We start from the raw sequence: 72,089 nt of genomic DNA, 5'->3' as shown, positions 1-72,089 counted from the left end.
AATGAGCTACTATATATCATGAAATCTGTTTTCATATAAACATGAATAACTAAATACGAAGTACCGTACAAATAATAAAATACACCACCCCTTTTCCCTATTGCTTAACATAACAGTATTATGGATATAATTCAAAGTACTTATAGTGTACATGAGTATGGTCTCGGTTTCTATAAATCTGTACGTATGTAATAGTAACTGAAACTGTTCCCTGTGGCTATCTGTATGTCATGACTTGCCCCCTCATGACAAGGTTGTGCAACTCGTAGGTTGGATTTACCAGGCTGGCCAACCAAGAATAAATCACTGAACTCCATCAGTCGATCTGCCCACCTCAACCCATATTTGGATGGGGAGCTTAACCTCTTCAAGGGCCTAGGTGATCGACTTTACCACGTATTATCTGAATAGGTGGTTGCACTCATAAAGTAACATAATATCTGTAGCAACGGTATCGTGCTCTGTAGCTGCAAGTCCAATAGAGTCTGATATCATATAATATATTTCTATACATATCTATCTGATTTACCATGATTCTGAAGTACTGAAATAACCATGATGCTTCATAAACTATAACTGTAGTTCATACGTAATACTGAGAACTGTATAATCATAACACCGTCATCTGCATAATTATAATACTGATATTCGTGTAATCATGGTACTAAGATTCATAAAATCATGGTACTGAAATATCGTAAAAATCATAATACTGAAATATCGTAAAATATACATTCGTACTATATTCATAATAAAAAGCCACATGATATTGTAATACATAATTTTCATCATTTAATAAACTGCATAATATTTTAAAAATGCCTAGCATAGCATATTTCTCTTACCTTAACTTTGAAAAGCCCCTATGAGATACTAGCCTAACACCCGCAGGGCCTCCTACAAAACACCCTGAAACCAACATGCCAGAACATAATATCAGTATTTTTCTGTCTCCATTATTTCCTATAACTTCCATAAGGCCAAAAATAGGTTAAAAGGCCTTACCCTGAATTTGGGATGAAATCCAACTCTGTTTTCTCGATGATCTGCTCCGGTAGATTTGCAGAGAACTCCGACAGGAGTATCGTGGTAGCTTCGGATCGTCAATCCGGCGACTGGTGGGGTCAAAATTGAAGAGAGAAGGGAGAGAGTGGCGTAGAGAGAGAGAGAGAGGCGCGGTGAAAATGATAAAAATCTCGGGTTTCCACTATTTATAGGGCCAGGTTCGTCGACGAGACACATCACTTCGTCGACAAATCCTTCAGTAAATTTGTCAACGAAACCCTGTATTCGTCGACGAAATTCAAAGAAGCCCAAACTGTCTCTCGGTATCTTCTCGTCGATGAAATTCTTAAACCTTCGTCGATGAAACCCTGTGTTCGTCAACGAAGTCTAAGGCTTCCTTCTGTTTCTGTATCTATTTTCTCTCCCTCTTATTATTAAAATGTTATTATTCTTCGGGTCACTACATTCTCCCCTCCTTATAAAATTTCATCCTCGAAATTTACTATATGTATCTCTATCAATACTCTCTATCATCCCATAAAGAAAAGGATCTACTTATTTTATTACCTACCCTCACTTATGGAGGAGGAAGACCGTGATTACATGAGTAGTTCTGGGAGATTACAACCATAAAAGAAAATTTCTCCCAAAACAAAATATTACCTAACCTATACTCTACATTACAATTACACTGGACTCAACAAAATAAAATTACCATCTAAGCATATACATCAATACTATAATTCATCAAATAAATGGGGATATTTCTGTCTAATTTCATTTTCAAGCTCCCATGAGGCTTCCTCAATCGCATGATTTCTCCATAGAACTTTCACTAGTGGTATCTTCTTATTGCGCAATTCTTGTTCCTTTCTATCTAAAATCTGTACTGGAGCTTCTTCATATGCTAAAACCTCACTGACTTCCAATTCTGCATGGCTGATGATATGGGAAGGATCTTGGACTTATTTCCTTAACATAGAAACATGACATACGTCATGAACTCGAAATAGAGATGGCGGTAAAGCTAGCCGATAGGCTACTAACCCAATCTTCTCAAGTATCTCAAAAGGGCCAATAAACCTAGGGCTCAACTTACCCTTCTTCCAAAATCTCAAGATCCCCTTCAGTGGATTTATTTTTGGAAACACATGGTCACCAACTCCAAATTCCAGTTCTCGGCGGCGAGTATTTGCATAACTTTTCTACCGACTCTGCGGTGCACTAATCCTATCACGAATAAGTCGGACTTTATCACATGCTTGCTGAATTATCTCTGGACCCAAAACTCGCCTTTCACCTACTTTATCCCAGAAAAGAGGAGATCTACATCTCCTACCATATAATGCCTCGTAAGGCGCCATGCCGATGCTAGTCTGATAACTATTATTATAAGCAAATTCAGCTAGCGGCAAAAACTGAATCCAGCTACCTCCAAAGTCTAGCACATAGGCACGAAGCATATCTTCCAATACCTAGATAGTTCTCTCAGTCTGACCATCGGTCTAAGGGTGAAAAGCTATGCTAAATGCTAGCTGGGTCCCTAGTGCCTCCTGTAAACTCCTCCAGAACCACGATGTAAAATGTGGATCACAGTCCGAGACTATGGATACTGGCACTCCATGGGATCGAACAATCTCCTGTATATAAATCTCTGCTAACCTGTTCATAGGGTAGCTAACCTTAATGGGCAGAAAATGTGCTGTCTTCATCAATCTATCAACTATCACCCATATATCATTCTAACCATGCAACGCCGGCGATAGCCCGATAACAAAATCCATGGATATGTGGTCCCACTTCCACTCGGGAATAAAAAGTGGCTGCAACTGACCAGCCGGCCTTTGGTGCTCAGCCTTAACCTGCTGGCACGTCAAACACTGCTACACAAATTCTACTATCTCTCTCTTCATGCCACTCCACTAGAAATAATCCCGCAGATCTTTATACATTTTCGTACTGCCAGGATGAACAGTGTATAGTGACATGAGTGCTTCCTCTAAAATCGTCCTCCTGATGTTATCATCTGCAAGCACACACAATCTGGTGCAAAATCTCAGAGCTCCATCATCAGAAATACTGAACTCTTCCCCCTAACCATCCTGAACTTTGGCAATCACTTCCACTAACTCTGGATCATCTCTCTGAGCAGCTTTAATTTTCTCATATAATGTGGGCTGTATAACTAAACTGGAAATAAGCGCCTGAGAATCATCCTCCACTAACTCCACACCGAGTTTTTCTAAGTCCATCTGAATCGAATGCTGAATTACTGCTGCTAGTTGTGTGGTATCTTCTGATTTACGGCTCAGCGCATCAGCTATCACATTTGCTTTGCCTGGATGGTAACTGCTGGTGCAGTCGTAATCTTTGATGAGTTCCAACCATCTCCTCTGCCGCATAAAGATGTATTTTAGGCTTTTATGATCAGAAAATATCTCACACCTCTCACCATAAAAGTAATACCTCTAGATCTTCAGTGCATGTACCACCACAGCCAATCCTAGATCGTGAGTAGGGTAGTTCTTTTCATATTTCTTCAGCTATCTGGACGCATACGCCACCACCCTACCCTGCTGCATCAACACACAACCGAGCCCTTTCAAGGACGCGTCACTGTAGATAACATAACCATCGCCTCCCGATGGAATCGTAAAAACTAGTGTAGTGACGAGCCGCTGCTTTAATTCCTGGAAGCTCTGCTCGCACTCTTCATCCCACACAAATCTGGCATTTTTCCTAGTCAACCGCATGAGAGGACCTGACAAGGCTGAAAACCCCTCAACAAAATGACGGTAATAACCTGCCAGTCCTAAGAAGCTATTGGGTTCCTGCACATTTCTCGGCCTAGCCCAATTTACCACCACGTCAATCTTGCTGGGATCCACTGAAATACCGTCCCCTGAGATCACGTGGCCTAAAAAGCCACCTTTTCAAGCCAGAACTCACACTTGCTAAATTTAGCATAAAGCTTCTCCTCCCTGGGAGTCTGCAGCACCTGCCTCAAATGCACCCCATGCTCCTCAAAACTCCTCGAGTACACCAATATATCATCAATGAAAACTACTACAACCAATCTAGATACTAGTGAAAAACTCTGTTCATCAAGTCCATGAACATAGCCGGGGCATTCGTCAAACCAAAAAGCATAACGAGAAATTCATAGTGCCTGTACCTGGTCCTGAAGGCTGTCTTCGCGACGTCCTCCGCTTTTACTCTCACTTGATGATACCCGGATCTGAGGTCAATCTTGGAATATACCCGTGTACCCTGGAGCTGATCAAATAAATCGTCTATACAGGGTAGAGGATATTTATTCTTGATAGTGACCTTGTTAATTTCTCTGTAATCAATGCACATCCTTATGGACTCGTCTTTCTTCTTTACGAACAACACTAGAGTTCCCTATGGCGATACACTGGGTCGTATAAACCCTTTGTTCAACAAATCCTGCAACTACTCCTTTAATTCTCTTAATTCAACTGGAGCCATACGATATGGAACCCTAGAGATTGGCGTAGTCCCTGGAGGTAAATCTATAGGAAAATCTACCTCGCGCACAAGAGGTAACCCTAGTAGCTCCTCTAGAAAAACATCTAGAAATTCTCGTACTACAGGAGTGCTGTCAATCTTCAACTCATTTTCAGGTGCTTCTTTCACAAAGGCTATAAACCCCTGACCTCCGTCCAAGAGTAATCTGCTCGCCTGCACGACTGACACTAACTGCATTGGAGCACGTACCCGTGAACCAACGAATCTGAATTCCTGCTCTCCAAGAGGTCTAAAAATTACTTCCTTTTGGAAACAATCGATGCTAGCGTGATTGGCAGTCAACCAATCCATACCCATTATTACATCGAACCCACACATATCAAACACATAAGATCTACTGGCAGCACTTTCCCCTGAATTTCTATCGGATAGCCTCTAAGTACCCTCTGACATCTGATCACTGAACCTGATGGTGTAGCTACCGACAGTGATATATCTAATGACTGGGTCTCACTCTCAAATAATTTAACATAAGACAAAGAAATGAAAGAATGAGTAGCACCCGAGTCAAAAAGAACAATAACTAGGTATGATGAAACCGTAAATGTACCTATCACCACATCCGTAGCAGCCTCTGCATCTCCTGGCATCAGAGCATATACCCGCGTTGGGGCCACATTCCTCTGCTGGCCACCCTGTGGCACCTGGTATCCTCCCTTAGTTGCCTGTTGTCCTCCCTAATAATGCATGGGTGCTAAGACCTGGTCCTGCTGACCTGGGCACTCAAGCATCACGTGACCAGGTCTCCCACAACGATAATATATACCTTTGCCTACCCGGCACTCTCCCAAATGATGTCTCCCACATGTCTGACACACCTTGTATGTCTGTGCACCCTAGTTCCCACGAGGTCCTGCCATCTACCTCTGGTCTCCTCTATCACGACCACCTCTCCATGGACCCCTATTGGAGCCAGCCTAAAAACCCTGAGGTGCAGGCCTTTTCCTCTGACTCTGAGCTACTACACCTTTCTGAATGCCACTCTCAATAATCCAGCTCTGTTTACCACCTCTGTGAATGTTTGAGCCTTGAAACCTATCACCTACTCAAATAGATTCTGCCTCAATCCCTCTTCAAATTTCCTCGCCTTCTTCTCTTCATCTGGTGTTAGATGTGGAGCAAAACGCGACAACTCGATAAACCGAACCGCGTACTGAGATACAGTCATCTGCCCCTATACCAAATGTAGGAACTCTGCTGCCTTCACACTCCGAACGATAGTAGGGAAATACCGCTCGAAGAACATATCCTTGAATCAGTCCCACGTCATTGGAACTGGAACTGGCCTCTGCTCCTTTATCAGACGTGCTGCTCTCCACCAGCGCTTCGCCTCCTTTGTCAACTTAAATGTGGCAAATGCTACCTTCTGCTCGTCCGTACATCGAAGCACTGCCAATGTCTCCTCAATATCCTGGATCCAATTTTCAGCTACGATCGGGTCATCACCTCCAGCAAAAATGGGGGCTTCATGCCCGTAAAATGCTCAATCGAATAGCCACGCTCCCCAGAACTCCTAGCCATCGCAGCCATAACCTTTTGAGTGACGCTGCGTAGCACAGCATCAGTATCTCCTCCACCTATTCTGGAAGGTCCTGGCCTATCCTCCCCAACATTCGTGCCACTGCTTCCTGGGTCCATCCTGAAAACAAGAAACACATTTAAGCACTTTATCTCCTATACGGACCTATCCTTTACCAACTTATACTTAACTACCTTCCCTGACCTTACCCAATATCCAGTTCTATCACCTAAACACACGACCCGACAATAGTTTACTATAGTTTTCCTGAAATTGTCACCCCAGGAAAAACACAGAAACCACTATAGAACTCCTCTACACAGACACAGAACAAACCTCGAATCCTTTTTCTATACTCTGGTATTGCTTCTGCTGCACTTTGGAGTCTACAGAACCTAGCAAACCTAGGCTCTAATACCAAACTGTAACGACCTGCTTAATAAGAATTTTTTTTTTTTAATACTATGATAATCTACATGCTCTGGTATCCTACTAAGATAAACCCATCCATAAACCTAAGCAGTGAGAAGCATAAATCACATAGACATAACCATATGAAAATATGTACATGATACAAAAACCAATACCACTCAATACCAGAGTACTACATGTTTCCCAAAATATACACATATCAATGATTTCCTAAATACCCTAAACTAGTTAGGGTATACAAAAATTCTCCCAAAACATACTCATATCGCTGAAAGGGCACTACAAACGCCCCTCTATCTGCGAGCCTAGTCTGCTCGCCTACCTGGATCATCTGAAAAATGTTTCAACACTAGGATGAGCCAACGCTCAGTAAGAAGAAATATGCTATTACTAGTGTGTGGCAAATGAGCTACTATATATCATGAAATTTGTTTTCATATAAACATGAATAACTAAATACGAAGTACCGTACAAATAATAAAATACACCACCCCTTTTCCCTATTGCTTAACATAACAGTATTATGGATATAATTCAAAGTACTTCTAGTGTACATGAGTATGGTCTCGGTTTCTATAAATCTGTACGTATGTAATAGTAACTGAAACTGTTCCCTGTGGCTATCTGTATGTCATGACTTGCCCCCTCATGACAAGGTTGTGCAACTCGTAGGTTGGATTTACCAGGCTGGCCAACCAAGAATAAATCACTGAACTCCATCAGTCGATCTGCCCACCTCAACCCATATCTGGATGAGGAGCCTAACCTCTTCAAGGGCCTAGGTGATCGACCTTACCACATATTATCTGAATAGGTGGTTGCACTCATAAAGTAACATAATATCTGTAGCAACGGTACCGTGCTCTGTAGCTACAAGTCCAATAGAGTCTGATATCATATAATATATTTCTATACATATCTATCTGATTTACCATGATTCTGAAGTACTGAAATAACCATGATGCTTCACAAACTATAACTGTAGTTCATACGTAATACTGAGAACTGTATAATCATAACACCGTCATCTGCATAATTATAATACTAATATTCGTGTAATCATGGTACTAAGATTCATAAAATCATGGTACTGAAATATCGTAAAAATCATAATACTGAAATATCGTAAAATATACATTCGTACTATATTCATAATAAAAAGCCACATGATATTGTAATACATAATTTTCATCATTTAATAAACTGCATAATATTTTAAAAATGCCTAGCATAGCATATTTCTCTTACCTTAACTTTGAAAAGCCCCTATGAGATACTAGCCTAACACCCGCAGGGCCTCCTACAAAACACCCTGAAACCAGCATGCCAGAACATAATATCAGTATTTTTCTACCTCCATTATTTCCTATAACTTCCATAAGGCCAAAAATAGGTTAAAAGGCCTTACCCTGAATTTGGGATGAAATCCAACTCTGTTTTCTCGATGATCTGTTCAGGTAGATTTGCAGAGAACTCCGACAGGAGTATCGTGGTAGCTTCGGATCGTCGATCCGGCAACTGGTGGGGCCGGAATCGAAGAGAGAAGGGAGAGAGTGGCATAGAGAGAGAGAGAGGCGCGGTGAAAATGATAAAAATCTCGGGTTTCCACTATTTATAGGGCTAGGTTCGTCGACGAGACATGTCACTTCGTCGACGAATCCTTCAGTAAATTCATCGACGAAGCCCTATATTCGTTGACGAAATTCAGAGAAGCCCGAACTATCTCTCGGTATCTTCTCATCGACGAAGCCCTGTATTCATCGACGAAATTCTTTAAACCTTCGTCGACAAAACCCTATGTTCATCAACGAAGTCTACGGCTTCCTTCTATTTCTGTATCTATTTTCTCTCCCTCTTATTATTAAAATACTATTATTCTTCGGGTCACTACACACCAGAATAGAAAACTCTTGACTCTGCAGCATCCCCACAAGCCTGCGGATGTCCTTCTTCTGACCCTTCTCGAACCTCTAAGTCTTCTTATACTCGTTTGAGACCAAATACGATGCAAAACGAGATAGCTGAATATATCTGGTAGCATATCTCTGCACCATCAGGGTTCCCTGAGTCAGGCTCGAGAATTCATCAGCCTTCGCATCACAAGTGGATGTCGCGAAGTATCTCTCGAAAAATACCTCCTTGAAGCAGCTCCAAGTCATTCTAGATGGACCAACTCTTTGTTTCTCAAGCAGAATCACAGACGTCCACCATTTGTCAACCTCTCCTGTCAGCTAAAAAGTATAATAGAGAACCTTCTGCTGATCAGTGCAGGGCAGAACTTCCAATATCTTCTCAGTCTTCTGCACACAATTCTCCGCTACTATCTGATCGGGTCATCCCAACATTGGAGGGTGCATGCGGGTTAACCTCTTTATTGTACAACCCGTAGTAGTAGGAGAATGCTCACGTGTCCTATCACTCCACCCAATCTCTCGCCTAACCCGCCTCATCAAACCCCAAGGCACAGAAGGAAACTCGTCACTCGCAGTCCCCTCGGAGCCACTATCCAAGTTGTTATCCTTGGGCTCCATTCTGAAAATAGGATAGGAATCGGTTAGAATTCCTATATTGTACACAATTAACACAATCACTGAAAGCCAATCATGTTAACTACAACTATCACGGGTCCAGGTCTGTCCTACCGCACCGACATGAAACCATCAATGGTTTGCTGTGGTTTTAGTGAAATCGTCATTCTAGGAAAAACAAAAAACACCACCAATGAGTCACCAGTTAGCAACAAGACAACCCTCGACCTACTCTACCCATTTCCTACATCCTATACTCTGGTATGTACACATAACTCCGCCTAACCAAGTTTACAAGACCTAACAACCTGGCTTTGATACCACGCTATCACGCCCCGAACCCGCAAATGGGTCCTAAGTGTGAATATAGTAACCTACCCTATCTCTGAATCAATTAAAACATACATAATACTACTCCGAACGAGGGTTCGAACCCGTGGGGTACCCGTAAACTCTATACACATTCACATATAGAACCATACTCATCAAATATGCAGCGGAAAATGTTCTTTCTATACAAACTTCATACCATACTAGAGTCTATACAGAACTAGAGTACACATTCCAAAAATTACAGTACATACTCCAATTGTCTACAAAACTCAACAAAGAAAACCCGGTTACAAAACTCATACTTACACAGATACTAAATGCAGCTAATCGACACCCTCGCTTCCGAACGCTAGGATGTTAGTTTCGGCTACCCGAAGGACCTAAAAAACATTTGTATATTCAGGGGTTAGACACCTATCAGTAAGAAAGAAAGCAGGTTATATCAGTGTGTGGCATACGAGTGTTATTTCAACGTAAAACATAACACAATACAATACAATACAATACAATACAGTTCTATTATTGTTGATTTAGGTGTAATCCCAAGAGGGGGGGTGAATTGGGTATTTTAAAAATTCTTTGGCCCTATTTGCCATTTACTCCCTATTTGTATATTTAACAAATCAATGGTAGGGGCTTATGACTGAATTAAAGTTATTTTATCAATGAGTTCCGTTTAACCAATTAATTGTGTGTAAGGTAATTCAACATCCACATGCAATGCAATTAATATAATGTAGTGCGGAAAATAAAGAGTTAAGGGAAGAGAGAATGCAATCATGATTTTACAAGGTTCAGCCAACCCCGCCTACGTCCTCGCCTTGAGCAACCCACTCAAGGATTCCACTAAAATTCCTGCTCCTTAAATTGGGATGGAGCTTCCCTTACAATCCGCTGCTTACAAGAGGTACAACTCCCTCCTACCCCGCTGCTTACAAGAGGTACAACTTTCTCTTAATCCGTTGCTTACAAGAGGCACAACTTTCTCCTCACACCCAGTTCACAACTCAAACCGTGTTTACAATTTAGGCTCAAATCTCCAAACACTCAATGTTGCTTCTAACCAAAGCTAGTGAGTACAATTCAAAGTCCTAGAACATTAACATATGATGTAACTTGAAGCTCATAATGTATGGAAACGATACAATCGTTTACGTATGATATGCTTCAAAACACAGATCGCTCTTTAACCAAAACTCTCAAGTAACGACATATTTAAAATGCTTTGGAGAATTTTAGGGTTCTTAGTTCACTTTGCAAAAATGCACAAATATATTTGATGTGAACTTATTAATAAAAACTTTGTTTTGAATATTAAATCAATCAAAATCATAAAGCTTTCTTTCAAATATTCAATCACAACACAACCTTTGCAATATGAAAATATATATAGATATGTATTCCAAAGATCAAAAACCAATGTAATCTATTTCAGAAAATATCCTTCAACAATATATGTATTTAAGAACTCCAAGGATATCTAATCAAGTGGATTTGTAATATTAAAAGTATCGAGTCTTTGAATGGAAAAACTCACTTGAACCTAAAATATTTAATCAATAGCTAAAGCTCTTTTCAAGTGGTATTCTTATCAAAGTGATTTAATATATATATATATATGCACACTCAAGATCAACCTCTTAATACTTAATTAAAAATAGATTTTGTAATGATAAGCTCTATGAACAATATATATATACTCTTGGATCAAAAACCAATCAACCAATAGCAAAAAAAAAATTTCTCAAGTAATGATCTTTTCAAAAGCAATTTTTATATGTATGTGTACACTTAAGATCAAATTTTTCTAATGATATTCAATAACAAGTGATGGGATGAGAAACTTTTGAAAATATTAACTTGAATGATCAAACCTCAATACTAGAATGAAAAACAAGATGAGTAAACAAGTTCCCTTTAAGATTCTGAGTTTATTTGCCCAAGCTCGATGAGTAGAAGTTGAAGTGTAGGCAATCATATAGCAATAAGAGCAATTTTCTCAATATTCTTTCAATAATATGTATTCTTCTCTTTACGTTGATCTTCTCGTTTGTCTTGGCTTTGTTCTAGGGTTTAGATATTCAATATTTATAGTGTCTTACCCTTAGTATTGATCTAAACCATTGGATCAAAGAAAAAGCTCGCGAGTTCTATTAATAAAAATCTGAATTTAAACTTTCCCCAACTTCAGGCAATCGAAGTGAAGTTCAGGCTCCTAAAGTGACTTCAGGCGACCGAAGTTCCAGTTCAGGCAACCGAAGTACCTCGGCCAGATTCTGTTTTTCTCATTAATTCTTCACGCTACCAAACTTAATCTTCAAGCTACCGAAAAAATTCTTCAGGCGACTGAAGTTGAGTTCAGGCTACCGAAGTGCCCTTTTCTCAATTTTTCTTTTCTAATTTAAAAATATGTTTTGCTCTTTCTTGGGTCTTTTATAAAACATATTTTCCATGATTTTAAAAGTATTTCTAAGTCCATGAAAGTCCCCTAATGATATACATGAAATGCATGAATCCTAAAGTCATTCTAAGTTACGTTGAGCCTCAAATTAAATCATACAAAAATATAAATACATGAGTTCTAAATACCCATTCCCAAGATGTTCTTGAACTTTGCCACTTGCATCTTGATTCTCGTACTCTTTGAGTTCCATGGATCTTGCCAAGATATGTACGCATTGCTTTATGGCTTCCATGACTCGTTATCCTTCCATGCATGCTTAATATAGTTCTTGTTCATAAACTCAATACATGGATCAAATATCAAGTGATTTTTCATTATCAAAACCAGATTAGACTCATGGAGTCAACAATCTCCCCTTTTTTGATGATGAAAAATACACGAGCAAAAAAATATATAATGGGTTACGCCTAACAAGGTTCCCCCTCAATTAATGCATCAAATATTCAATGAATGACAATATGCTCATGTTCATACACAAAGTATTTAGCCTGAATCCAAGTGAAATATGAAATATGCTCATAATGAATATACTCATGATGTTTCAACCATGACATCAACAACAGTCAACAATAGTTTCTCCCTCTTTGCATATCTCCCTCTTTGCATAACATCAATAACAGTTTTTACTCATTCTTCTCTGCTTCTTATTTGTTTTTATTATTTTTGCTCCTGATTTTTCTCCCTCTTTTGACATCAACAAAAACTTCTATAATAATAAGACATGAGTGGACATACCCTTATGTTTTTCTCCCCTTGGAAATCTTAAAGTTTGAAACTTGTTCAACGATCAGATTTACAAAAAAAAAAAATTTCTTCTCCCTCTTTTTGACATCAACTATCCCCCTTGCATAAGTTTCAGTGATTATGTGAGGATACCAAATATTGATTGATGTGATACCAAATGTGGACTAATGGTATATCAAATGAGAGCAAATGTTGATTGATTTGATACCAAATGTGAATTAATGCGATACTAACAGTTGATTGATTTGATACCGAGTGATTACATCTTGAGTGACGTTGCTCCCCCTAAACTATGTCATCTAATATAATTCTAGGCAACCATGTTTATTTCAGCTCAGAAAGGCTCTCCCCAATTTTATTTATTTCAGCTTATACACATTGTGGATTATGCAATTTAAAAAAATCTCTCCCGCCTTAGTTCTCATCCAAAGTTTACTCTAGTATATATCTCTCACCTTTTCAGATCGTCAAAACAAGTTTTGCCATAGATATTTGCTTTAAGTACATTCCGAAAAGAATTGTAACCAGAGATACTAACTATACAAATCCTCATTATATCAATTCATTTCAAACCAAGATCATGTGGTTAACTCAAGCAATTTTCGGCAAAGGAATATATTTTTCATTTTGCATATTCAATAGAATCATCATAATTTAGTGCATGCAACAGAATGTTCACTGCACATCTAAGAACAAACAATATTGGTAAGCATAGTAAGATAGGAAATCGTTTCGAGATGCTCCCCCTATGAATTTTAATACTTGCGTAGATGAAATGAAATGCTTATACGTATCGAAGATTTATGTCACTACTAGTTTAAAGTCATATAAACAGTCATTGTAAAATATTTTGACCAACTATAGTGATCCTATGATGCACATGTGTTCTTTATGCTCTTTCTCTAGGAATGGAGCTCAGCTCCCCTAAATATTTTCAAGCAAGCAACAAGTTTAGTTCAGTATAGTTTTAACACAACACTCATATGGTTAACATGTTGTGTCAAATATGCACACAAGAATTTACACGTACCATTCATGATTTGATACCAAATATACATGCAAAATATGATACTAAATGTGATTATGCTTATGTTTCAGGGTCATATCAAGTTAATTCGCTCCCGTTCAGTTTTGCACTTATCATACTTTAATATCTTTTCCATGTAATCACTCTTCACCAGTATAGCCGAGTGTTCTAAGATTTTGAATGATTTATACTTGACTTTACCAACTTTAGCTTAGAAACCCAAAAAGTCATAAACAACTTTACTTCAAAGTCATAAGCCTATACTACTTCCTTTCTTATGGATCTCAATGCACAGGTTTCCTAGTCATTTGCATTATCATATAAATTGAAACCTATAGCATATAGCTTAGCCATTTGACACATTCAAACTCTTCTAATAGATTTGACTTGAAGTTTGAGAGCTTGTGATGTGAGATTTTGCAAATATTCTTAACAATTTAATTATCATTAGGTTCAGAAGAATATTCATTGTGTGTGGACAATATTCAAAATATTTTTGTGGGAGTGATTATATCCAACTACATAGGTCAAAGAGCAATTTTGAATAATATTAATTTTGTAACGCTGCTCTTTAGGTATTTCTGATTATCCAATTATTGAACGGTACCTTATATGTAACGTCCTACTTAATTTATCACATAATGAACATAAATAATAACAACATCAACCCGAACTCGTAGGTAGCGGGGATAACCTAACATAAACAATGAAAACCTAAGCAGCAGTAAAAATAAATTTCATCCATTAAAACATGAATTACATAATATCCAGAGTTTACTACGTTCCCAAAATACAGTCTCCAAAACATCAAAATAGACCTAGGATCATACAACAAAAATCTCCTGATCCTAGATCAAAGCTTACCCTTCTAGTAGGGAAGCTCAACTCACTTTATGGCAACCACGACCCGTCGGTCTCTTAGGGTCTCTTGAAAAATTAATTAAGTTTGGGAGTGAGACACATCTCAGTAAGGGAAAATAAACTAAATGCAGTTGTGTGACAACATGAGTATATAATGCAGTTATACATATATAATACATTTCAAATATCTGTAAACATTCGTCATAACATACTGAATCATCATATACTTTCATATTTTTCTAGTAACTCATATCATTCATAAATCGTCTGTTATATCTGATAATACTGAAAAAATACCCTGGATGAATAGCTAGTTGATGTCATGTATTACCCCCCATAACGGGTTGTGCAGCCCGAAGGCGGGACCCGACAATGGCTGGCCGACCACTGCCAAGTCAAAAATGTCTGCAAGTACGATGGGCCCGCCGCACCCTGGTCCGGACTGCCAGGTGGACGTCTACAACTCTACATTGAAAGTCACATCGACTATCCATCTCCCACCCTCTCGTGGGGTGGTTAGCACAAGTCTGAAGATAGATATCTGATCTATATAGCTACGGTACCGAGCTCCTGAAACTGAACTAAACTAACATCCGGGTTCTGATAACATATAATACATGATATTATAGCATCCTTCATAATTTCATAAATACGGCCTCGCGCCGAAATCATTTCATAAATATGACCTCGTGCTAAACATTTCATAAATACGATCTCGTGCCGAACATTTCATAATTACGGCCTCGTGCTGAACATTTCATACATATCATTCAAAAAATAAATCAATTATCATGTATTTCAAAATCATCATATACTGCATTATTATGTAATTTCTAAAAACATACTTATTCGTAAAATTGTCATAACATAATACATTTCATGAAAAATAATACTCATGCCACACAATGCTGAATTAAATCATACGTTCCATCTAAAATCATAATTCCTGTACACAGTAGTATTTTCCCAAAAATACATTTACTCAATAATATTCATATATAATACATGTTTTTCCGAAAATCAATTTGTTGAGAAATAATGGTAATTTGCATGGAAAAATTGCTTTAGTTTATTCCCTTACTTGGCTACTGAGAAAAGCCCCTATAAACTCTAGTCTCACACCCGTAAGATTTCCTACTCAATACCCTAAAAATGAAAACTTTCAGTACTAAACTTCAGTATTTTCATGTGTATATCATTTCCTATAACTACCGTAAGACCAAATTTAACTTAAAAAACCTTACCTCAACTCAGGGATAATTTTCAACAGAATTCTACCAACGATCCGCTCTAGCAAATATGCAGAGAACTTCTCCAGGAGCGTCGTGGTGGCTTCAGATCGTCGATCCGGCGAGCGAGGGAGTTGAAATCGAAGAGAGAAGAGAGAGAAACCGTAGGGAAGGAGAGAGAGAAATTTTTCCTTAATTTTGATGTTTAATCTGGGTTTTTGATATTTATAGGACTGGATTTGTTGACAAGTCCTTCAATAATTTCGTCGACGAAACCCACTCCTCATCGACGAAACTCAAACTGCTCAAAGCATAGTTTCAGGTATTATGAAAAGATGAGTTATGTTGTGATGATTTTGACGAATATATGATAAATGATTTATTTTCAAAATGTATATACTTGAAACGATTCTGGCGCAAGGCCATGTATTTATGTTATCGGCATGAGGCCGTATTTATATTATCGGTACGAGGCCGTATTTATGTTATCTACACGAGGCCGTATTTATGATTTCGGCACAAGGCCGTATTTATGTTTTTGGCACGAGACCGTACTTATGAAATTATGAAAGATGTTATATTACCATGTACTATATGTTATCAGAACTTGGATGTTAGTTTAGTTCAGTTCAGGAGTTCGGTACCGTAACTATATTGTAGATTAGATATCTACGTCAGATTAGTGCTAACCATCCCACGAGGGGATGGGAGATGGATAGTCGATGTGGCTTTCAGTAGAGTGTGGACATCCACCTGGCAGTCCGAACCTGGGTGTGGTGGTCTCATCGTACTTACAGACATATTTGACTCGGCAATGGTTGGTCAACCATTGTCGGGTCCCGCCTTTAGGCTGCACAACCCGTCATGGGAGGTAATACATGACATTAGCTAGCTATTCATCCTGAGTATGTTTTCAATATTATCAGTTATAATGAATGTTTCATGTACGATACGATTTATTAATAAATATGAAAATGCATAATTATTCAGTATGATATGATAAATGTTTTCCAATTTATGAAATGTACTGTATATGTATAAATGCCTTAAATATTCATGTTGCCACACAACTGTATTTAGTTTATTTTCCCTTACTGAGATATGCCTTACCCCCAACATTAATATATTTTTCAGGAGACCCTGAGTAACCGGTGGGTCGTGACCGCCGTTGAGTTAGGGATATTATCCCGCTAGGAGGGTAAGATTTTGTACTAGGGTCAGAATTATTTTGTATTTGACCCTAGGATTATTTTGATGTATATAAGGATGTATATGATACAGTATCATGATGATTGTAGTAAACTCTGGTTTCATGCTTTATGGAGGGTGTTAGCAATTTTATACTTACTGCTGCTTAGGTTTTCGCTATGATTGACAGGTGTCCCTGTTAGCCACGGGTTCAGGTTTACTTTTCCACATATTAGGTTACATTTTGTATTAAGAAATTGAGGTCGCTACACTTAGGGTTGATGTTTAGGATATGTTTTTCACTAAAAACTTATAAACCCTCAAAAACTTGTTTAATCAAGTCTATGGACTTGTATTTATAGCCAAAAAGTTATTCTAGCCGTTATCTAACCATTGGGAGTGAATCCCAAAATATTGGCTTGGGAACTAGTTGTTTTCTAGTCGTTGGTGTTCAGTTCTTGATGTTAATCATCGACAAGTCACCCTCAGTCGTCGATAAAACATGTCTTTTCATTGATGAGTCACCTAGGCTGAAAGCTCGTTTTTGCTACTATAAAATTTTTTCAACAAGTCAATACCATTCGTCGACGAGTCCAGCACATTTGTCGACGATTGGACCCCATTCGTCAACGATTGCCCTATTTCTCATATTAAAAAGCCTTTTAATGATTTAACTCATTCTTGGACAAAAGTATGTGAGAGATACTAAGTCTAATAATACTTGTCCTTATGAGTTTTCCTTTGAGTATAAGATATCTTGTTTACAAAAACACATTTGAAAGCTCATTTAGATATCTTATATGTTAGTATGACTATGTAGAAAATATACTTAATTTTCTTAAGGCTTTAGGGCATAAGACTTGCTTTGGACTCAATTGGGACCAAGTATGTAAAAGTTCATAATACCAAGATGTTTGAAAACTTGTCCCTTTAGAAAACTTATAGGAGTATAGGATGTTTTTGACAAACTCTTTGAATTATCTTTGAAAACTATAAAAGTTGAGTTTGTGACTTTATGAAATTATATAAGCTCATGTGTCCTAGTATGCATGTGCATTTTGCTCAACTCTTACTCAGAAATCATATGATAAACAAAATCGCAAGAGTTACAAGATATACTACCTCAAACATTTCCTTATTACAAACAATTTTACATTAAGCTTCCTTGGATGTGCTTAAATCCTTTCCTTCCTTCTTGACGTCTACTCAGTCCGATCTTTGCCTTTTGACCAATACCTTTGGTATTTGTCACTTGAATCTTTACTTAACATGATCTACAAAGATGGAAACACTAAGAACCACAAATAGGTTAATATCATCAAAACATATTAAACATGATTATGTAACCACCAAGGCTAACAATTTCCCCCTTTTTTATAATGTCTAATCTATTAAGATTTTACTTAATATTTGCATTTGTATTTGTACTTATCATAACTTAATATGCAAAGATTAGTTTACCTAGAACCACTAACGGGTTGTTATCATCAAAACATAATAATAAAGATCATGTTGCCATCAAGGCTAACAATGCATATTTCCTAATTAGGAATTGATAGAAATTTGATTTTTAAAATATATACTATATATCATCTTCTTTTCACAATTATTAGGAAAAAAATATTTTTATTATTATTTATATTGTAATATTACTATGACGTGATACAACTTAAAGAATTAAGAAACGAACTTTTATAATCTACCTATATTTTATGACAACTTTATATATACTCTCAATTTTAGATCCATGACACTAAAAATATAATTTATTTTTTTTATTTTCTTCAATTAAATATGACAGTTATATCATGAACTCTAATTTATTTCTTTTTAAAAATGTATAAATTTAAACTTATTTACATAAAAAAAAGATTAAGAGATGCATTTATATCCTAAACAAGAAAGAAAATTAGAACTTATTTTGGGAAAGAACAATTAATTTGGATTTGCTAATAAGTATAGTTAAGAGTTGTCAATATTTAATTGGATTAGTTTATAGATGATGTGGTAGACCCAGTCTATTTGGGCAAATCCTTTATACGCATCTAGAGAACATCTTCACCATACAAACTTATAGGATATATTATAAAAAGTTTAAGAAAAAAAAATTATAATATACCCATATGTCAACTTTATATATATATTTTTGAATATAACTCAATTATTTTTTTTCCATTTTTTTCAAGTAAATATGATCATGTTTTTCTCAAATTCAACTTTTTTTTTTTCCAATTTTTAGCATTATTTTAAAAAAATGTATAAGTATAATAAATAAAAGGCAAAAAATGCATTTATAATCTAAATAAAATATTAAGAAGACAATGATTTATCATAAGAAGGAATAATAATTAAGTTTAGCTTATGTGATCTATTTAGGAGTTATCACCACTTAATTGGATTAATTTCTATATGATGCGGCAAACCCAATCTACCTAATACTTTCTCTCATCAAACTTTTCTATTCAATGAAAATACTTCAAATAGTAAGTATCATGAGATTATATGAGGTATTGTTATCTCAGATTTACTATTTAGAGTGTTTTTATTGAATTGAAATAAGATTTGCTTATGTGGTCTATTATGAGTTATTGTCATTTAATTGGATTAGTTTATGTATGATGTAATAAATCCTATCTACCTAATAATTTCTATGATACCCCGTGGAAGAAAGGTTTAAAAAGAATTAGATGTTACTACCCATATCAAAAAAGTGCACCTTTCTTTTTTGGGAGTCGTCTCATAAGAACTCCACGGTTAAGCGTGTTTGGCTTTGAGTAATCTTGAGATGGGTGACATTCTGGGAAGTTTCTTCAGGAAGTACGTGAGTAAGGACGAAACACATTGAAAAGAACATGTTTTGGCCAGTCATTAGTCCGATAAGGCCTGTCCCCCTGTTGTCTAATCCAGGTGGAGGCAAACTCAGGTTGGGGCATTTCAATTTCTCCTTCTTATTAAACCTTTTATTTAATGAAAACACTTCAAATAGTGAGTATCATCAAATTATATATAGTTCTATTATGCCAAATTCATGATTTAGAGTGTTTTTATTGAATTGAAAGGTCAAATAGGAGGACTGTGTTAATTCTCCTAAAGGACCTTATTTTATTTTATTTTATTTTCATGTTATAAGCATCAAGTTATCTATATTGCCCATAATTGTAAGCATGAATACCCTTATAATTAAATCAATCATTTTAAAAAAGAAAAAAAACATAAATGCATTCTAAAAATGAATGCAAGAGCTCCATTTGTGTGTGTGTGTGAGAGAGAGAGAGAGAGAGAGAGAGAGAGAGAGAGAGAGAGAGAGAGAGAGAGAGAGAGAGAGCATAAAATAATAAAATCCCTAATGGACTGCATTTAATCTCTCCCTCTTTAATTAATTAATCTCCAAGGTATTGAGTATTTGAGACAATGAATGCTCATTGTGGCTCATATCTATAATCATTAAATACCATTACCAATATTAATGGATGCATTTGTTTTCATCTTCTTTTCCTTGTACAATGAGTGTCCAAAAAAACAGAGGAAACTCATTTTTCATCTTTTTTTTTCTTATTTTATGTTAAATACTATTAAAAATAAAATATTATTTTAATATATTTAAAAATATAAAAAATAAAATATTAATAATGAGTAGAATCAAAATTTTGTTCACATATTTGGTATACTTTTTGTTTTCTTTTCACTTTTCTTAATAACTAAACATGAAAATGCAAATTCCTTAATATTTACTTTTCCTTAGTGTTTTTCGAGTTCCAAATGGAGCCATAGGGTTGGTTTGGATCAAGAATTTTGTCTGAGGAAAGAAAACAAAAGAAAAGAAAAATAAGAAGGAAATTCATTTTTCACTATGTTTTCCCTCTATGCCAAATACTACTAAAAATAAAAATTATTTTACTGTGATTAAAATATTTTTTAAAAAAATCAAATGTAAATTCTATCTAAAATCATATTTTTCGTTCATTGATTTAGAATATTTTTGTTTTATTTCTTATTTTCCTTCATAAACAAACATAAAAAAAAAAAAAAAGTAAATTTCTTCATACTTGCACAATTTGATTGGCTCAAGTACTAAGGACGGCTTGTGATTTTGGTGACTCCAAGGTCACGAATTCGATTCCTTCTTGAGAATTTACCCCGGTGAATTACCAGGTATGCATCAATGGGCAGACGGTTTTCACCCCTTGGGTTTGGTACCACACCATAGTGTCCAAAGTGACGCGATGGTAGCTGGAACCTCCGGATTATCCAAAAAAAAATCTCTTCATACTTTCCCTAAGATTTTTCAAGTTTCAAACAAGATCTTAATAGCCCCATTATCAATTTAATTTTTTTTTAAAGAAAAATGTTATTGCCCCTTTTCAAATTAGAGTTGGCACTACAATGAAATGACAAATTTATCTTTTTTTAAAATATTTCTTTTCGCTTTAAAAAATCAAAGTGTATAATAATCAATTAATATATTAAAAATAAAATTAGAGAACCAATAGTAAATTTTGGAGTGCCCCTAACACTTCCCTAGTAACACCTTAATTAAATGAAAAAAGCTCATACACAATTGGTACCAGTCCAAAAGGTATCAATGAAACGACCTATAACTGTATATATATACATTAATATCAATGAAACAATCTAATTACATTTCCCAAAAAACTAAAGAACTAACTAGTCAGCGCTCTTAATTATTATTAAATACTTTTACTTTTCACGTTACACCAAAAGAAACAATAAAGTTTTTGAATAGATAGTATCATATGAATAAAATCGAACCCATAACTTTAAGATCACCAAAGTTACAAGATCATCCTTATCACTTGAATTGGCCCGACTGAACTAGAGGTGCGTTAATGGACAAATGACAACATTTCACCATCTGGGTTTGGTGCAGTACTATTGTGTCCAATGTGACGCGATAATGACTGGAGTCCCCCAATTATTTAAAAAAAAAAAGACATGCACACACACACACACACACACACACACACACACATATATATATATATATATATATATATGTGTGTGTGTGTGTGTAGTGGCACATCCAAGATCTATGATTAGTGGGGATTAAAGTTCACCTTACATACTTTTATTTTTAAAAAAATTATAAGATTAATTTTGAATTATTCATTTTTAATAATAAATTATAATTTCAATTTAGACCTAACATGGAGGTCTAATCAAAATGAAAAAATTGTTTCCTACATTGGGTTTCCTTTGGTTAGATTTCTCTCTCTTTGGGTTTCCTACATTGGGTTACATACACGTATTATTTGCATGTGACATATGAGCATGCCCATGCATTGTTTTGCAGGGGAAGAAAGACATGCATGGATGCATGCACACATACATACATACATTTGGGTGTTGGTAAACAAGCAACAGCATTAACAACTGCATGAATACCAATATTGATCATCTTGTATTTGCAGAGAGAGAGAGAGAGAGAGAGAAGGAGGGAGGGCCATTAAATTTCTTGAATACCCAGAGAGAAAAAATGTGATGATGTGTTAATGGTAAAGTGGGCTACCAGCCAAAACCAGTAACCCTTTCGTCTCAATCTCTTGCATCTCAATCCATACCTCTGATAGATGACCTATGACGCAGTTAGAACATTCACCATTAAACCCTTTTGCCTTTGCTTCTTCAATTCACAAAGCCCTCCCTCTCCCCAAGGAAACCAGTTTCAGTTCTCTATAAATATGTCTCTACCTCAACTCATCATGACATACCACTACTGCTCATTTCAACTCCCATCATCATTTCTAGCTACCTAGCCAGCTCCAATGTTGCTTCCAAAAAGCCATTTTGTCTCGCTACTTCTCTTCATTTTGATGATCTGCTGCCCCTACTGTTTTAGCACTAGTTTCCAACTTGATCAGTTACCCTCTAATCTAAACTATGATCATTATCAAACCCCTGCAACATATGATGATCACGGCAGTGTCTATACTATACCAAGAATCCCCTTCCCCGCTGGCCAGTATTGGAGCAGGAAGTTCAAGCCCCAGCCCAGGACCCAGATCAAGCCATCAGCTTATTATGATCATACCGAAAATTTTTATCAGCTACCCTCTAATCTTGACTATGATCATTATCAAACCCCTGCAACATATGATGACCATGGCAGTGTCTATACTATCCCAAGAATCCCCTTCCCCGCTGGCCAGTATTGGAGCAGGAAGTTCAAGCCCCAGCCCAGGACCCAGATCAAGCCATCAACTTATTATGATCATACCGAAAATTTTTATCAGCTACCCTCTAATCTTGACTATGATCATTATCAAACCCCTGCAACATATGATGACCATGGCAGTGTCTATACTATTCCAAGAATTTCCTTCCCCGCTGGCCAGTATTGGAGCAGGAAGTTCAAGCCCCAGCCCAGGACCCAGAGCAAGCCATCAGCTTATTATGATCATACCAAAAATTTTGATCTCACGAGATTCGATCGAATGGTGGCCGCATCAAAACTGATGAATGTGGATGATTTTGGAGCTAAAGGCAGAGGAGCTGATGATAATGAGGTACCCTTAATGCATATTAATAAAAATTAAGACAACTTCTCTAATGATTTGGGCGTCATCCTGGTTATCTGAGCTTTCTGTGATGAACTCCACAGAGCTAGGTATATATACACATTGTGCATGGTACATTTGAATTTTCTCTCTGAAAAGCTTTAAAAGATTTGGGTTTGATCCTGTTTCTCATGAACTTTCTGTGAATGTAAGTTTGTGGTTTACTCCAGAGGTAGATAGCTGTACACACAGGCATGCAATGTTCAATTAATTTTCTTCAAAATTAAGTTTCCAACTATTTGGGTTTGATTGTGTTTTTGAATTTTTGTGCATGTAAGATTGATTGACTTTCTTGAGTTTTTCTGTAAATTCACTTGTAGATGTTTATGAAAGCTTGGGAGGTGGCCTGTGCTTCTGAAGAAGGAGTTGTTCTTGTTGTTCCTAAGAACAGGCAATATCATCTCAAGCCAATTACCTTTTCAGGTCCTTGCAAGTCTGACATCACAGTGAAGGTTAGTTTTAGCATGCACATACATACATTCATACATACATATAAACATACATGATATTTATGTCATTTATGTATGTGACATGTGTGCCATATATATATATATATATATGGGACATGTTACATGAGGGGTATTGATCAAAATGAACCAATCATTGAAAATGGGTCGGTCAATATCAACCCATTTATATATATATATATATATATAAAACATTTAGTCAATTAGTACATACAACTATTACACATTCAATGTGTAAAGTTAAGTTCACAAAATCAAACATCTCTTTTTAAAGTTCTCGTCATGTGACCTAAAGGGAACCAATTTGAACTGTAAAAATAACCTTTTACAAAATAGAAGGTAAGATTGCATACAATAGATCTGTTATGATCTGTCTTTTTCTTAAACTCAGCATACATGACAACTTTATGCACCAAGAGCTCTCATTTCACAAATAAAGACAATGCCTCTCAATTTGGTAATTAATATTTTCTTCTCCTTATCAGATCTATGGAACAATCAAAGCTTCTAATGATATATCAGACTACAAAAAAGATAGAAGACACTGGCTACGCTTTGACAATATTGACAACCTCATAGTAGAAGGTGGAGGCACCATCAATGGCAATGGGAAGATATGGTGGCAAAACTCTTGCAAGATTGACAAAACTAAAGTATGCAATTATCATATTAATTACTTAGGGCTCGTTTTGTTATAGAAATTCATTTTTATTTTCTATTTCTAATTTTTCGAAGAAAAGGAAATTTTCACTTTTAACATGTCAATTTACATTTTTCAAGTTTCTTAAACAAATGCTCAAAAAAAAAGGTGACATTTTTGTAATTGTTCATAAAGTCAAAGGCGAAAATAAAAATTATTTTCCATAACTGAACAAACCTAAATTTTCCCATTTATCTTTTTATGATGTTTTATACTTTCTATAATGTTCGATTACTCATCTATATATATTTTTGTTTTTGACTCTACTAATCGCAGCCGTGCCTGGTAGCGCCCACGGTACGTCAATCGTTCCTTGTTGATATTTAAGGATTTCTTTAAATGGGGATGTATTATTTATATATATATATATATATATATATATATATATATATATACTTTGTTTTAAAATTTTAATTGCTCTGCAATTCCATCAACTCTGTTCTCACAGCTGAAAATTGATGTTTAATGCATAGGCTGTATCCTTCTATGAGTGCAAGAACCTGAAAGTGAATGACTTGAGGACAAAAAATGCACAGAAGATGCATATTGCATTTCAGAAATGTGTGAATGTAGTGGCTTCAAACCTCATGGTAATTGCACCAAGGGACAGCCCTAACACTGATGGAATTCATGTCACTGATACCCAAAATATTCAAATAAAGAGCTGTGTCATCAGAACAGGTAATTAATTTAGAAACTTAATGTATAAACTATTTTAACTCGAATTAAAAGTTTGAACTGTTGAATTCAATGTTTTGAAGCTTAAAGTTTCAACTTTTAAATATGTGCAAATTTGAACAAAATTTAGTACAAAGATTATATTAAATTTGGTTAGAATGAGTGGTACTTTTACCACTAAACTATACCCGCTACAGTGTAATTTTTGCATTAAAAAATTTTATCTAATCAGAGACAAATCGTATTGATAATTGCCCAAAAACAGAAAAACAAAAGAAAAATAAAAATCTAAGCACACAGAGAGAAAACGTGAATTTTAAGTCTTAAATTTGAGAGCGTGAATTTCAAATCTTAGATTTGGATTTGTGTGAATCTTGACAAAAATTTAGTACAAAATTATATTCTTCTCTTTTAAATTCACATAAATCTAAATTTAAGATTTGAAATTCACGCTCAGAAACATGAGGTAAGGGAAAATTGAGAGAAGCAAATCTATCTAATTTCTGAATTCTAACCTAGAATGTCTCTGTCTCAAACTTAATCTTATGGTGTAGGTGATGACTGCATTTCAATAGTCAGCGGGTCAAGAAATGTTCAAGCCGTGGACATAACGTGTGGCCCAGGTCATGGAATCAGGTCAGACACTCTGTTTCTAACCTAACCTTTGTGTGTGTGTAAAACTAAAAGAGCAGTTTCAATTTAAACAGAGCTGAGAGCTCTGTTCTCCCATGGCATTACACAATGAACATATGGTTTGCTTATGCTCTTCCATTTCCTTTTGCAGCATTGGGAGCTTGGGAGCTGCACACTCTGGGGCCTATGTCTCAGATGTGATGGTGAACAGAGCAAAGCTCACGGGAACCACTAATGGAGTTAGAATAAAGACTTGGCAGGTAAAGGGGGGGCTTCCAAATTCATGTACAATAAATTTATGCATTCATGGGCTTTGCTCATGAATGTTTGTATAATGGCCTTAAGGTCCATTATCTAAACAATTGCCTTCTCTTTTTCAAATTGATATTTAGGGAGGAAGTGGGTATGCCAAAAACATCCTATTCCAAAATGTTGTGATGGACAATGTGAGCAATCCTATAATCATAGATCAAAACTATTGCGATCAAGTTAAACCGTGCGCAGAGCAGGTAATGACCTCAATTGTCATTTTGTGTTTGAGAATGCGAATTCAAAACTGCGAATTTGAATTAAACTTTGCACAATTTTACATTAAAATCTATCTAAATATGCACAAATTTAAATTCAATCTTGAATTCATATTCTCGTAATATCATCAGAGCTCGTCCTGATTTGAAATTACATTACCGTTAATCTTGATTCAAACAAACGGGTGCAGAAATCGGCGGTGCAAGTAAGCAATGTGGTGTACACCAACATTAAAGGGACTAGTGCTACAGAGATGGCCATAAAACTAAATTGCAGTGAGAGTGTCCCTTGCAGGGGAATTCTATTGCAAGATATAAATTTGGTGCAAGAAGCAAAAGAAGAATCCAAAGCATCATGTGTGAATGTGAAATTGGCAAAAAGTGGTAGTGTTTTTCCACTTTGTTCTTGAGTGGGGAAAATCATTTGATAGTGGTTGTGTACATAGCTGAATTATTTCTAGATGCTATGCTGATTTATTGTATTTCCATTTGTTCTAAGAATGAAAGATAAACTTTTATTTATTTTATGTAGCAGCAGCATTAACTTTCTTGCATCATGTTTGGCATTCAAGAATAAAATGAAATCAAAGGAGATAATTTTACTATTTTATTCTTATATTCGGGCAAGCTTTAGAAGTGTGTGTCGTTCGATACACATTCCCATGAAAATTTCATTTCATCCAAAGGAATGTGAGAAGCGTGCATCGTGACTAGGAATTAGATAACCTCATATGCACAAAAATCATGCATCTTACATCCTTGGTTCTCAAATTTCTGTTAGTATTGAATTCTTGTATTTGACTACCTTCCATTCTCAAAAATTAAAATTTGAATCAATGGAAAAATATTTAAGCTAAACTTAAATCAACTATTCAAGTCAAACTCAAACCACTCAACTATTTGAGCAAATTCTACAGGACTTGCAATCCTAATTAAATTTTTATTATTTTGATGTTAATTGCATTAAGTATATAATATACGTTTTAATATTATATATCTTATACAAGGTTTTACCTTTATCTTATAATCAAGTCAAACATAATTGGGTCGAACTCACATTCAAACCCAACTCACATTTAAACTTAAAATTTTCAATGACACTGAGTTTTAAATTCAAAAATCTAATATTCTGTCAACTTGATTCAACTCAAATCCATCCATTGCAAATCATATAGACGATGCTATTGTTGCCAATCTCAATGCTTCATCCGTGCCCCGTCCCAGCCCAAAAGGAGCTTCTACAATGAAACCATTTTTATAAACCCAAAAAGAAATGCTAAACGCAAGCTTCTCGAATAGCATCATTTCAGTTTGAAGCTGATATTTTTCAATTAAAAAACTTACTAAAAAAAATGGTGAACAAAACTCAGTAACCTCAATATTCAAAAAGGGGTCATCAAATTTAAAATTTCATCTATGAATAATTATATTTTCAAGACAAAAACATACTCCTTAAATCTGCATCCAAAAATTTTCAACCACCATAATTTTAAAAATTTCAACTCTTAATCAATAATGGAAATAATTGAAAGCAATAATAACATTTAACTCCACTTTGATAATAACCTATTGTTTTAAAATATAATAATAAAATGTTATAATACATATTATAAGGGCATTATGATTAAATCCATCAAAATATTAAGGATACTTTGATCAATAGTAGAATTTCCATAGCAATGGAATTCCAATGGAACTTCGCTCCTGAGACAGGGCAGGAAAAAGATACTCATTTTGTAAAAATCCTTTCACTCCTAAGAATGCAAATATGCCCGTATTCAAACAAATGCCAAAGGCATCACTCTCCTGGAGACCTTGAGAGATACCGAACCAACGGAAGACCTTAGAATATATATAACAGTGACATTAGGATCATCAAAGGGCTGCCATTGGACTAGCCTTGCCAGAGTTAGCTAGAAAATGGACCAAAGCTCCCCTCCATTTTCTAAATCCGAAATTATCCTTTCTTAATCCACAATTCAAGCAATACAATTTAGAAAATAGTGTCAAGAAATTAAAGACTCCTAATAGTCATAAAGCTCATAGTTCAGCAGGCGGCATCAAGATTTTTAACAGAATAGATAAAACAGAGAAATGCAAACTACAGTCAGCGATGCGATGGACCTGCAAAAGAGTATCGAGATGAAACTGGCGCCACCCCGGTTTCAGATCGGCCCCCTTGATAGTAGTGTCCGCGGTTGTAAACTGTTAGAGCATCCGAAGCATACCTCGAATACCTCTCTGTTTCATCAATTTCTCTTCTTCGCGAGTCGTTATCCTCATTCAAGTAACTCTCCCGCCTTCCACTAAGGGAATAAGATCCCGAAACAACTTCCTCTCTACCGGGAGGCCGTGAGTACATATCTGCAGATGCACCACCAAACTCTCGAGCATAATAGGGATCCCTTCTGTAAGAACCTATAGCAGAAACAGTTCCTCTAGCTGGAGTGACTGGCGATGTCAATTCCCGTCCATCATAAGTAACATATGAAGAGAAGGCGGCAGTTGCAGTAGGGTTCGAGGGGGGTAATTCCTGTCGAGCACCCAAACCATAAACTCGATACTCTTCTTCTTTAAGGAACAATGGATTATGTCGAACTGGTTCCCTGTGCCCAGTGCCAGTCTCGCTATATATAGGGGGTGCATGCCTCAGAAGGTGCTCTCCTTCATGATTCCTCTGGTATGGTTCTAAAGCAGCAGTACGACGCGGAGGAGTTGGGTGATGCCTCTCCCTGTGAAGACCGTAAGTTCGATACTCCTTTTCGGTCAGATATGCATCACGAGGACCTTCTGTTTTCCCTGCAGCTACCACCTCCTTGTATGGAACGCGCTGATCCCTCTCATGAGGCAGCACGGCGTAACTCCTAGTGTCGCTATAGGCATCTCGAGCATGTCGTTCCCTGTGCAAATGGGGTAAGGATTCTCTTGCCCCCTCATAATCTCCTTTATCCTTAACTATTACAGCTGTTGTAGAGGATTGAAGGGGTGGAGCACCCGTGCGGACTTCGGCAGGCCGGAAAAGTCTTACAAGCTTTCTCACCTGCAGGGGAATTCAGGATAACGTAACGCTAAATTATGAAATAGCAGCACTGCAAAACCAGTAAGGAAACAGATGTTTCTCACCTGTTGAACAGTAAGTTCTGTTTTGAACTTGTTTCTCTCATCATAGTTTTCCTCCATTGCCTTCCTGAAGACACTCTCAGGCAGGGGATAACAATCCTCATGAACACTGAAGTGCACCTGAAAACTGGAAGTCATCAGCATAAAAATAAGTGCAGATCGATTGGGAACAAATTAAGTTTTTACCAGGGAAAAAAAAATATATGTATTCAAGTGACCTGAACAGGGAAGGCTCCTCCAAAAGCAGCTGGCTCAAGTTTCATGCCACCAGCCGAAGATGCCTTGTAAATCCCATACATAAGCTTCAGATCAAAATCGTAAAGAAAAAGCTTAAGCCCAGGTTTAACACCCAACACAAGCTCTTTCTTGGTCATCGGTACCCCCATGACTCGATAGCGGAAACAATCAGGTTTAGTCTTCGAATTGCACATGAAAATTAAGCCACCAAGCTTTTCTTTCCTCTTTTCGTTTTCCTCCACCCTATGTGTTTCCTTGTTATTTTGATTCCCCAACCTCTTTTCTAATTTATCATTCTTTTGTTTGTTCTGTTCCTTTTCCACACTCGCAAACTTTCGCTTAACAAGTCTCCGCTTCTTTTTTTTATCCCGTTGCCCACTGATGATGTGCTTGTCATTGGTGACATTACTCTGTTCATTTCCATCCCTTGAATCTACCTTCTTACCATCCTCTATCTCATTCTTGCTACTTGGTTGGCTGCCTGTTCGTTCAGATTTTTTCTTCACAATAATTTTCTTCTCACCTTTTGGAGTAGCTTTGGCTTTTTTCTTCTTCAAAATTTTAGGCTTTGGCTTCAAACATTCTGGAGCTTTACTTTCAGATGGCAATTGTCTTGAGGATCCTTCAGCAGCATTCTGCACCTTATCATTCGACAATTGCTTTGAGCAGGCTTCAGGAGCAGTCTCAGCTCCCTTATTCTTAGCTTCGTCTGCCATAGTCTACCTAACCAAGAAAATTCCAAGAAGATTGTGGCTGCAACAATGATAGAAGTTTCAATGATACAAAATGAAGTGCTTTGATTTTCTTCTGCTCAGAAAATATCCACATGCATGAAAACAGAAAAGTGGTAATGGGAGAGAACTGAAGAACAGGTTAAAAGAATCGCAAGCATGGAAATATATGGATAATTTTACCATGGTCCATATCAATGTTTTGAAAGACAAAGGCGTACGGCGAGGCATTTTAACCCTTAAGAGGTGAGGCGTAAGCCTTAGGGTATTGGAGCGTAAGCCTTTTGAGAATTTTATTTTTAGATAAAAAAATATGTAAATAAATTACATATATTTTAAAAATTACGAAAAAATTAAGGAAAGCACACATGATGTAAAGAAAATTAAACATACTTTACAAACAACTTTTTGGCCACTCAAAATTTGCTAACATGAATTCATGAGGTAAATCATGACAAGATATAGCTACACTATTGCAAAGTTCAAATTATTTCATGATCTAAGATACATCACATTTTTTGGAAAGGTTTAGGTTCAAAAGTTTTAGAAATGAACTCATATAATGACATTCATTTATATAAACATGTACAAATTTTCTAGCCAAATCTAACTTGAGAATCACAACACAAAATACATTAGCCTCAACTAAAAAGGCACAAAAGGTGTGCATTTTGTGCAAATGCATAAGCCTTAGTGTGTAATGCGTTAGCCTTTTTGGGATTTGGTATTTAGATTTAGCCTCAAGGAGTTTTAGGCATGCCTTGCCTTGAGGCGAGCCTCAATTAAGCCTTTGAAAACATTGGTCCATATATATACATATGTGCGTATGAGACGTTAACGATTTAGTCAGTGTCCTCAACTTTGTCCTATAAGCGAATTTATGGCCCTCAAGCTCCAGCTAATCCACATCCAACCCACAAGATAACAAAAGGAAAAGGAAGGGAGTAATTGTAATGAAATGAAAAGGTAACAGGGCCTTATATTTTTCCACGGAGTTTTTATACAATTTTGGAGATTTTGTTCTAATTAAATTTCTTTAGAAGTGCTTTTTTTAATGACAAGGTTTTTTTTTTGGGGGGGGGGGGGGGGGGGGGGGGGGGGGGGAAGCAATACAAACTTGTGCCTAAAAAATACATGTCCATTAAGGTTATTCCTCCCCCCTTCTTGCTCAACAAAGAGTGGGGAAGGTGAAAATGCCTAAAAAAGGTGGCAGATGGTGTGACAGCTAGATCTTAGGTTCAAGGCAGCACTAGAGGGCTAGAAAAGTGATGCTGCTTATCTCATAGGAAAGTGATTGCTCTTTTGAGCAGCAGGGACAGACCCACAAACTCAATCGATTGGAGCCATATTGCTGTGGACTTGGGGCAGTTGGCTTTTCAGGCTCCAGCAAAAGGGGACAGATGGCTCAGAGCAAAAGAGTCTTATTAATTTATTTAGTCCTGGTCCTAGTAATAACAATCAAGCTATTTATGTTTCTGTTTTAGGCCAAGCTGAGGAAACTTAGCTCAGTACATTTAGTCTATCTAGCATACCAACCATGGTCACTCAAAGCAGAATACAGTACAGCCCATTCAGTCTGAAGGCCTACTCAAGAGAGAGTCCTTAGGCTGAGGCTTAATGCAAACACTTAATCATGTTGAAGCCATAGTAGTTAAAAGGCGCAAGGCGCAGTGAGGTGAAGAGGCTTGCGCCTCAAACCAGGTGGGGCGAGGCAACCTGCAAGAGGCGACGCTAGGTGAGACGAGGCGCAGTGGGGCAACAGGTGCAGTGAGTCGCGCCTTGTGAATTTTGAGTCATTTAAAGGAGGGAAATAGCCACAGCCTGACCCCTAGCCCTCATTCAACTCGAATGAACATAGCCCTATCATCTTTCGGCCCTTCAAAGCCCTTCGTGAGTTCGTCTTGCACATTCGAACCAGCAGGAGCCTTCGCCATCCTTCGAACCAGCAGCGTGAGCTCATCTGCGAGCCTTCGAACCAGCCGGAAGCCTTCGCAATTTCGTCTTCGAGCTTCGAACCAGGATCCGGAGTTCGCCTTCAACATTTTGAAGAAGCACGACCCTTCGTGGCTTCGTTTCGAACCAGCAGGAGCCCTCACGAGTTATTCTGCCTGCCTTCAAACCTTTGTAAGTCTTCTTGTCTCTTCTTCTTCTTCCTGCTGCCTGCTTGTTGCGTACAGCGTGCTGCTGACTGCTGACTGCTGCCTGCTGCTTCTCTTTTTCTTCTTCTTCTTTATATGTAAGCTTATAAATTAAATATTTTCTTTAATTAATGTAAGCTTATAAATTATAACTAATACATCATATTAATTCTTTTTACTGAAATTTAGCTACTGTTTTTTAATTTGTAATATTTAGTTTAATTAATGTAAGTTTATAATTATAATTAATACATAATATTTATTCTTTTTATTGAAATTTAGCTACTCTTTTTCCTCTTCTTCTTCTTCTTCTTCTTCTTCTTCTTCTTTATATGTAATTACTAATTAAATATTTAGTTTAATTAATGTAAGTTTATAAATTATAACTAATACATAATATTTATTCTTTTTACTGAAATTTAGCTACTGTTTTTTAATTTGTAATATTTAGTTTAATTACTGTAAGTTTATAAATTATAACTAATACATAATATTTATTATTTTTATTGAAATTTAGCTACTATTTTTTGATTTGTACTCTTTTCTTTTGATGTTGAACTATGTTGAATTGTTGATGCTTTTAGGCTTCGTACTGGTAATTTTATTAAATTTTCAATTTTGTAATTGAATGTTTTGGCATTTTAAATTCTAATATTACTAGATATTCATATGTTCATATATCAATTACCCCAAATAGACATTTTACACCATTTTAATAATTGTGCGCCTCACCTTCATGAGGCGTGCACCTTCGCCTCACATCTCGCGCCTTGGCTTCAAAGACCCTTTGCGCCTCGGCTCGCCTCGCGCCTCTAACTACTATGGTTGAAGCACAATTGTAAGTTCCCGGATTACACTGAGTTAAGATTAACAAGGATGCCATGGGCATTTAACTAGAGGAGTGGTTCCAGAAATTGATCAATTGTGGCAGGCAAAGATTTGGAATTAAGGGTTGCATATTGAGAAATAAGGTCGCTTTGGCTCAATCAGGGCATATTGGAAGGAAATCCAGGTAAGTGCTCTCCAGTTACCTCCATTGATGCTTCCACCTTCTGTTCAATCCAAGGTAGAAGCTGAAATAGAAAGGGTCATTCCCGACAATTTAATCAGGTTTATCATGCAATTAAATCAAGTTTTTCTCAGTTGAGGGCAATTCAGGCAGGAACATGTTGCACCATCACTTTGAAAAGAGAGAAGCAATTTTATAAAATTATTCAGAAGGTTTTGAAGAGAAATGCTGATGGCAGTTTCTTGATTGAGGTCAAGAGAACATGGAGTAATGATAGTGTTGGGGCAAAGGATTGGGTCGAAGAGTCTGAAGATAAGAATCATTTTGAAAGCCTAGCTGTCAAATCAAATTTGGTTAGTGAATTGAAATCTCAGGGCCTGTCTAGTTTTTGGATACAGTTTTCTGTGTCTGAGAACAAGGGACGCAAGAAATGGAAAAAGGAGGCATGTGATTACTCTGATTAGTCATTTTTCACAGAACAGTTTTTAGGATTATATCTTAAAAACACACCCACTTTGAGGATTCTTTAAAATGATGTATTCTGTAAATCCAGATGCAATCTGAAACCCCCAATCCTTTCTTATCCCATCACTCACATGTTCCACCCACCACCATGCACTGCCACCCACCAGCAGCGGCACCCACTGTTGCCCACCACTGGCACCACTGCTCACCACCAGCCACCGCCAACCAACATCGACCAAAATACCCCACATCTGCTCATCATCACTGCCAACAACCACCACCACTGATCACCACCATCCCCACCATCATCGGCCACCACAACCCACCAACAATTGCTGTGTTGAATACCAGCCACCCAAAAAACAAAAGAAGAAAAAAATTGTTTCCAAATTATCCATAGTATCCATTTTCATTTTTGCAAAACAAAATTTGGGTTCAGTTATCGAAACATATTTTTGAATACAAAATATGCAGAATTCAACTTCTGGTTTTCATTTTCGAAAACAAAACGGGGCCCTAATTCTGTAAATTGAGAATCGAGAGACAAATAGAGTCATAAGATTCGGGTTGTCCACTAAATCTCTTTATCTAAAACGAACAAAATACATTAGAAATGAATATATTGATTAAGACATGAATACACACACACACACCATCCATGTATGGATGAAAAATATAATCTTTATTAGATACTGAAGTAAATAACTCACTTTGTTCCAACCCATATAATTATTTGGAAGGCCAAAGATTCCTAAAAGATCAAAGCTTTTTATTTGGTTGGTTGTTTTTCATAGAGCTAACACCAACAATCTGTTGCAGAGTACAAGACCTCCAAAGCACTTTCTCCTTATATATGTTTTATTTGTCTTGATAGTTCAGAAACAGTAAGGTTGTCGCTTAGGCGTAACGGTAAGGTTGTCGCCATGTGACTTGGAGGTCACGGGTTCAAGGTGTGGAAACAGCCTTGTACAAAAATGTAAGGTAAAGCTGCATATTATAAACCCATTGTGGTCTGCCCTTCCCCAGGCCCTGCATACGAGGGAGCTTTGTGCACTGGGCTGCCCTTTTTTTTTTTTTTTCCTGAAACAGTGTCTCATTTGTTTTTGCTCAACTCAGCTGCTTGGAATATATGGAATAAGCTTTTTGGTATATTTCGGGAGAAAATTGGGTTTGTCCAAAGTTGGTGGAGTATTTGTTAGCCACTTCTTTGCTGGTTTTGGTAAAAGAAAGGATACATTGTGGATGTGCGCAGTTTTTTCACAGTTCTGTGATATTTTTGGATTGAAAGAAATACCCATATATTAATGGGAAAAAAGCTAAAGGAATCTTTGTTATGGAAGAAGATTCATTATTTCGCCTCGTTTTGGTGTGCTTCTGCTGGTTTTTTTCAAAGGAGTGAAGTTTTTGGATATCCAGTGGGATTGGTTGGCTTTGTTAGTCTCTTTGTTCGAGTTTTGTTTCATTGTTTTTGTTTTATTTTTCATTTTCTCTTTTTTCTTTCTCATGTTTTGGAGGATTTCTTGTTCTCCTTGAACATTCTTCTTTTTCCAATAAAGCCATCTTTTTTTTCTATTAAAAAGAAAGAAAAAAAAAACTCGCTTTGAAATGTAAACACTTCTAACTTCAAAACAAACTATTTCCCAATATTTCTCAAGAAGAATCAAACAAATGGAGACTTCATGGAATTGTTAAAAGTTCAGGAAACTAAAAAATTTTGAAAACAATTCAAAATAGAGATATAACTTCAGATGTTCTGTTTATTTTGATTCTAAAGGCCCTAGGAAAAGGTTTCAAGGCTTTTTGCATCAAAAAGAAGTGAATTTTTTTAGTTTCAAATAGTTTTGATGGGAATCAATTGGATCTGCTGGATTTGGGTCAAATGAGAATGCTTACTCAATTGTGAATCATAAAATTTGGATTGTTAATTGGAAGATTTAAGGTCAATTTTTCCTTATTTGGATTCACCTACTAGATTTGAAACACAAAGCCAGAATCAAGGCAAAAAGTACAATTTGACGAGAATTGAACGATTTTGACAACTATTATTGAAAGAAATACTTGTCTCACATGACTAACTTTACAAGAAGAATATGACGACAATAAGGAATGCTTCTTGTGTTTCTGAAAATTCTTCATATTTTTTGGAAGATGCCAATAATTTTTTTTGAAGATAAGGACATCTAGGACGCAGGGATTAAGGTTTCTAAGGATATTTCTGGAGATCTGCAAATCTCTGTTAATACTAAGAGTAATAGAGGGCTTGTTCTTCTTCACATTCCTTGCCTCTTCAATTAGAAGTAGTCCTCTGTTCAGAAATGGAATATGGAGGGGAATGCGCTACAAATATAGAAGCACGAAAATTTGTTAGATAAAATGGATCTAGAGTCAGTTTGTATGGTTGGTCAGAAAGTTCAAATTGACACCCAGCCAAAGAATGTGGAAAGAAGAGGAATTAGCAGAAAGAGTTTAACAATTTAAAGAGTTCCAAGAAGGGGCTCTCAAACGGGGTTTTCTTAATAGGCATCCACACGTTTTCTATTTATGGAGGATACATTGTTCTCATTTTTCAAATTATTTTTATCTTTTCATAATAAAAGAAAAAATTTGAGCACCCAAACTAAAATGTTTTACCATGCACCAGAGGCAGGGTCATCTAATAATAATGAAAAATTAAAAAACTCTTAACTCCATTATTCGTCACATTTCTCTCAAGGCTAACATTAAACATTTTTTCTAATTTGTCATTGTGAACATTATGCACTTTCTAAGTGTTAATGTGAAACATGCTTATGTCTTTTGTAAACTTGTATTAGCAGATTACATTGATAAGAACTTGATTTATTATTGTGGTACTGGATAACCTCAGTTGCTTGACCCCTATCTGCTAGCATAAATAAGTTCTAGGAATGGCGTCAGGCATTAATTTTGAGTTATTTTAACATAGCCAAGTTATTGAAGGTAGCTTCAAGTAAGAACTAGAGAGAAAGAAATTTCTTTTGAGATAACATGAACTAGAGAAAAATTCACCCAAATCGTACAAACAAATGCTCAATAAAGTTCACCCATGCCACATGTACACACCCATCTCACCCAAAAATGGAAAAAAGTTAACATCAAAACATAAGCCTCAAGGGGTTGAGGGTGTTGGGGTGTAAGCCTTTTGGGAATTTAACTTTAGTTTAAATATGTATGCAAATAAATTTAGGTATTTATTAAATAAATAATGAAATCAGTTACATAAAATTATAAAACTTCAAATTCACATAACGCAAGCTGTTTTTGTCCAGGCCTCTATGCTTGTCTTTGACCGCTTGTCATGTGCACATTGGGTGGGTAACCATCATGTATATACTAATGTAGATTTTATTATTTGAGTAGAGTAATGCTTTAGTGAAAAAAGGAGAGTACAAGTGTATAACTCCTATCAAAGCGAAGTTTTCCAGTGCTACAGTAAGAATTGCATAGAGATCCCTTTAGGGGGAGGGTAAGTGTTCAATCAATCTAGTAAAATTTACTAGCTATTATAGACATGTTTATATCGTACTTGATTTCCCTCACTAAACACACAATGCCTTCAAAGATGTAATAAATGAGTTCAGTAGCTTTATGGTTTGCCGTGTGACTCGTGTTTACTTTTATGTTTGCTTACTACTTCTGCTTAGTATGTATTTGATGCTTGTGAATTTGTAAACTGCTGTTGACTTTCAATTTACTAGTTAAACTTGTGTACTTCAATTAGTGTTGCATAGCCCTTCACACAATGTGAAGTGTTTCGCCCGTGATAGTTGGTATAGAGCTTGATTAATTCTTTCATGATACGGTTATCTTTGGATTGTGGGATCATGTGAAGCGATGATGGGAGAACCACGTTGTGTCCTATTGATAGAATTGATGCGCTGAAGGCATAAATTGAGAGGATCAACCGTGTGGCTATAGAGGTGGCCTAACTTACTAAACATGTTGATTTATTCGAGGGAACCAAAAAACAGTAACAAGCTTCCATTAATGAATTGTGGGAAGATTTCCATGAGCACCAAGAAGAAGCTTCTCGATCTCGAGAATGCCAATTTTACAAGGGTACAATATGGGAGAGAAGGGGGGGGGGGGGCCAAGAGCATATAATGATGCCTGTGATGCTAAGGAGTTGATGAATTTCTTATTTGACATGGATCAATACTTAGCACAGTTAGTGCTGACTCGGAGTAGGCGAAAATATCCATGGCTACTACGTAGCTGAGTTGGGATGCTTTGTTGTGTGACGCATAAAGAATGATGAAATTGTCAGTATACAATTGATACTTAGGCAAACCTGAAGGGAGAGCTCAAGGCCAAATTCTTATTAAGTATAATGCGCGAGATCTTGAGCACCTAAGACAATGAGAGAGTAAGTTAAACAATCTTCTTCTTTGGTGCAGGATATCAGGCACATGTTACAGAACAACAAGCTATTGTTTTTTTCCTTAAAGGATCAAAACCCTAAGCAAGGACTGAACTTCATAGACAAGGTTCAAGACTTGCCTACTACACAGGCTACTGCCAAGCGTAACTGCAAGAGAATTCTTCAATGCCAAAGGACTGTGGCTTATTGGGTGGAAACAACAGAAAGTCTTTCAAGATAGGCTAGTCCAAAAGTGCAAGAGCTAACACCAAGACATCAACTTCAAACAATCCATTCTCATCTCAAAATTTCAACAATCTGATCGTAAGGGTAAAAGATTGAATGCTCATAATGTCAAGGTCTTTACAAAATTACGATTGCCCTCACAACTTATCAATCAATGTCTTGCAAGCTTCCATTGTGGAGGGGTCACAAGGCTAGGATGAAGATGAGGAAAAAACCTCAAGGATGGGTGCTATATGGTTATTCAATGCATTGGAAGGTAGACAAAAGAACCAAAGGTTGGCCAAGGTAAAAAGTTGATCTTGTAAATCTATGAATCAATGGGGGAAGAGCACTTGTGCTCTAGTGAATACTTAGGTTATACATAATTTTGTCTCACGAGGTAAAGCACAAAGACTCAAGTTGAAGATGGATAAAAGACTCAGGAGGCACGAACACAATTAACTCCACAGCCTAACCTACATTGAATGCAATTAATTCCGCAGCCCAATCAACAAAAAGACTAGCCAAACAAGTGACTATAAAACTTGGTAAATTGGTAGGGCATTACTCTCGTTCTAATGGATGGTTTCCAAGTGATATGTGAAATAGGATTCTTTCATAAAACCAAAGCAGTCCCGATGATGTTTGTTGATTCCCCTTGCCTAATGGGAATCACCCTTGTATGGTGCAAGCTGTGGCAATATATATATATATAATTTTTTGAAAAAAAAAATGATGCAAAGTTCTTCTCTGCCATGCAACTCAAGAAGGGATTGAGAAAAGGTGAATTGATTTGTCTTGTCTCATTAGTGGTGGATGAAGACATAGGACAAGAGTGGATGCCTATTGCCATTTAAGATGTCGTTAAACAAGTACCAAGCTGTGATCTTAAATAAACTACCTCTTAACTCGCCTTTGTGATGAGCACATGAGATTGAGTTGTTATCCTAGGTGAAGCCCCCGCCAGAGGACCATACTAGATGGCACCTCCAGAGTCAGTAGAATTGCAGAAGATATTGTAAGCAAGTTACATACGAGTCACGACCTTCCAAAGCACCCTTCCAAGCATTGATGTTGCTTGGGAGCATGCTGTTATGAGTGGTTAACCGCGAGCTCAACAAGTGTTGTCCACAACAAGTATCCCATTCTACTAATTAATTAGCTAATTCGTACCAACTACTTTACCAAACTTGACTTGCGGCTAGGCTACTACCAGGTGAAGATAGCAAAAGGTGAACAACTTGGGTGATACAATACAATCAAGTACTTCACCAAGCTTGTGTCTAGAGAAAGCTTTAAAACGAATGAAGAATTAGATAGATCAAGGGAGAAGACTATTACACTTCAACATGGGTGACTTCGTGCTTGACAAGCCCCATCATAAATAGGATCAAGTCACTACGCGATCAACATAGAAAATTGCTTCGCAAATAGGAAGGACTAATCCCCATTTTGACCAAAGTTGAGAAGACATCTTACAAGGTTTAACCTCCAACTTGGATGAAGGTGGTGCACCTTGCACTCAATCCACTCATTACTGACAATGAAGATAAAAAAAAGGGAAGCCTAGTGCACAAAGCTCCCGCGTATGCGGGGTCCAAGGAAGGGGCGGACCACAATGGATCTATAGTACGCAACCTTACCGACAATGAAGATCTAACGCGAAACTAGTCAACCAAAGCACCACTGAAGGCCTTGCAATGACAAGAAGTTGAAGAGATCCTTGCAGATTGAGAGTTCGCATCAACAAGACAACAACGACACAAGTTCTTCATAAAGTGGAGGGGCCTAGGATATAAAGAAATGTAAGACATGCAATTGTTTGTGGACAAAGTTGAGGACTACTTGGCATCAAAGTGTAGAACAATGTTGACTACATAATTGGGGAATAATTCAAGGACAGCTTTATGCATGCCTATGACCGCTTGTCTTGTGCATGTTGGACAAATAACCACGATGTAAATACTAGTGTAGGTCTTATTCTTTGAGGGTAATGCCTTAGAGAAAATGGGGAATATGACTCCTCAGTCAGAGTGATACTTCCTCGTTCTACAATAGGAATTGGAAAACTCTTTAAGCAAAAAGTGAGTGTCATCGATCTTGTAAACCACGCTAGCAAATGTTAACGTGTTCAGCCTATTTTCTTTCCTCACAGTACACACATTGCATTCATAGTTCAATAAATGTATTCCATACTTTACTTTCTTGTTTGAAAACTTATTCTGCTTAATTTGTATTTAAGTCTTATGAACTTGTTCATGTGGTGAACCACGATTACACTAACTATTTAAGCTTGTGTAATTCAACTAGAGCTGGACAACCCTTATGATGTGGAGTGTTCAGCCCATGACACCGCACAACCCTTACAGTGTGAAATATTCAGCCTGTGACACACCTATCCAAGAAAATAACATAACAATGGGTTATCTTTCCAACCAGTAAAAAGGAATAAAACAGATGCCCTGCTTGAGAATCTGAAAGGTTCTTCATGTCTTATAAGTTATAACCCATATTTTGGCCCTCATCTCTCGACCAACATCATCTCAAAGAGAATTGAATGCAAAAAGCACTTTGATATCAATATACGAGCATCATCCCACACATAAAGAGCTTTTCAAAATCAAATACGATCATTGGGGATTGAAGGCTGAAAGCCAAGAGAGATTCATCTCACACGGAGTTTTTCATAATCAAATATGGTCAGAGGGTTAGGGATTGAAGAAGTTGGCCAAAGAAGGTAGAAAACCAAGGGAGATTGTCGGAGGATTGGGCGTGCAACCATCATCTAAGTGTGAAAAAATGGGCAAGGGCAATACCCCTCTTCCCCTTTCTAGTTTGAATTTTATGAACAAAGGGGCTTCAAGCCCTCAACTAGTTTTCCACTCTTATACTTCTGTTGAGAAAGTATGTTCCCATTATGCTGTGTGTTGGGGAGTGACAATGGAATGCGGTAAATGGGGGAGAGAGAAACTGCTCTAATTGTATTCTCCAAGGATTTATAATGAATCTTTGATTGCTTGTGTTAACGTTTGTATGGTTATTCACTTGGATATGAATAATATAAGTAGTCCTTTTCATTATGGTGTTTTGTTGCCTTGGATTGTGATATATCTCATTGCTTTAGTATTATTACGTATATATGAATGTCTTTGCTCCTGTGATATCCTATCGTTCCTAGTTTGTCATGGATAGTGAGACTTATCTAGTGCTCGTGCTTGCCAACGTGAACATATGACTATTGGCTTACTTGTCGAGGGAGAGCTCTCAACTAGTGTTGCACGGCCCTTACTTGAGTCCTATTTTGGGGATCCGTGATAGTAGGCATTAGAGCACAGTGTGTGCGAGCTCCATGAGTGGTAACATAAGAAACAAGTTTGGAAAGATAGAACGCATTGAGGTGCTTGAGACAAAGGTGGCAAAACTTGAAACCTTGGAGACAACATGCTTTGAACTCCAAGGGTTGGTGGCAAAATTGTTAGAAGAGAAAGGCGTGCCAATAGAGCTTTTGAGGCCGCCAAAGAAATCCCTAGAGGAAAACTTTATGGTGTATCAAAATTTGAGGAAAAAATTGTGGAACTTGAGAAACTCATTCCACGGGTAAAATCTTTGGAGAAAAGGCCAATAGAGCTTAAGGCCTTCTAGAGGAACATTGAACAGTTGAAAGCCTTTGAGAATGGGCTAGAACATATTGAGGGCATATTGCCATCTCTAACCTCCTAAGGGGGAGAGCCAATAGAGCTTGAGGCCTCCTTACGGGAGTTGACTTACAATTTCTATTTGCTTACAAAGAATGTCAAGGAGTTCATTAGTGCTCTGAAAGAAGATCTAAAGGAAATAGGCAATTTTCAGAATGCAATGGACCAGGTTCAGAGTGACTTACAAGAAATGATTGTGAAACTGACTGCAATGACGCAGATGGCCCGAGGCTGATGACTAAGTCGAGTAGGGATTCGAATAAAGTTACCAGAAACTAAAAGTTTTGGGAGTACTCAAGATGCAAAGGAACTGGACAATTTTATCTTCGATCTGAAGCACTACTTTAAGTGTTCACGGATTGATCTAGAGGAGGACCGAGTGAATATTGCAATAGTATATCTTATTGGAGATGCTAAAATGTGGTAGAAAACTAAATGGGAAGATATTCAGCATAATAAGTGTGTCATTAATACTTAGGGGGGAATTGAAATAGGCGTTGAAGACACAATTATACCTAGAAAATGTAGAGTATACATGGCATGGTGCAAGGTATGTGATTTACAGCAAACCAGTTCAATAAGGAGTTATGTACGGAAATTCCAGACCCTGGTAATGGACATCAAAAACATGACTGAATCAGATAAGCTATTCCAGTTCTTTCGGGGTTTGAAGACATGGCCGAAGAATGAATTGCGCAGACAAGGGGTTAGTGACCTCTCCTCCACCCTCGCAACTGCTGAACGGTTGGATCATTTTTCAGACAATTCTGGAAAGTGAAATTACCCAATGTCCGCCAACAACGAATCGAGGCCCAATAAAGTATGCTAACCCACATATGGGGGATGGGGCAGGGAAATGAATAATTCTTGGAAAGATAGAAGAACTCCCATGACTAAGGAGTGAAGGGGAGGACATACAGGGGGTGGGGAGCGTCGACTACCAGTCTCGTGCTTCCTTTGCATCGGACCGCATAGAGTAGCGGAGTGTCCCAAACAAAAGGCTTTGAATGCTCTAAAAGCTCTTCGAGGGGAAACAGAAACCCCGGCAGTAATCCCAAGAGAAAAACAGGATATGGTGGGAGCCTTACGGTTTTTGGGGGCATTGGAGCGCCAAGTAGTTACCAACAAGTCTCAGGACAAGGGCTTGATGTATGTGGACCTACTTTTGAATGGAAAGAAGATCAAGGCCATGATTGATATAGGAGCCACTCATAATTTCATTGCTGATACAGAAGCCCACCAGTTAAAACTACAAGTAGACAAGGATGTGGGTAAATTGAAAGTAGTAAATTCAAAAGTGTTAGCCACTGTGGGAGTAGCGCCTAAAGTATCCTGCCAAATGGGGTCGTGGTCAGGAATAGTAGACTTTATAGTGGCACCCCTCGACGATTTTGATGTGGTATTGGGGATGGATTTCCTTAAGGTTACGCGCTCAATGTCGATTCCAACTGTGGACTGTTTAGTAATAATGGGAGATACCCCTTGTCCAGTTTCTGCTACCTACAACACTTTCGACAAGAAGAAGTTGCTTTCAGCCCTCCAATTCAAGAAGGGAGTGAAGAGGGGAGAACTTTCTTTCGTGGTACTACCAGTAGTTTCAAAAAATGAAGAAGTAGGCGTACGTTCGGTTGAAATCAAGGAAGTGTTAGAGGAATTCAAGGAGGTAATCCCAGAACAGCTCCCTAGGGTTTTACCACCCCGATGATAGATAGACCACAAAATTGAGCTTTTGCCTAGGGTAAAAGCGCCAGCCAATGCCCCTTACTAGAGTAATTAAATGATCTATTAGCAGTAGGATTTGTCTAGCCATCAAAAGCGCCTTTTGGGGCCCCAGTGTTATTTCAAAAGAAAAAAGTTGGGAGTCTACAATTGTGCGTAGATTATCAAGCTCTCAATAAGGTGACTATTCGCATCAAGTACCTCATTTTGTTGGTTGCCGATATTTTTTATCAGTTAAGTACAGCCAAATATTTCACTAAACTAGACTTGAGATCGGGATACCACCAAAGGCACATCGCAGAGGGAGATGAACCAAAGACCACTTGGGGCACCCGGTATGGAGCATTCGAATTCCTTGTCATGTCTTTTGGGTTAACAAATGCACCTGCTACCTTTTGTACTCTAATGAATCACGTTTTCCAGGACTACCTTGATTGATTTGTAGTCGTCTACCTTGATGACATAGTTGTATTCAGCTCATCCTTAGTAGAACATCAAGAACACCTTCGATAGGTCTTTCAAAAGCTCCGGGAAAATCAATTATATGTGAAAAGGGAGAAATGTGGTTTCGCTCAAAAGCGTATCAAGTTCTTAGGGCATATCATTGAAGAGGACCAAATACGAATGGATCTGGCAAAGGTACAAACCATCCATGAATGGAGAGCACCTACATCCGTTAGGTAATTACGATCCTTCTTGGGGCTTGCCAACTACTACATGAAGTTCATAGAGGGGCATTCCGGAAGAATTGTGATTAACAGATTTATTGAGAAAAAGGGTACCATGGGGGTGGTCAGAGGATTGCCAATCAACATTTGTTGAACTAATGAAGAAGATTGCAGGAGATCCTATGCTAACCCTTCCCGATGTGACAAAGTCATTTGAAGTGCAAGCAGACGCATCAGACTTTGCGTTAGGGGGAGTTCTCTTACAAGAAGGGCATCCAGTTGCTTTTGAAAGTCTAAAATTAACAGGCGTCAAAGGGAACTATACAGCCCAAGAGAAGGAACTTCTAACTGTGGTACACTGCCTTCGAGTGTGGAGGCACTACCTCTTGGGGTCCAAATTTGTTGTAAAGACAGATAATGTGGCAGTTACTCACTTCTTGTCACAACCAGGACTAACTTCAAAACAAGACCGCTGGTAGGAGAAGCTAGTTGAATTAAATTTTGATTTTGAATACAAGGCAGGGAAGATAAATCAAGTGGCTGATGCTTTAAGCAGGAAAACTAAATTAACACCATTGAAGTTCACGAATCATTTATCAACTAGGGTGACTTTATCCTTGCAAGAACTTATCAGGGAACACTTAAGTACAGATCAGCAGGCTCAGACATTGACGAAACTAATAGAAGAAGGAAAGACACGACAATTCTACGTAGAATATAGGTTGATAATGACCAAAGGAAGGCGACTGCACGTGCCCAAAGTTGGGAACTTGAGGAAAACCTTACTAAAAGAGTGTCATGAAACATTGTGGGCTGGACATCCTAGATGGCAAAGAACTCATGCTCTAATTACACAGAGATACTATTGGCCAAATATGCAAGATGATGTAATGAGTTATACAAATCATGCTTGATTTGTTAACAAGACAAGGTAGAAAGAAAGAAGACCTCAGGATTGTTGGAGCCATTGCTAATACCTACAAGGCCATAGGCGAGTGTCTCTTTAGACTTCATTTCCTCACAACAAGACAAGGTCAAAAGAAAGAAGACCTTAAGATTGTTGGAGCCATTGCTAGGACCTACAAGGCCATGGGAGAGTGTCTCTTTAGACTTCATTTCTTCATCGCCAAAAGTAGATGATTATGACAAAAATTTTGGTGGTAATTGATCAATTTTCAAAATATGCAACTTTTGTACCAGTGTCTAAGCCATGCTCAATGGAGAAGACAGCTTAGCTATTCTTCAAGAATGTAGTGAAATATTGGGATGTTCCAGAGAGCCTAATTAGTGATAGAGATGTCAAATTCACTGGTGGATTTTGGGGCGAGTTCTTTCGCTTGATGGGGTCAAGCCTTAATCTTTCCACTAGCTATCATCCTCAGACAGATGGTCAAACAGAACATTTTAATGGGATGTTGGAAGAATAGTTACGACATTTTGTAAACTCCAATCAGAAAAATTGGGTTTCTTTATTGGATACAGCTCAATTTTGTTTTAATTCTATGAAATCTTCTACGACTAACAAATGCCCTTTTGAGATTATGACTAGCCAACAATCGAATCTCCCGCACACTCTTAATGATCCATATAAGGGAAATTGCCCGAAAGCATACCAATTCACAAAGAACTGGTTGCAAAGTATAGAAGCCACTCGAGCTCAGTTAGAAAAAACGTCATAGCGCATGAAGAAATGGACAAACAAAGGGAGACGACCACAACAATTTAAAGCTGGAGATCTAGTTCTTATAAAGTGCCACCAGAGACATTTCAATTTCTTCGCGACAAAGATAAAAGGCTTTTACATCGCTATGAAGGTCCAATCAAGGTGATCGAGAAGGTGGGGCATACATCTTATCGACTTGAACAACCAGAGTGGATGAATAGTCATAGACGACCAGTCCATTCGATGTTTCATGTCAGCAACCTAAAGCCATTCCACGTTGATGAAGCAGATCCACACCGATAGAAGTTAAGGAGATCAACAATTTCCAGAAGACAGACTGTAAACAGAGATGTCCAAGAGATCCTTGTAGACAGAGTCGTCAATAAAGAAAGTCGTCAACAACAACAACAATATCTTGTTCAGTGGATGGGGCTGGGAGAAGAAGAGAACAGTTGGGAAATGGCCGAAAACCTCCAGTATGCCATGCAGAAATTTAAAGATTTCAAAAACTTGAAGACAATGACCCCAGCATCAGAAGATTGAAGAGTACTTCTACAACATTTCGACAAGGACGTCGATAAAATGAGTGGGGGGGGTGTTAGGGAGTGACAATGTAATGGGGTAAATGGGGAAGAGAGAGACTGCTCTAATTGTATTCTCTAGGGATTTATAATGAATCTTTGATTGCTTGTGTTAACGTTTGTATGGTTATTCACTTGGATATGAATAATATAAGTAGTTCTTTTCATTATGGTGTTTTGTTGCCTTGGATTGTGATATATCTTATTGCTTTAGTACTATTCTATGTATATGAATGTCTTTGCTCATGTGATATCCTATCGTTCCAAGTTTCTCATGGATAGTGAGACTTATCTAGTGCTCATGCTTGCAGGCGTGAACGTGTGACTATTGGTTAATTCGTCGGGGGAGAGCTCTCAACGAGTGCCGCACGGCCCTTACTTGAGTCCTATTTTTGGGATCCGTGACACTATGCCTTACCTTGCAAAGTATGAAAGACAAAAATTTTTCTCTTGAACATATGCCAGGGCAAGCATGTTTAGGATTCATGCCCTTTAAAAGCCCCTTAATGCATTTTAGCCTAAAAACACATTGATGTGCGTACTGAAAACAGCATTTGAAACACCTCAATGTGTGTACTTCAGCAAATTGCTTTATTAGGACTCCTTACCAACAATAAGCCATTAATGTTAACCCTATTAAAAACCAAAGAGACAAAGTTCTAGTGAATTTAGAGGGCACCCGGCCATCCTAATTTTCTTATTCAGAGGGGATTTCAATCACTGCAAAAGAGAATGTTCGAAATAAACGACACTGAAATTATTTCCAAGCCACAAACATCATGCTTAGAATATGAAAAAAAAAAAAAAAAAAGAATCAAGGATGGCCACTGAACTAGCAAGCTCTTCCACTTTTCTCTCATTGAGATTCCAAAAATAAAATAAAAAATTCTCATAGAACAGCATTCCCCTTCAAAATAATAAGATGCAGTTGGTGCTTTATGGATGTTAAAATATCTAAATATTGGAGAAATATAAGTACATAACTCACAAAGAAACATCACCAGCCCAAAGACTGCACAAGTAGCAGTCAAAGGCGCAAGACGCACTGGGGCATAAAATGTACTAGGAGCCCAGGTGCGAGGCATAAAGCAAAGGCATGCACCTCAGAAAAGTAAGTCACCCATTTATTAGAATTGTCTGTAAAACGTCTATATAATGAAATGGATTCTTGATTGTAAACACATCAGACTAATATTTGAATCTTAAAACATCAACATATTCAATACTACAACATAAATTAATACTATAGTACAAATTTTCAATAGTATGCAACATTTATGCCACAAATTCCACAAAACAGAAACAGAAGTAAGCAGCAAGGAAAAAAAAAAAAACACACACACACACACAGAGTAAAAGCAGCAGCAGAGCAGCTCTGACTGAGAAATTCAAGAAACAGCACTCAGTTTCCAGATAACAGAAGCAGAAATGCCAAGAAAAAGAAATGCTTCCATTAAAAAACAGCAAGCTCCATATAAACCAGCTAAAAAAAGGGAGGAGGACAAAAAAAGGACATCGAAAGGGGGCTCAGAGTGGCTCTCACCAAGAGCGGCACGGCAGTCCATAAGAAGAAGACTGTGAGCAGCAAAGCAGAAATTTTTCAGGAAAAAAGAGCAGAAATTTTTCAGGAAAATTTTTCAGGAAAAAGAGCAGAAATTCCAAAAAAAAGGAGAACAAAAGCAAAAAAAAAAAAGAAAAAGGAGTTGTATCTCTGACTGAGAGCAGCACAGCAGGCTAGAAGAATAACACAGAAGGTAAAAAAAAAAAAAAGAGTATTAAGGTAGACATGCATGAGGTGCCCCTCTTGAAGCTTGCCTCACCCCCCAACCCCTATGAAGCGCAAGCCTCATAGCTCCAGTGCACCCCATGCCTAGGAGCACCTGAGGTGCGTCTTTGACTTCCATATAATGGCCATCACCAACCCATGCAGAATAAGGGAAAGAAAAGGTGAGAAACCTTAGTTGAATTTGTTAGGGGCTGGCTCTCAGTAACCATGTGCAGGAAGGCACTTCTTTTGACGGAAATCTCCACCTCCATTTCCCCACTGAAATTTTTTTTCCCACAGACCAAATTGTCAATACCCAATCACTTCCCACCCCCTACTGCCACCCCCACCCCAGAGATTAAGTGGGACAAAAAAAAAAAGTAAAGGTGAGAAACCTGAGAGTTAAATTTTCAAGGCTTGCATGAGTAGTAGGTTAAACACCGTCTTTGGCATCCCACTAACTACAATGAAGGCCGCATTTCCCCTCTGTAACCATGTGCAAAACAGTTCATTTTTCTATGGGAAACCTCCACAGCTGTTTTGTCGCTAATAATGTTTTTACATACCAAATTGCTAATCCCAACCCCCTCCCCTTCTCAAACTAAGCCTTCTAACTACATCCTAAATGATTAAATGGTCCATATTACCATCACCTATACCCAACAACAGAAACCAAGACTTTACATCCCACTAGGTAGGGTCAGCTATATGAATCTTTTTCCACCAATCATAAAAATCTCTAATCATTGCAACCTCTCAGGCTCTCAGCAACACCAACACAATTACTGGACAAGAGCAAAAATGGGAATACAGGAAAGTCGTCCAATAGTAAGTGTTACACAACTCCCTAAAGAAACACGGCTCTCTTTCAACTCTCATATCTCATAAACACACACTTCACTATATCCTAAAAAAGTAGTTGGCCTAGAGTTTCCCTCACAGGATAGGAAGATCTAAGTCAATCAAAAGGCTGATGGAGAACTGAATGGATTCCAAAGGTACTAAATTCTACACTCACTCCAATCCACATTAATCCTCACTGTAACACTCTTAACCATATTAATCTTCAAATTCAAGATTTTCGTGAAATGGTTAAGCATGCAAAAAACCACTGTGCATGGTCAAACAGCTTAGATGCCTAGTTGTCAGAGGCTCACAGCCTCACCAGTATCGATGTACAAAAACCTGCAATAGTCCAACCATCACCCAACACAAACCATTCTTATCATGCCCATCATTCAGTCTTTTTTTTTTTTTTGCCAAGTTGATGACTTTCCACATAGCCAAGAACCTTCCCATTGCATAAAGCAACCAACTAAGATGCATAAATTATCACAAAAACAAATGCACATAAAAATATTATCAGCATACTCCACAGCAACAAAAAATTATAAGAACGAAACCACATATGCAATTGACCAATAATTGTGGAATCCTACTTCCATCCCAAAATTGGTAAGGACATTTCATTAAGCATTACATCAAAAAAGCTATGAATCACAAATAGACAAGCCTCATAAGTCCCCAACATAAGCATTTTTTAGTCCAATTTATATATAGTCAAATCAGCTCAACAAGTCGGTATCCATTAAAAGAATTAAGCAGCAGCATACAAAGCAATAAATAGTGAGCCATAATGATGCACCCAGCTTTCAGCATGTATATATAACAGCCTCATTAATTACAACCATCAATCTTAATCTTTCTATAATTATTAAATAACTAAAATAAATTTATGGGCAGGATCTTGGGAGAAATTACATCTTGCCTCCTCTACTATGTGGTTGAAACAGATTCAAGCACTTTTGCTTTTAAAGGTAACAAAATTAACTCCCCAGGCACAATTCATTTCAGAAACCTCCTATGTTATATTTCCCTCAATTGCATGAATGGTAAATGCAAAAGTTGACATTTTTATTATGTCAAAATTACCCTTATACTAGTTTCGTGGAGGAAAATCAAGCATAGTGTGCCTAAACCAACTCAGAAGGTTTGTTGTGAGTGACAAAGGGCGTATTGAGAGATAATTACATTCCATTGCAACAAGTGATCAAACAGAAGGGATTCTGCAGCAAAATTCAGAGTCTAAATGAAACAACAATTGTACGCTGCAGCAAAGGATCCAGATAAGACTTCACTCCACGTAAGACATTTCTCAACGAGCCAGATACATACAATCATATTCTATCTGTGGGAAAAAAAAATCATAAAAGTGGGAGTCGGGACAGTGAAGCCCCAGGAATTGCAGAACCAAATACAGACAGTTAAGTAGATTCACAGCAGGCTCAATGCCAAAAAATTGAATTCAAAAACAGAAAAAAAAGGCACAAAAAAGAGAAAACAAAACAAATAAAAAAAAATGGAAACAAAACAAAAGATTCACAATGAAGAAACAATGTGAAAATCTTGTAGACTACCAAAGTGAAGAAGAGGAAGAACAAACAAACAGAAGTTAGTCTAGGAACTCCTGGCATTCCAGCCATGGATTCTGCAAAAGGGACAGAATTAGATGGGGAATGGGTCACAAGTTCAGTGAGCGCATTGTCATATATGGTCTTCCCGACAACTGTATTAATCGGGTTGAAGTTTGATTGGACTACAAGGGGTATACCATAACATATGGTATTGATTATTTTGAGACCTTCTCTTCTTCTTTTTTTCTTGTTTTTATAGAAGAAAAAAAAAAACTCTTAGCTAAAAATAGCAAGGAGAAGAAAATACAAAAGGGAGAACAAGAAGTCCTTGAATCAAAAGTGGAAAAAGAAAAACCAGTATCATCTTAGCAAAGCCACCCACTCTCAAAAACAGCCTGCACCATAAGCCCAAAGAGAAGCCAAATATTGCACTCTCTCCCAAAGAAGATCCTTTCACATTTTCCTTTGAGAAAAAATTCTAGCATTCCTCTCCACCAAATTCCCCATAAAGTAGCGTAAAGAGTACATCTCCACAGCCTCTCCACATCCTTACCTTAACAAACAAAAGAAATACTCAAAAATTCCTTTGTTGGCTTCAGGTAAACCCACTTAGTGATACACCTAGCCATAGATAATTTCGTAAATTAGTCCATCTAAGCTGGTAGTCTAATTTTTTTTTTTCTATCAGTGAAATAATACATTCAAAGGGCAGCAAGGGGCACCACCCAGATACAAAAAAATGATGTCAATTAACAAAAGAGAAATTGCCCATAAAACAGGGTGTTAGTTAATACATCCAAGTTTGCATGGGCGATTTTTGAAATCTCTAAGAGTAAAGGAGGCAAATCTGTCTTCAGACCAAAGAAGAGGGGGATAAGATCGTATAATGTAATTTCTGATAAACTTTGGGCTGGCGGGGTGGGGGTAGGGGGTGATCCTTTTCCAACAACTATTTTTTACATTTTCAATCTTGAACTATGTAAACTCCTGGAAAATAACAGAATAGTAACAGTAATCCAGCACAACAGCCCATCCTTCCACCTTGTATGGCACATTCCTAAATCTCACAAGTTTATTGATAGTATCTTCTTTAGCTAGAATTTTGTTACCAGAATAAAAATATTTAAAATAAATAAATAAACAAATAAAACATAATGAATTGTATCTTCCCACTCTTGTCCTCTGGCTTTCACATAACGAAAGGAGCTCACCTCATCTAAACCATAATGTTGAATTACATTCAGTATAAGCGGAGATAGCATTTTCCTCACAGTTACCAAGGTAAAACTAGGATTCATTGATGTCTCTTCATATGTACAAAAATTTAAATTTTTATTTTGTTTGGTTTGCCTACAAATGCAGCCTATAATGAGAAACTGGAGCTGGTCTGATCTAGTACAGCCAGTACAATATGGCTAAATTTGTATGTGTCCAACAAACCCCATAGCACACTCAATTTAGTGATGAAGACTATAACGCTCAAATAAATCGATGGAAAGAGGAAAAATAAAAAAACAAAACGTTACATAAGCAAAATGATTTCTGGGGCTTCTACAAGATTTCCATTATGACTCATAGGAAGCAAACAAAAAGCTTTAAAAACACCCAAAAGGAGAGTTGCTTCCTCTTTATGCACCAAATCAAACACAATGTCAGGTCCCTAGGATCCTGTTTACTTACTGCAAAAATGTCAAAAAACTGCACTCAACACAATCACACACAGTCCCACTTCGCTTCGCTCGTCTGAAAACTTCAACATTTTGAAGACAAAAGACAAAAAAAATAAAATAAATGACCTGAGGTTTTCTTTCTTCCTCAGATTCCCCAGCAAAGAAAAAATACAGGGAAGTCAAAAGCGAAGAACATCAGAGCGACAGAACGAGAGAGATAAGGGATTGTAGTTGATGAAAGCTTCAAAAGAAATTCGTTAAGTAAATAAAACAAACTTGAAACAACAACAATCACATCAAGCTGTACGCATCACACATATCATGACCACGAAAATTTTAAAAATCAGTAATCAGCATCTCCTCCTACAAATCAGCAACCTAAAGCGTCACGGTGAGTGCTAGATCTAAAAATCTGAAGCCCTTATTATAGTGCTAGAGGCGCGCGAGCGCTCGCGAGAGAGAGAGAGAGAGAACGAGAGTACCTCGCCGGAGAATATTATTGGCAGTAGGCTGCCGGCGGAGCTAACGGAGAGAACGAGGTCCGACGGGCGGAGGAGGACGCGTCGGCTGCTCCTCTCTCTTGCTAGGGGATTAGAAATGTTAAGAGTATCACCGTGCGCAGGAAATGCCCTCCCCTTCGTGGGTGGCCCTTTTTTGGTTTTTGACTTTTTTCTACTTCCCCTCCTCGATCTTAGCCTCTCTTCCTCCGAACCATTTAACAACAACAATTATGGCGAAGGTGACCTACTAAATTTTAAGCCCTACATGAAATCATAACTTCTATTGGAATTATATTTAATTTATCGCGAATTTATTCATTTTTTAAATTTTTTTTAATTTTCCACACCTTATTCATTTTAATATTCTCATTTTTAATTACTTTTCTTAAATATATTATTTTTGAGTCATACAATATTTTGATCAATAGATCGTAATTGTTCTTACAATGATTTTATAAAACTCTTCTTTTAATTTTAAGAGTATTTTATCACATAACATGCTAGAAGTTTAATTCTATGCATTATATCTTTTTCAATTTCTCTTTCAACTTATATAAACTAGTACTACTATTGATTTTTTTTATCATCAAATTTAAAATTTTTTTCAATATTCGCCCTACTATGATTAAAATTACTTTTCATATATTTTTTTTCTTATTTCTACTTCCCTAAAGCATTTAGATTTCAAAACTTCTCTCCATAATTCTAATTTAGATTCTAACTTTGATTTTATAAAACTTTAGTTATAATTTTAATCTTTGTTCAACTATCATTTACCATAGTTTTATTGAATGAATCATAAGTTTAACTTCGAGATAGTTATTACAAGGTTGAATATCTTCTTTACTTTTGCATATATTATTAAAGTATTTTTCCTTTATTTATCTATCGTTTCCTTAGTTTTATAATTATGTTAAATAAATTAATCAAACATTCAACTCCATTATCACCTAATCATTTTCAAACTTCAATTAAAATGTTATTTAAAATTTTAAAAATAATGTTACCTTATTATGGGTATGTGATCATTACAGATTTACGTGACATTACTAAAGAAAATAATATATGTGACTTAATGTTATGGCCTGTGACCTTGAGCATTTTTTGAATTTCAAGTATCAAATTTGTACCTTTTAAATTCTCCTACATGCAGTCATATTGGCTTTATGCTCCCATCCGTATTATCTCTCATCAAAACCTTATAAGAAAGACCTTCGACGTCACTCCTATCAAGCTTTTTTCTCCAAAACAACCATCTTTTTATAAGCTTCCAGTAGTTCATTGTCTTTTTCTTTTTAATATCTTATGCACAATTTTCTAATTTAAGTCTTATAATGCTATCACTCTTTTGAGTCATTTGACCATTTTCTAAGCCTTGGTTATTTTTTGTCTCTTTCAATTTAAAGGTGAGCATTCGGTCAATTCGGTGAATTCGGTTAATTAACTAAAAAGTTTTGATTAAAAAACTTCATTAACCGAATCGACCAAAATTTCATATTTAATCAAACTCAAAACTGATCAAACCGGTTAAATCAATTATATATATATATAGATATAATATATAATATATAAAAATAAATAAATTGTTAGTATATATATAATATATAAAATATTTTAATATATATTATATATATAATTATTTATTATTAATTAATACAATTAACCAAATAAACTGAACCCAAAACTAAATCGAAAATCGAAATTCAACTAAAATGAAAATTGAACCGAACCGAATAAATTTTTAATCTAACCGAACCGATCAAATTTACTCGCTCACTCGTACTTCATTTAATCTTGTAAGAATATGTACTACTTTTATTCAAATTTATGTTTATTCATATGTTAGGCTCCAAGCAATTCAAGTAAAATGTGTTTTGCAGGACAAATTTATATGTATATATATATATATATATATATATATATATTACTTCTTTTGCAATACTTATCTAACACTTCATTTGTTTCACTCTTTGTTCTTGGTAGTTGGTGGATGTTCGTTTAACTTTAAGCTAATTTTCCTTAATTTAATCAATTAGTTTCCCCCTTGATTTTTCAAATCTTCTCATGTAGCAATGCGCCTCACTTAATTTTGATTTTATCATGCATCAGTTCAATAGTGGTGCCAAGCATGTAGCAATGCGCCTCACTTAATGGAGGGATGTGCATTAACACCAATAGTTGTAGGGTCCCCAAAAATGAAGCACAAGTCTTCATATTGTGGGCAACCCCTTTTTCTAAATCTATTTGCCAATCAATGTACCTATAAACATTGAATACACTAGTTAAAATCCATCATTACTATAAAATTTTTAAATAAAAAAAAAAAGGAACTAACAACAATGTTATTTTAATTTCACCGGTGATGCACTTAAGGTCCTAATTTTTTCACACATGGTCAGTCCTAAGCTTGAGTAGAGAAGGAGGGTTATGTTAGGTAACTAACAGTCGGCGTAAAATTTGTTACATCACTATGATATGAATCATTACTGAAAATTTCTTGGGGCATCCCCTACGAGCGACGCGTTGCACGTGTACCACTCGAGTGTAGCAAAAAGTGGGCTAGGTCATCGCCCTGAAGCGACGCATCGTGTCGGTGCTCGGGTACGATGTCAAATATGCGAAGGTTCTTACATCATTCTGGACGTGGGCAAGTAAAGACATTAGTTCAGAAAACTATGATTAAATTAGTAACTTGGAATATAGGACACTTACAGGTAAAAACATAAAAATTGTGGAGACAATGATCAAAAAAATAATTAATATAATTTTCCTTCAAAAAACTAAGTGGATGGGGGAGAAAGTTAAAGAAATCGATAAATCAAAATTTAAACTTTGGTACACTCGAAAAAGAAAAACATAAGAATGGAGTAAATTATTATAGATAAAAACTTAAAAGATAATGTTGTTGATGTAAATAGAGTAGGGGATAGAATTATAAAAATCAAGATGATGCTAGGACAAGAGATAATAAATGTAATGCCCCGAACCCTTAAACCTGGGTCCGACGCGATTATACCTAATAATCCATAATTAACATAACATACGCAGCGGAAAACATAATCATAACCTCCATATAACATAATATCAGAGTTTACTAATTTCTATCTATAATCCAAAGTATCCATCCAACACCTGCATTCCCATATATACATACATCTCCAAAAGCATTTCAGTATTTTCACAACTATTCTGTTCTTAACGGGCTTAAAACATAAAAACTTTAATATTTACTTTCTACAAAAACATCATTAAAATGTTATACCCTTTTTCTTATATCTTCTAATAATGTTATAAAAACCCTCGAGCTCTCTAAGCTCGATCTCGAAGAAATCCTGGAAAATAAATAAATAAATTCATATTCGGGTGAGACACATCTCAGTAAGGGAAAAAATCATATATTAAAACAGTGTGTGGCTAACATGAGTTTATAAATAACATAATATTTAACATTTGAAAATCCTTAACGTAATTTCCGAAATCATTCCCTGATCCTAATCAAACACATGTAAATGTTTAATCCACGAGATTTCCCGAGGATAGGGATGCTTACCCGCTCATACAAGTAGCACCCCTCTGTTTTGATACTTAGGCAACCCAAAGGTCGTAGTTAAAACATACCAGGGCACTTATCTTATTTAGTAAGCCCTTAAGTGATAAATTAATCTCGTACTCACACCGTTCAACAATAGTTTACCGACAAAGACCCTAAGGATAGGGAAATATACCCGCTCATACAAGTAGGTTCCCTTTACTCTAATACGTTATGTGGCTACTGTCATATCTGTAGCTACTAGTGCACTCGCCTTACTCAGCAAGCCCTCAGGAGAAGGTACGCCTTACCCAATCGTAACATGTTCTATGTACATACATACTTCTAATATCATAATACATCATTCTTTCTATCATTATTTAATTATTCACATTTGTTCATATTCATGGCTTAACATTGCATTGTATTTCACTTTAAGTGACTCTTTCCCATTTTACATCGTTCACATTTCACATTTCACATTTTATTTTCATTTCATTCATTTCCCATTTCATTTCATTTCATTTCATACCTAACATCTTTAAGCTATTATACATTTACTTAGCCACTTTCAACTGTTTCACATTTACCCAACCACTTTCAACTGCGACACATTTACCTAACCACTTTCAGCTGTGACACATTTACCCAGTCACTTTCAGCTGTTACACATTTACCCAGTCACTTTTAACTGTTTTACATGATTGCATTAATACATACAGGCAACATTGTCCATATCATATTTTCTTTCCATGGTTTTACTTACTTAACCTGCATCTCATACATTTAACATATATTTGCATAGATTCTCATGCCACACAATTTAACAGTAAAATTTATACACTGTTTGTAAAATAAGTCAACCAATATTTAATGTTTATATATTAAAAATACCTTTCATGTCTTATATAAATATTCTGAAAATATTTCTCATTTTCCTCAGTTCATTTGCATCTCACACATTTAACATATATATGCATAGATTCTCATGCTACACAATTTAATAGTAAAATTCATACAATGCCTGTAAAATAAGTCAACCAATATTTAATGTTTATATATTAAAAATACCTTTTATGTCTTACATAAATATTCTGAAAATATTTCTCATTTTTCTCAATTCATTTTCACACATACATATCTAATAAACAGCTCTAAACTCGAAAAAATATAATTTAAACAGTTGATATTTTACTCATATTGAAACATATACACGTACCTATACCACAATTTATTTTTCCATTAAATTCATAAAAAAATTGATTTAATATATATTTTTTCTCTTACTTGATTTATTGAACTACGACAACAGGGACTCCGAAAAATACCTGCGGCGCTCACCCGGACCCTAAAATTAAATTTCTAGTTCCAATAAATTATTTATGAATAAAATATTAATTTAATACTTCCTAGGGCCATAATTTCTAAATAAATAATAATACCCTTAAATTTAGTCAAATTCTCAAATCTCACTCTCGCTTTGGAGTAAGGCCTAGAAAATCCCAATTGAAAAATTATCTATGCCAAAATGACGACGACGACGACTAGGACTCCATGGTGGTATCCGTTCGTCAATTTAACCACATATTAACGACGAAATTGAGAAAATGGGGAAAAAATTACCTTTCCCCAGGAGCAGTGCCTAAGTCGTTCCCATAAAAAATCTATTCCAATAGAAATGTCGGCAGTGGAACTAGGATTCCAACGGTACCTTCCGTTTTCCGATTCGTCGCAAACTCATCGAGTAATTGAGAGAAGGAGAAAGACGGAAACGGAGGTGAGCGGCTGCTCGCAAGAAGTAGAAGCATCAGGAGGAGCAATTGCAGAGAGGGGGAAAGGGTTGAATATGACATTGAATTGGATTTCAAATTGAAATCCAATTTACTTAATTCTATTTTTATATTATTTTATATTATATATATATACTCATCATATAAATTACTTAATTAATTTATTTAAATAATATTTAATTAATTTATTAATTCAATCAAATAATATTCGATTAATTAACTAATTAATAATTAGTCTAATATCATTTCATTTCATATATATTTTTACTTTTTATTTGTTTTCATACTATTCATTTTATCTGTTCATTTATTATTTTATTTATTATTTTTTTAAAAAAATTATTTTAATTATTTTAATTTTTTGGATCTTTACAATAAATGTCATTAATATGCTCCTCAAGATGGTTTAGTAGAAAATCTTAAGAGACAATTTTAGAAAGATATGGATAGTATTATGCAAGACATACTAGGGATTGAGAAAATATTTATAAGAGGAGATCTAAATGGACATGTTGGAAGAAATAATAAAAATTATGAGAGGATACATAGAGAATATGGATATGAAGAAAAAAATGAGCTTGGAGAGATGATCTTTGACTTCGCTATGTCATATAATTTTATTATGATGAATACTTGCTTTAAGAAGAGAGACGAATACTTAATAACCTTTAAAAGTGGACAAAATAGAAATCAAATAGATATTTTTTTAACTAGGAGGGTAGATCATTTATCATGCAAGGATTGTAAAGTTATTTCAGGTGAAAGACTAATCACACAACATAGAGTCTTAATGTTATTTATATATATTAAAAAATGGAAGAAAAAGTATAAAATAAACCAGTCTAAGAGAACTAAGTGGTGAAACTTAAAAGGAGAAAATATATTAAAATTTAAAAATGAAATGATCAAAGATGAGAATTAGACTATAGAGGATGGAATAGATACAAATACTCTTTAGAGTAGATTAGCTAGCTCCATTAAAAAGATAGCAAAAGAGATTTTAGGTGAATCAAAAAGAAGAGTCTCGAATAGTAAAGAAATTTGGTGGTGGGATAAAGATGTACAAAAAGCCATAAAGACAAAGAATTTGGTATAAAACGTGACAAAAATGTAGAAATAGAGATAACTTTGAAAAAGTATAAAGAAGCAAGAAAAGATGTAAAAAAGGTTGTTAGTGAAGCTAAATACAGATCATGTTAGAGAAAGAAGCTCTTGCCTCTCTTTAGAGAGGCGCATGACGTGAATTGCATTTCTAGGGACTGTTTCAACTTTGTTCTTGTAATTTCACAATGATTTGGCTTGTTTGTTGCTAGATTTGTCCATTGTGGACTGGTCGTAGGTTGATTTTCAACCTATAGTTGTGATTGAGGTTTGTGATTCCATTTCTCACTTTCCCTCTCACTTGGGAATTTTGAAATTTGATTTTTCCGTGCGGCTATGGGGCATCATTGTGCTTCTAGGGTTGCAAGGAAATCAAAGCGAGAAGATGAGATAAAGGAGGAGATTGAATTTGCTCTATAATTTATTGAAATCAAATGAGGAATTTGGAATGGTTTGGTTAAAAAGAAACATACTGAGATTATGGCCGAGTTTAAGAGATTGTCCAAAATGGCGATTTAGAGGTTTAATGATGGCCTGAGTGGGTTGAAGACATCCTCGGAACTGCTTGAGTCTCTTCGTGCTCAGAGGAGTTTGCATGTTAATCAGGAGATGGGTATTTCAAAGGAGGATGGCTATGCTAAACAAAGGGATGGTCACAATAGTCTAAGATCGAGTGAGGACAATGAGAAGCTCGCTTGTCTGTCGAGTGAAGGAAAACTGATAACTCAGAGTGATGCGAGGAACTTGAAAATATCTTCGGAGGTACAGTAAATTATTCAGAATCAGCTGGGAACTATCTTCCCCTAGTTGTTTGAGTGGGGGAACTATCTATGGTAACCAATTGGGGTTGAAATTGAAGGTGACTCCTACGACCTTAAATGATGAGGTACTTGGAGAAAAAGGGTTATTTGATAATAGTAACTCGCACATGGAAGAAGATAACAGGGTGAAGCTCTATTGAAGAAGGAGGTCATGGGATGATGAGGAGGAAGTGGTATCTGATTCATTGGGTTCAAAGGACTCATGTGATGTCGTTGCCTCAATTCGTGATAGAGTCCAGATACAAGAGGTGTCACGCCTTAAACCCGGCAATGGGCCACAGGGTGTGATTTGATAACCTAACATGTCTTTGTATCATACAAACATCCATGATACTACACAAAATAAAGGTTTGATCCCGTAGGGCTTGCGAATACCTTATACACAATAACATACACATGATATGCGCAACGAAATAATTCAACCTATTACATTCATTATACCATACCATATCAAAGTCTATGTCCAACACAATACAAAACATAACTCCCGAGTGTCTACATAACCAAAATGATGTCCCGGCTACAGTTTAGTACTAACACAAGTACTTATACAATGTTGACCAAAACCACGCTCCCAAATCACTAGAAGTTTGAAGAAAAATGGGAAAACTTTGGGACCAGATAACATCTCAATTGAAGTTTGGGAATGCTTAGGTGATAACGGAATTATATGATTAACTAATTTATTTAATACAATTATAAAATCTAAGAAAATGTTAGATGAATGGAAGAAAAACATTTTACTACCTATATACAAAAATAAAGGAGATATTCAAAATTATAATAACTATCGTGAAATTAAAATTATGAGTCATACGATGAAACTAAGGGAAATGATAGTTGAACAAAGAGTAAGGTTAGAAACAAAAGTCTCAGAAAATCAATTTAGTTTTATGCCTGGGAGATCTATCATAGAAGCTATATATCTTTAAAGAAGATTAATGGAAAAGTTTAGGAAAAAGAAGAGAGACTTGCATATAATATTTATTAACCTTAAGAAAACTTATGATAGGATACTTAGGAAAGTTCTATGGTGGATTTTAGAAAAAAAAAAATGGTGTAAGTAGTAGGTACATTGATGTCATTAAGGATATGTACGATTGAGTAATGACTAGTGTAAAGACTATAGATGGAGAATCTAAAGAATTTCCAATCATCATAGGTGTACATCAAGGATCGGCTTTGAGCCTTTATCTTTTTGCTTTAGTGATGGACCAATTGACTAAAAGTATTTAAAAGGAGGTTCCATGGTGTGTGTTATTTGCAGATGATATTGTATTAATTGACGAAAATAGGGACGAAGTAGAGACTAAGTTAGAATTATGGAGAGAAGCTTTGGAATCTAGAGACTTTAAAAAAAGTAGAAATAAGACAGAATATATAAAATATAATTTTAGTAATGATAGGAGGAATATTGGAGACAAAGTTAAACTTGATGATGAAGAAATAAATGACACTTGTAGATTTCGATACCTTGGATTTTAGTATGCAACTTGAAGGAAAAATTGAAGATGATATAATGCATAGAGTTGAAGCAGGTTGGGTAAAATCGAAAAGTGCTTCAAATGTGCTCTGTGATTGTAGAATACCCTTAAAATTGAAAGGGAACTTTTATAGGACAACTGTAAGACCAACTATGCTATATGGATCAGAATGTTGGGCAATGAAGAAACATAATATCCAAAAAGTAAAAGTTACCGAGATGAGAATGCTTAGATGGATGAGTGGTATATCATTAAAAGATAAACTAAGGAACGAACATATTTGCGGTAAGTTAGGTATAACTCCTATAAAAGATAAGATAAGGGAGAGACGACTCAGATATTATGGACACTTGCAACATAGGCTACATATTGCATCAATGAGTAAAAGTGAGGTAATTACTATGGGGGACATTATAAAAGGTTGGGGTAAGCCTAAAATAACTTGGGAGGAGAAAGTAAGGATTTAACAGCCCTGAATCTGTCAAAAGAATGGTCCATGATCGCATAAATTGGTGAAAAATGATTCATATATCCGACCCCACCTAGTGGGGCTTAAGACTTGATTTTGTTGTTACTTTTTTTGTTTTAACAACAATGTATTTTTCTTGACAATGTATAAGATATTACATGTTACCTTACCCAAATTATTTCAACATCTTTCATCTCCATTAACTTGTCCTGTTAATGAGTTATAGCCAATTCTAATATCCAAGATTAAGGTCTTGAAATGTCTTTGCGTTTCCCTTATCTAATTGTATTTGTCCTTTAGCTAAAACTGATTGAGATTCATTGCAGTTGTTAACTTGTTTCCTTATCTTTTCCAAGTAGGGACGTGTCCATGATAGACAATCAATGGTATTATTTGATAAATTATTTTTATGGATACAACTGGTCAAAAGCAAATTTTAAGGGACTACTTGCATACTTAAGTTGATTAAAAATCAAAGTACTTCACTTGAATTCATGACTTGAGGGGGTCACAAGGATATTTAATGGTTTTGTCACTCAATGGGCTGATGTAATGAAGAATGTATCAAATATATTGAATGAAATATACATTAACTTGCTAGAAAGAATTCCTTCATCCTGGTTATAATACTTTAAATTAGGATGTATTTCGGTTCGAGTGAATATATAACACTTGAACTCAAACTTGATTAAAAAATTTTGAGCTTAAAATGAGCTAGACTTAAATCAATCTTGTACGATCAAACATGATCTCAACTTGGTTGCACATTCTCAAAATTTGAGCTTAACTTAATTATACTCATATTAATAAAATAATATTATTTACATGTATACAATACTTAAAATTATTAAACCTTCGTATTATATATATTATTTATATAATAAATGATAAAAGCACAAAAAGCTCAGTTAGGCTTGCTGATTGTGGTGCAATATTCAAATTCAACTCATCAAAGTTACTTTATTAACTTGAGCTTGACCACAACTCAAATTTTATGGAGTTCAAATGAGTTATAGAGCGTGTCAAGCACAAATAGCTCCCCATGGCTTAATCCAGACCACCCCCTAATTCAAATGCTAGCATATTTACTGTAGGAATGTTAAAATTATCCACTCCCAGAAAGTTCTTAATTAAAATACACTGGAATTGTACTGTTGTTCAACATTAGCCACAGGATATGAAGTTTTCGTAACACAAATCTTGTACACATTGGAAGGAAGTTGAATAGGGGACAATGTAAATGTAAAGGCAGAAAATTATGTTTCAATCATTAATATCATTTAGAAATCCAAATGAACAATATCCAACAAAAGGATGATTTTACTGATTGCAAGATAAAGATAAATTAGCCGATAAAAGCTATCATTAATGGTAAATAATGCCCATGGCCTTCCACCATCATGAACTAAATATCATTACTTTCTCTTTTTTAAAATTTTTTTTTTTTCACTCCAAGAACAGAATCCATTGCTTCTCTGTGTGAAAATGGTGCTGCTAACAAAAAAGCTTAATTATGGACAACAAAGTTAATAACAAAATTGAAGAGAGCAACAATTATTTATCTCAAACCAAAATTTCAATGGATTTCACTCTCATCACAATCCTCATTATCCCTAGCCCCATGCTTACTTGTCTTTTGGGATGTTGAGATTTTTAAAAACTGGGCTGTCGACTCCCACTCCCATTGCATTCAGACCATTGTCGACATACAAAACAGTGCCAGTTATAGCCGAAGCAAGAGGTGATACAAGGAAGGCAGCAGCATTCCCAATCTCATCTGTTTCATTTAGTTCTCAAGTTTAGTTACTGCACAGAAAAGTAAACTCTACAGCAAGGAATGTGAAAATAAATCTCTCATTTGACTGTTCTCTGATCAAATCTTTTGGGTCTGAAAAATTGTTTATAAGGAAAAAAGGTGATTTGATAATGCTAGAACATAATAAGAATAATTACTAGACATTGGAGACACATAATACATGTGCAATATATCTTCATTTGGTTTGTTCATTAAAAATTTTTAATTTTTTTATTTGTCCTCCTTTTTATAAATAAAATAGTTTCTTTTTACACCAGCGCAAAGTTTTAAGATGTAAAAAAGTATATGCCCAATGAGTTATAGTCACTTAGGAAGTAGTTATGAAAGTTAATAGATATTTAATTATTTATATGTTAGGCATAATAGGATACACAATATTTTCTTATTGCTATTTTCTGTTTAAGTAGTGCTTTTATAGGGACATCATAAGAAAATATAAGGGGTAGACACCAAAGTGGGGAATCCCCCTTACACTCGTATAGATATAGAAGATCAGGTTGTAAACCAAAAAAATATACCTTCCAAACATGTTGTAGACACCTATTTTCTTGTTTCATAAGAGGGTTAGAACTTATGCTATCATTCATCATAACCATATACACAAACTAAAGTATGATCCTTTATTTGTTTCATGTTTAGGGTACCAGCAAAAAATTTCATTGAACACAACCAAATGCAGAATAAGCTGAGCAACCATGACTCACCCGCAGCCAGTTCTTTCTGAATGGGTGCATTGGTGAATGAGTAGTCAATCATTGTGTCAATAAAACCAATTGCTTTTGCGGCACGACTTCCTAATGGACCTGAAAGCATGAAAAGAACGAAAATGAGCATCAACAAAAGCTTTATTGCACTTAACACAGAGATAAAACACCAGACAATAGTTTGAGAACCATTCTGTTTTGCTTTGATAGCACCTTCAGTTAAAATTCCACCAACTACTTCATTTCGTGAAATTTCAAAAACACAACTCAATTATCACTATTAGTGGCAGCTCCATCTCGCATAATTGTTTCAATCTACAGGGAAGATACTTGCAGAAAAACCATGTCAAGAATAATGGGAATGAATGCATTTCCTTGAGAATGTCCAAACATTGCATAGATTGGATGGTAGAATATGAATAATTGATGATGCATTGAAAAGATCCAAATCCAGAGAGGATAACCGACAGGTGGACTTTTCAAGGATTATATGGGTGCACCTCATCTCCAGTTTTCTTGCCAAGCAGGCAGAGAGGGAGGGAGAGAGAGATTGTTAGCTGAAATGACGCAAAGCCTGCTGAAAAGGAGCCAAGCCAATGCCTACATAATCAAACAGGATGAGGTTCTGCACCCAAAGAGGGAATAATCGACCAACGAGTGAGTGCTTCTCTGAGAGAAATTTTGCAAAAGCCAATAAGACTATATGATCTGAGTCATCCCAATAAGTTCAGTTTGTCCCTCGATTTCCCAGTTGGAGTACAACAGAATGTGAAGCACACATACAAGAGCTTCTTCCAGCAATAAAGCCACATTACTGCACAGTTTGTGGGGTAAAAAATATTATGACAACACTAACATGAAATAAAGGTTTTACCTGCAGATATTGTGTTAACCCTGATTTTGTGCTTTCTTCCAGCTTCAAAAGCCAGTACCTGCATTGAGCACAGAATTAGATAATTTTTATTTTTTACCATTCTATTAGATTAAAAGAAATTCAATGGATACTAAATTTTAGTAAATGGGAATAAAATAGAAAAAACAAATGAAAGAAAGAGAAAACTCACATGTGTGTCACTCTCTAGAGCAGCCTTTGCAGAACTCATGCCTCCACCATATCTAAACATGAAATATTTGAAATTGATTTTTTTTTTTTAACAAAATTAGGAACTAGTCTAACAAACAATGCAATGACTGACATACCCCGGAATGATCTTTTCAGAAGCAATGTAAGTGAGAGAGATTGAAGCACCACCTGCAATATTAACCCAAATATAATTCTAGCTACAAACTTGCCTGTTGGTGAATACGCGAAGGAGAGGAAATAAAAGAAGAAAAAAAAAAACTGAATGAACAACGCACCTGGATTCATTATTGGAACGAAATGCTTGAATAGAGAAACAAAGGAATAACTCGATGCGGAGATGGCTGCAAGGTATCCATTCCTTGATGTCTCCAGGAGAGGTTTGCTAACCTATGCATGGTCAAGTTAACAGTTACTATAATGATGTCAAAAGTGTTAAAAATCTGATCACTCACCTCTGGTCCATTAGCAAGTGAGTGCACAAGAATGTCAATGGTGCCAAAATCCTCCTTTACAGATTGAGCAACTTCCTGCAAGACATTATAACACATAAATCAGCAGTGTCTCAGTTGCTTAACTTTCAAGATTTTTAGTGCAAACATGAATGTCAGTAACCAGAAACATTGCCCAACGTAACTTGACATTTAAAAAGCCTTTTGAGGCAGCTAACATAATTTGCGATACAATTGAGAAGTATTGATGTGAGGATGACAAATGATAAAAGAATGAAAAGAATACTCAAATTAATTTTCCACCAGGCTTGTCGTCAACTGAAAATTCAGTATTTTCAGAAGTTTTTTTTCTTTTTCATTTTTTTTCTATTATTTAGTTGGTGCCCAAATTAGCCTAAATTGGGATGAGGGCACATCGGCATGCTGTACACATGCCTGTTGCAGCCCACGGATAGGCTGAGCTGTAAACCACATGGGCAGCAATAGCCAATAAGGCAAGTATGAGAGATGAACTGAATGATCCATCCCAGTTTGGTTTAATTTGGATACAAGCCAAACAGTAATGGCTACCTTAAGGCAATTGAAAGCCCAGTTCCACATTAACCCAAAATGCACGGTTCAGTGACCTATGGGTACTTAATCCTTTTCCGAAGCATGATTTAGCACACCCATACACAGTGCAATAGATTGTACCTGAACAGTCCATTTTGAGGACCCTGAATAGCGCTTGTTTGTTTTTATCTGCACAAAAGCACAACTAACAATTTCAATGACTCAAATAATTTTAATATGCACTTGTTACTCCTAACAGATCTGAGGAGTTTTTCTATTACATCTTCAGGAACATCCTTGGGATTATCAAAAACAGCATCCAATGGATAAACTTTGGTAATCTCCATTAAAGAACCATTAGGCAACCTGAAACAACAATTCTCAGAAGCAAACAATTTAGTGAATGGCAAACAATAAAAGAAAAGCCCAAATGCCACATCTATTCACACCTGCGTGATTCATCGAATTTTCCACGGCGTAGGCTTGTTTCAAAAATGTTTAGTGCCTTACAGAGAAAGGAGCATTTCATCAGGACATGAATACTTGTAGTTGTAAAAGAACTTAAGAATCTCTATAATCAAAATACAACTAAGAAAGTTGGATCAGCCCACATACCGGTACCCATGTACCAATGAGAATTTCAGCACCAGCAGCAGCAAGAGATTTTGCAATTGCCCAACCATAACCGTTATCATCAGCTACACCGGCTATAAATGCCCTCTTACCTGCAAATAGTAATGCATTGCTAGTTAAGTAAAATTGCTTTTTTGATTCACAGTCAAAAGCCATTGTACTTTTTTTTCTTCTTTAAATTCCATTTCTTCTTGCAATCTTCATTAGTAATTTAATGTTTTAACATCTTAATCAAAGTGATTTTTTCCCTCTCCCTCTTCTCCATTTTTTTTTTTTTCGGAACAAGAACATGTCTAACCTCTCAAATCAATAGGCAATCCTGACACATGATTGTTGGCATGGGCTTCAGACATTGCTTTCACAACATTTCCAGATTTTACAGGAATAGATGCTGTGCTCTGAAAGAATGGCCTTGTCAATGAGATGTGAGAAGAGCTTGCAAGCCTTGTCCAAAATGCCGCTTTATTCTCAGTACCAACAAATGCAACGTTGGACACAACAATTTTGCGAGAACAAGAGTTGTAGGGTTTGGTAGCTGCCATTTGCATGCCAGGAGTTGCAATTGCAGCCATTTCAACAATTTATGTTTTCAATACAAAAAAGAATAAATCTGCAAGAGGAATCACAATCAAAGTTAACTTCCACGAGAAAGAGGGAACATCAGCAGAGCAAAAACTAATAAAATACCACATAGATTGTGATTATAATTTCTTGTGCACCACGTACAAATAAAAGAGATCGACAATGCCGGAGACTAGCAGAGAGAGCGAGGAGCTGTCAATGCCGGACGAGTAGCTTCCAATCGTGGTGCAGCGATACGAACGAAGAAGGGGATGCAGCAAATAAAACAAGCAGGAAAAAAAAAACGCAAAAAAAAAAAAAAATGCATGGCGAATCGAACCCAGGACCGACGCGTGTTCTTTGAATTCATCGCCTTCGGTACAGTTGAGCGACGAAATTAAGACTTTTTTTTTGGAAAATTTTCCTTTAGTCCAATAAGGAAAATTGAAAATTTTGAGAAGAAAAAATTTTTTTTTTTTTTAATTTATATTTTCATGGAGCAATGGCACAAAATGCGTGTCGGAAAAAGAGGTCGTGCCTTGGTGCGATGGGAAGTGCCTCCGCCTCGGTACGGGTGGTCTCGGGTTCGAGACTTGGGAGCGGCCTCTCCAAAAATGGGGGTAAGGTTTGCCGACATCCACCTCTCCCAGACCCCACTCAAAGTGGGAGTCTTGTGCACTGGGTACGGCCTTTTTTTTTTTTTTTTTTTTTTCCAGACAAACCAATTATATTAAAACCTACTGAAACACCTATGGATTCAGGGAAAGGGTCCCCGAGTATTGGGTAGTTATCATTAAACCGGGTCGAAAATTTTATGAAAGGGGTAGAATTGCAAAAAATATAGCCAAAGTTTTGAAGAAATGTGAAAAGAAAAGAAAATATATAATAAATCAATGTATAAAATTTTGGTTCTATATATGATTAATATTTAATTTTTAAAAAAATAGTCATATTGGATTAAATTTTATTTTTAATATTTTTATTATAAAGAGAAAATGCAATGAAAAAAACATTTTCTTCCTACTTTTTTTTTTTCCTTTCTTTTCATTTTCTCAAACAAAACCCTTTATTCAAATAAAACCTTAAGAAAAACACAAATAGAAACTAGAAACGGTAACAACACCAAATGGTCCCGATTCAATTATCATTGACAATTCATAATCAATATGAGTTCAAAGATTCTTTTTTGATGTAACTTTTAGAACTTCTTGTTGTTAAATTGTAAAGTCTTTTTCAAACATTCAAAGTCCAACATAGGGGCTGTACTATTCATATGGTGGTTGTACTATTTATATGGTGGTCACACTATTTATTTGGTGGCTGCACAAGTCTACAAAGGTGGCTACACTATACATTTGGTGGCTGCACAAGTCTACAAAGGTGGCTACACTATACATTTGACGACTTTGAAAAAGAGGCTTACAAAACCCCTATAAATAGGGAAGTGGTGGTGAAGGAAGTTGTATCCATCCCAAGCATCTCCAACTCCACCTTTAGAGAGAGATCAAGTACTCTCCTACAAAGTATCTCTTTTGTAGCCCGTGTTTCTAGTTTCTCCTAATTTGAGAGAAGTTGTATCATTATTTTTCATAGTGGATTCCTTCTACTCTTGCCCGTGGTTTTTCCCTCAATTTGTTTAAGGGTTTTCCACGTAAATCTTGGTGTCAATTCCTCTTTTCTAATTTCTTATTTTGGCTGTGTGATACTGTTCCTACCCATTCAATTTCCTAACAGTGGTATCAGAGCCTTGGGTTACGGCCTTTGGGTTGGAGTTACTATTCACGGTTACTATTCACACGTGTCACCGGATACTTTTACAGTATTGTGAACGTATACGAGATTTGTTCAAGTATACAGTTCCATTCATTTACGATACTATTCACGTATACGGTATTGATCACGGTGAAAAAGTGGGAGCCGGTTTAGTGGAGGACCAGATCTTATCTACTACAATGGCAGCAAAGTACGAAATTGAGAAGTTCAATGGGGGTAATTTCTCCCTTTGGAAATTGAAGATGAAAGCGGTCCTGAGAAAGGACAATTGCTTAGCGGCAATTGGAGAAAGACCAACAGGGATAACTAACGAAAAATGGAGCGAGATGGATGACAATGCTGTGGCTAATCTTCATCTAGCATTAGCAGATTCGGTGTTATCAAGCATTGCAGAGAAGAAGTCAGCAAAAGAAATTTGGGATGCACTAACAAAGCTCTATGAGGTAAAGTCACTTCACAATAAGATCATCTTAAAGAGGCGACTCTACTCTCTTCGAATGAGTGAGTCCACATCGGTTACGGACCACATCAACAAGCTCTATCAGTGCTTTTTTTGAGATCGGATTTACCTGATAGCACTTGGGTATTATACAAGTTACTGATGATTTGAAGGAAAAGTATAAGTTTACGTGAAAATGATCATTCTGGTGCTTAAATGACGATTTAAGGAAAACGTATAAAGAAAAGTATATGTATGTTTATCATTAAATATTTTTACAGTTTTAAAGTTAAAAGTTTAATTTAACAGTTATAATATATGATTATAAAAATTTACTGTTGAAATTGATGACAAAAGTTTTATGCAGAAATTTTTAAATTTATATTTATTCTAAAAGCAGTCTTGAAGTTATAGTATTAAATATTGTTTTACGAAATTTTTTAAAAGCTCATTTTAGCCACACACTAATAATAATCTTATTTACTTACTGAACGTCGTCTCACCCCAATCATATTTTATTTCAGATAACTCTGAAGGATATGTCAGAAATCAGGCTTAGCAAGCATGCGGGTGGGGATTAGAAAAATAAAGATTGATTAGAAATATTAGTATGGTTTCAGATATTTATGTTTGTGTAATTTTTCTTCCTTTGAAATAAATGATTGTAAGATGGAATATTAGCGCTCTGGTTTAATAAAAATTGAATGTATTTTGCTTCCGCTATAAATGAGTAGTAAAAAGTTAATATCTCATGCCCCTCGGGGTCGGGGTGTTACACACTGTGCTTGATATCACAACCCATCATTACGGTTTTCATAACCATCCATCAGGGTTCACTACCACACACCCGCAATCATTATGCGGTATTGACATTTCATCAATCATATTTCAATGATCCTTTTGCAGTAGTCACACTTTGCAATGTTTACATTTTCCTAGTATTCACAGTCAGTATACTTAATTCAATCATCACATTTCAGTATATACGTTTCAAAATTCACGTTCTCATTTTCATGTTTCAGTATTTCAATATCAATATACATCATTAATCTCATATCAGCATATCCCAATTCATCTCAATATAAATGTTCTCATCATTTTCTGTGCACATTTCATCATCTCATAACAGTATATATCGTATTTCACGTATTTCAATATTTCCCAAAATACCCATATTAGTAATTTGCAAAATTTCATTTTTCATGCAAATCATTTCCACTCACATATAAATACCACATATGTGAGTGGAAATGATTTCTGACTCGAGAGTGCGCAACACGATATACGGATATGATCGGATCCGTATATCGTGTTGTGCACTCTGCACAACCATATATCGTGGAAATGACGACCTGCTGATATCTTCTCAGGACCACTTTCATCTTCAATTTCCAAAGGGAGAAATTACCCCCATTGAACTTCTCAATTTCGTACTTTGCTGCCA

General features: G+C 36.3%; 3 protein-coding genes across 4 annotated transcripts; 1 reads left to right on the top strand and 2 right to left on the bottom strand.

Moving 5' to 3' along the window:
* Positions 1-22,604: 22,604 nt before the first annotated feature.
* On the top strand, positions 22,605-26,981 carry LOC131165028 (polygalacturonase QRT2-like). Its single transcript, XM_058122645.1, has 9 exons — positions 22,605-23,406; positions 23,778-23,909; positions 24,410-24,577; positions 24,901-24,921; positions 25,098-25,305; positions 25,857-25,938; positions 26,087-26,195; positions 26,328-26,444; positions 26,654-26,981. The coding sequence occupies exons 1-9, from the start codon at positions 22,666-22,668 to the stop codon at positions 26,870-26,872; spliced, it is 1,797 nt and encodes a 598-aa protein (XP_057978628.1). The 5' UTR covers positions 22,605-22,665; the 3' UTR covers positions 26,873-26,981.
* Positions 26,982-28,403: 1,422 nt separating this feature from the next.
* On the bottom strand, positions 28,404-53,664 carry LOC131165027 (uncharacterized). The gene is made up of 4 exons (XM_058122644.1): positions 53,423-53,664; positions 29,801-30,538; positions 29,586-29,702; positions 28,404-29,502 (listed from the first exon to the last, which is right to left on the bottom strand). Exons 2-4 carry the CDS (start codon positions 30,533-30,535, stop codon positions 28,570-28,572), a joined length of 1,785 nt encoding a protein of 594 aa, XP_057978627.1. The 5' UTR covers positions 30,536-30,538; positions 53,423-53,664; the 3' UTR covers positions 28,404-28,569.
* A 10,315-nt stretch (positions 53,665-63,979) lies between these two features.
* On the bottom strand, positions 63,980-71,247 carry LOC131165026 (enoyl-[acyl-carrier-protein] reductase [NADH] 1, chloroplastic-like). Of its 2 annotated transcripts, none has more exons than XM_058122642.1 (13): positions 68,560-71,247; positions 68,171-68,482; positions 67,855-67,964; positions 67,689-67,744; positions 67,521-67,605; positions 67,381-67,428; positions 66,691-66,765; positions 66,514-66,625; positions 66,355-66,406; positions 66,219-66,270; positions 66,029-66,086; positions 65,155-65,253; positions 63,980-64,411 (listed from the first exon to the last, which is right to left on the bottom strand). In XM_058122642.1, exons 2-13 carry the CDS (start codon positions 68,442-68,444, stop codon positions 64,260-64,262), a joined length of 1,173 nt encoding a protein of 390 aa, XP_057978625.1. In that variant the 5' UTR covers positions 68,445-68,482; positions 68,560-71,247; the 3' UTR covers positions 63,980-64,259. The 2 variants fall into 2 exon arrangements, with proteins under 2 accessions (XP_057978625.1, XP_057978624.1); XM_058122641.1 differs by having other exon boundaries at positions 68,599-71,247.
* Between the last annotated feature and the right edge of the window lie 842 nt (positions 71,248-72,089).

Source organism: Malania oleifera, chromosome 9 (assembly GCF_029873635.1).
Source record: "Malania oleifera isolate guangnan ecotype guangnan chromosome 9, ASM2987363v1, whole genome shotgun sequence".
In the NCBI taxonomy this organism is placed as follows: Eukaryota; Viridiplantae; Streptophyta; class Magnoliopsida; order Santalales; family Ximeniaceae; genus Malania; species Malania oleifera.
Note: the sequence above shows the minus strand (reverse complement) of the source record. Positions and strands in the feature narration are given on the sequence as shown.

Bases quoted from the DNA above. Each gene is read 5' to 3' on its own strand.
- LOC131165027 (XM_058122644.1), bottom strand. From the start codon at position 30,535: ATGGCAGACGAAGCTAAGAATAAGGGAGCTGAGACTGCTCCTGAAGCC. The intron at 29,703-29,800 runs GTCACTTGAATA...TCCAGTTTTCAG, and splicing joins GAGGAGCCTTCCCTGTTCAG to GTGCACTTCAGTGTTCATGA. The intron at 29,503-29,585 runs GTGAGAAACATC...ATTCCCCTGCAG, and splicing joins CAGAACTTACTGTTCAACAG to GTGAGAAAGCTTGTAAGACT.
- LOC131165026 (XM_058122642.1), bottom strand. From the start codon at position 68,444: ATGGCTGCAATTGCAACTCCTGGCATGCAAATGGCAGCTACCAAACCC. The intron at 67,606-67,688 runs GTGTGAATAGAT...TTGTTGTTTCAG, and splicing joins AAATTCGATGAATCACGCAG to GTTGCCTAATGGTTCTTTAA. The intron at 64,412-65,154 runs GTGAGTCATGGT...TAAATGAAACAG, and splicing joins TCAGAAAGAACTGGCTGCGG to ATGAGATTGGGAATGCTGCT.
- LOC131165028 (XM_058122645.1), top strand. From the start codon at position 22,666: ATGTTGCTTCCAAAAAGCCATTTTGTCTCGCTACTTCTCTTCATTTTG. The intron at 23,407-23,777 runs GTACCCTTAATG...ATTCACTTGTAG, and splicing joins GAGGAGCTGATGATAATGAG to ATGTTTATGAAAGCTTGGGA. The intron at 25,939-26,086 runs GTCAGACACTCT...TTCCTTTTGCAG, and splicing joins GGCCCAGGTCATGGAATCAG to CATTGGGAGCTTGGGAGCTG.